This window comes from Ursus americanus, chromosome X (genome assembly GCF_024610735.1).
Source record: "Ursus americanus isolate L20-20 chromosome X, mUrsAme1.1.p, whole genome shotgun sequence".
In the NCBI taxonomy this organism is placed as follows: domain Eukaryota; kingdom Metazoa; phylum Chordata; class Mammalia; order Carnivora; family Ursidae; genus Ursus; species Ursus americanus.
In genome coordinates this window covers 32,739,447-32,811,535 of record NC_142164.1, presented here as the reverse complement: position 1 = coordinate 32,811,535, position 72,089 = coordinate 32,739,447, and the positions used below count along the sequence as shown (strand labels likewise).

At 42.9% G+C, this 72,089-nt stretch overlaps 1 pseudogene; it reads right to left on the bottom strand.

Annotated features, from left to right (window-relative positions):
* Positions 1-41,050: 41,050 nt before the first annotated feature.
* LOC123794541 (ATP synthase peripheral stalk subunit d, mitochondrial pseudogene) lies at positions 41,051-41,563 on the bottom strand (annotated as a pseudogene).
* Positions 41,564-72,089: the final 30,526 nt, after the last annotated feature.

The following is a 72,089-nucleotide window of genomic DNA, read 5'->3' as shown; positions in this document are numbered from 1 at the left end:
CCCTTCCTTCTTCCTTAAATAAATAAATCTTAAAAGAGAGAGTATTTTGGAGCATGCAAACATGGTGGGGCAATCCAGTCTGGGTAGCTCAGGGCAGATCCAGATTCTGGATGAGGTAGGGGCTGGAAGTGAAGCACAGGTACAGAAAAGAAATTGATGAATGACAAAGTAAAATTTAGAATCAAGTCATAGACTATGACACTTAGAAGGATGGTTACAGGGGCGCCTGGGTGGCTCAGTGGTTAAGCATCTGCCTTCGGCTCAGCTCATGATCTCAGGGTCCTGGGATCGAGACCCACATCGGGCTCCCTGCTCAGTGGCGAGCCTGCTTCTCCTGCTCCCTCTGCCTGCCTCTCCTCCTGCTTGTGCTCTCTCTCTCTGTCAAATAAGTAAATGAAGTCTTTAAAAAAAAAAAAAAGACGGTTACATGTCCTTAATGCCAGTAGGATGTGGAGAGACAGAAAGGTTAAATGACTTTCCCGAGGTCGCATGCCTATTTCTTGGTTGAGCTAGCAATAAAACCAACAGAACTTTAATCTTTTTAGCACATCAACAATTAAATGCAGTTCAAGTCCTTGTTAAGCACCTACTCCGTGCTCAGCACACGCTACACGCTGTGCTACACGCTGCTGGGAGTTCAAGTTCCATTCAGGACTTTTATCGTCAAGAAGCCTTCTGTGTTCTTTTTGTAATAAGGACTTCCTCTTGTGAAGGCCAAAATACCCGAGCAATACTGCCTAATTTGTGCTGGGATATTCAAATTTAAAGACAGTAAGTGAACGTCTCTGTCTCACAGTAGATTCAAACCAATCAGGGAACCAAATATAATAAAGTCAATCTTTGCTGTGAACTTCAACATCTTTCACTCCAGATCCACGTGGTCATCAAGTCATGTAGATTCTGCCTTCATAATCTCTCCCAAGTCTGCCTCCTTACTTTGTGTTCATTCTCCCCTTGGTCCCCATTCTCATCACCTCTCATGTGGATTATGACAATAGTCTCTACATTGCTATTCCTGGACCTATATCATCTCTCATCCTCCAATCAATGCACACCTGTGATGGATTAATATTCCTAAAACATCACTTTAGGTACATACATCATAAATCTGTTCAAAAGCATTTTGTGCTCCTCACTGACCGAGACGAAAAGCCAAGTTCTTTTTTTTTTTTTTTAAGATTTTATTTATTCATTCGACAGAGAGAGAGACAGCCAGCGAGAGAGGGAACACAAGCAGGGGGAGTGGGAGAGGAAGAAGCAGGCTCCCAGCGGAGGAGCCTGATGTGGGGCTCGATCCCACAACGCTGGGATCACGCCCTGAGCCAAAGGCAGACGCTTAATGACTAAGCCACCCAGGCGCCCCAAAAAGCCAAGTTCTTATGCTGACTTCACCATCACCCCCTTTGTCCTCCTTTGTAGTCATTTGCTTACGGACATGTCTTGTTCCTGACCCTAGACTCTAAATTTGTAAGGGCAGAGACTCTAGCTTCTTGTCTTTCAATTCCTATGCCCTAGCGCTAATCAGGCCTTCAGTAAATGTTTCTTCCTGATGATGATCACTTCCTACGATATAATATCAAAATATTTTCATTTAATGTCCCATAATCAAATTTACAGAAGACATTTCTGCCTTTGCTAAAGGCTGATGTTGATAGATATTTGATTTCATCTTCTACCATTCGTTTTCAGAACATTTCATACTATGTATTATTTTACACACACACTCACATTCATGTAGAGTTAAGTCAGGCTCTGGCAGAGACTGACCTAATTCCTTCATATGTATCCCAAACACTCACACTGTTAGGATTTGACTTGCCTTCCATTGTTTAAGCTTAAATTTGTCTTATCGCTACTAAATATACAACCCATTCTGGGCAAGAATACCAGGAGGAAACAAATAACTCTCCCTTCTCTTTGTGCTTTGTGTTTGTTCTTTGTACTCGTTCCCACAGTAGGTATATTCCCCATGGATCCACGGCGAGTCAACAGGAGGTGAGCTGAAGGCAAATGATGGATTACGCTCACTCGGAGAAATTCCATACTCATTTTTAACAAGCTGGGAAACAAGATGTCATGGAGAAATCATTGACTTGGCAATCGGTGTAATGGGGTTCTAGACTTGGTTTTGCCAGGAATTAACAATATAATCTTAGAGTTGTAGGAATACTTGTTGTGAAGCTATTTCCACATCTGCCAAAAAAAGGGGTGGTGGATTTGCTTCATTCATTTTACAAATCTCTGATGTTTGCTGAATACGTGATGGGCACGGGGCAAGACACTTTCAAGGAATGGAAAGATGGACCAGACATGAGTTTCTGCCTCTGAGAAGATTATAAGTCTGGATGGCAGAAGGTTCACACTCAAAGGACTGAAATACAAGGCAGACAGTCATAAGAACCACAAAATAGGTACCAAGAAAGTATGTAATGATCTCACAGTTGCCGTCAGCTTCAACATTCTATGATGTATAATTACTTTCTCATGGAGAAAAGTCTTCTCTTCCCCAAACAGAGATATTATCCTTATTTATTAAAGTGATTTCTTCATTAGCATCACCTCCCACATCCACGAGAAAGGAAAGTCCAACTGAATGATTTTGGAGCTTAATCCCAGGGAGATGGAAAAAGGCCATTTTGTAGAAAGAGTTAATACTCTTTAACAAGTCAGCAAAAGAAAATAACAGAAACTTTTAAAATGAGTTACATTTTTTAAAGTAACTATTTTATAAACAGATGCCGAAGACAAAAAAAATCAGTCAGACATTACTGAGTCTCGGCTGTTCTTCTAGCCCTCCTCAAGCAGTTGCAGGAGTTAAAAATGAATTTCAACATCTGGTCCCTCCCCCAAACCTAGTTAGCATGTAAGTAGGTAGGTAAAGACTAAATACACGGAGGATGATTTTTTTTTAAAGATTTTATTTATTTATTCCAGAGAGAGAGAGTGAGAGAGTGCATGAGCGACTGGGAGAAGGAGCAGAGTAAGAGGGAGAAGCAGATTCCCCACTGAGTGCGGAGCTCGATGCAGGGCTGGATCCCAGGACCCTGAGATCAAGACCTGAGCCAAAACCAAGAGTCCGATGCTCAACTGACTGAGCCGCCCAGGCGTCCCCACAGAGGATGATTTTTAAACAGTTTAGTATAAGATTGCAATGATGGAGAAAGATCTGTCTTTAGAATCTGTCAGACCAGGGCACCTGGGCGGCTCAGTCAGTTAAGCATCTTCCTTTGGCTCAGGTCATGATCCCAGGGTGCTGGGAATGAGCCCCGTGTCACGTCGGGCTCCTTGCTCGGCAGGGAGCCTGCTTTTCCCTCTCCCTCTCCCTCTGCCTGCTGCTCCCCCTGCTTGTGCTCCCTCTCTTTCTGTCAAATAAATAAATAAAATGCTTTAAAAAAAAAAAAAAGAATCTGTCAGACCTAGGTTCAAAACCTTCTCTGCCACCTACTGGTTATGTGACCTTGGGCCCACTGCTTAACCTCCTTGTAACTCAGTAACTTAGTCTCCCCCATGTACAATGAGGATAGTTGTAGGACTTGTCATGCAGGTTTGTTGTGAAGATTACATGAGCAAATGCATGTTAAGTACCAAACACAGTGTCTGGCCCACAGAGAGGCTTACTGGCTATTTGTTGATTTGATAATCAAGGTCAGTCGGAATACCTGAGGAAGAGGCTTAGACCCAAGAACTCCTGGGTGGCTCAGTTGGTTAAGTGACTGCCTTTCGCTCAGGTCATGATCCTGGAGTCCCAGGATGGAGTCCCACATCGGGCTCCCTGCTCAGCGGTGAGTCTGCTTCTCCCTCTGACCCTCCCCCCTCTCATGCTCACTCTCTCTCTCTCATTCTCACTCTCAGATAAATAAATAAATAAATAAAATCTTAAAAAAAAAAGTTCAGAGTCAAGATGGGCATTTAAAGATGGCAGAAAAGAGGGAGTAGGAAAAAAGATAAATGAAATCTGGTTGCAATTTTGACCTGGAAGGACAAAAAGATCAAAAGAGAAGAATACACCCTATCTTATACACTTCTGCAATATATGTAGTGATAAACTAACGTCAGCAAATGTCAGCTAATAACTAGTGATAATTAACAATCTAGTACTGGTCTGGTTGGCACATCTCTTATCCACCTAGTCATTAAACTCTCTTGTCAGTGGATCTCCAGGTATCATCGCCCTACTAAAATTTGGTTCATGGATTATGAGAGTAAATGCCAGCACAAGTTATTCTTTGCTAAGTTTGACGCATTTTCTTTTGATCTGCTAGCAGCTCCAAAAGACTAAAGCTTTGAGAAATGTTTCCAAGTAGCATAACTCTTTACTACATTGACCTTTCTAAAATTGTCGAAACCAGACAAAATATTTGACCAGCCTTACACATTTTTTTCTTTTCACATAGGTAATATTATGCTGACTGGCAGACCAAAAATATCTTGGTGCTTTGGGATGAAATATATTGTTGGAAACAGAAGGTAAAAACCATCAAAGATAAAATTTGGAAGAAAGAGGCTTATCTACAGAATTCAGGTTCAAGGAAGAACACTGAGCACATTATCAAGAGTAAGTTGTCTTCTGAGTTTGACAGGAACTACAGACACACTATCTTCTTGGAAGTATGAGCAGATCACAGTCTCGTGGTCTTTGACACACTAGAGCTGTTGTGAAAACGTCACATCCCACTTTGATTCAGGAGAATTAATTTGGAAAAAGCCAAATTCCCTCCCATTTAACTTTCCAAATAAATCAAATTCCTTTTGTGTGTCCCCATTACTTGACTTTGAATGGAGGTAACCATACTCTTGCTACGGCCCCTTGTGAGTAGAAAAACTCAAGGCGGCACTGGCTCTAGATCAGCTTAGCCTGACCCAGGCAACCCCCCCTGGAATCCCAGTAAGACATATTTCCAGAGGTTAGAAGAAAGACGTTTTCTGAGGAATTGATGGCATTTTGGAAGAGAGGAAAAAAATTCATACAAGTATTTGCAGAGGCTGAACACTTTATTTATTTATTTTTATTTTATTATGTTAGTCACCACACAGTTATTTATTTATTTTTTAAAAGATCTTATCTCTAAGAAATCTCTACACCCAAGGTGGGGCTCGAACCCACAACCTCAAGATCAAGAGTCGCATGCTCCACAGACTGAGCCAGCCAGGTGCCCCAAGGTTGAACATTTTATTTTCTTTTTTCTTTTTTTTTTTTTAAAGATTTGATTTTATTTATTCGACAGAGATAGAGACAGCCAGCGAGAGAGGGAAACAAGCAGGGGGAGTGGGAGAGGAAGAAGCAGGCTCATAGCGGAGGAGCCTGATGTGGGGCTCGATCCCAGAATGCCGGGATCACGCCCTGAGCCGAAGGCAGACGCTTAACTGCTGTGCCACCCAGGCGCCCCGAACATTTTATTTTCTTAAAGATTTTATTCATTTATTTGAGAGAGAGAAGGACAGTGAGAGCAAGAGAGAGCAAGAGCACGGGGTGGGGGGCAAGCAGACTCCCTACTGAGCAAGGAACCCAACACGGGGCTCCATCCCAGGAATGCCGAGATCATGACCTGAGCCAAAGTCAGACACTTAACCGACTGAGCCACCCAGGCGCCCCAAGACTGAACACTTTAAAATGAAGTTTTCAGAAAGTTCATCTTTCCATAGACTGCTAATACTTGTGTGAAGTAAATGGCATCTCCCCTATTCTCCATAGCTGAAAGACTTCTATCATTTAGAGGGCTCATCCCCAGAGGGGTGCATTTATTGTTAGAAGATGAGGTGTAAGTCTTGTTATTGAAATCAATTATTATTATTATTATCTCTCAGGTTGATCAGGAGTCAGGCAGCAGTTTTAAGTGTGAGTGATGCAAGCATCCTTAAATAAACTTGAAGCCTGAGACTCAACCAGGAAGTAGGATATGTTCCTGTGGGGGACAAGCCCATTATTTCCTCCAAAAGACTTTTACAGAAATTTTAAAAATAGTCAAGTGTGTCTTGTAATAAAAATAATGGGATGTATTTTGAATAAACAGGTAATAAGACACAGGCACACAAAAGACATAATAAAGTTATAATGTCCTTCCAGTGTCTAACATTGATAGACATTTTCCACAATTATAGATTTTACAATGTTGTCTTTCCATCTGGAGATGGTTTTAACATGAAAATATGGTAAATGAAATGGATAATTCAGGTTGCGAGTCTATGAATTTTATATCCCTTTCCAACGGCATGTTGTCTCCCTCCCCAGATACCGTCTCCAAGGTTTGCCAATTACAACAGTGCGACTATTTTGAAAGAATGTTCATTTGAGTTCCCAGCAAAAATAAGTTTGAGGAGACACTGCCATTCAAAACAGTCACAAATGAACTCCATACTTCATTACCTCAACTGCAGGCACAAATAGAAAGGCAATATGGCTTTTGCATTCGAAATCTGTTTTGGACTGAAACAAACAAACAAAAAGTCACGCTCCCTGTTGGGAAAAGACGCCCGAGGAAGGGGAAAGGTAGACTGTCCCTGCTGCTAATGGGAACTCGAGCATTGCGCTGTTACTGAGAATGACACATACATTTTGTTCCCAGTGGAGCCTGTTTTAGTACCTCTGACCATTTTATGACTGTTTAGGTTTGTAGGCTGTCTAATAGCTGTGCCCATGGCAAACCACTGGAGATCAAATGTGCAGAGGAAAGAGAATGTGGTTTATTGGATGCTAAACTGAACTGAAAGCCAGCACACTTCAGTTCTATTTCTGGCCTCTCTTTGGACAAATTGTACCTTTCTTGACCTTGAGTAAGTCATTTACTATCACTACACCCCAGATGGTGCAATTAGGCCTCATTATAAGACAACTCCAATGCCACATTTTTTTCCATAGCATAATTTATAAAATAGGGAATAAATGTAACATGCATTCATTGAAGAATGGCTCATTCGAAATGCTTCAAAGCCCCACTGCCTAATGGTACCATCAACTGAGCAGAGCTGTCCCCAGGTGAGGTCTGAGGGGCAGTGATGGGGAGAAAAGGAGAAACCCAGGATGAAGATGTGCTGTTCTTCTCCCTCCTTCCCTTCCTTTCTTCTAGTTCTTCTTTCCATGGTTTTATTGGAAAAGGAATGGGAATTGCTGAATGTTGCCTGCCCTGGGGACATCCATGGTGATGACACTACTGACCAGAGTTTTGTAGGTTGAGAGGAAGGGGGATAGTCCCATCATCGGCTCCTCTGATAGTGGAATCGAACTTTCAGAACGGGAAGCCAAGATGACTGCCAGAATATCTGGGGTTTTCAAGCAACTAGGCTATAAACCAAGCTGCACTTTTGGGGCAAACTTTTTTTCAAGTCTGAGAATGTGACTTTTAAAAATGTGATGCCTGAGATATATATCTTCAGCTGGGGTAAGTAGTAGTGAAGCAGAATTTCTTTTATTTAAAGTTGTTCTACTAAAAAAAAAAAATCTAAGGATGCATTTATTTTGTATATTGAATGATCATTAGACCTGGTGATTATGATTCCTGTTCTATTTTATGGCATCAACTGTATTCAGTATAATAATAAAATAGTGAGTTTGGGAGCTTGAAAAGCAGTATTAGAACTAAGCCAAGGCAAGGAAACTGAGGCACAGAAAGTGAGTTGCCACTTAGTACATATTGAGATGAGAAATCTAATCTGAATCTTTTTATGGCAACGAATATTTCATTGCTTAGATTTGACATCATATGAATTGACAAGTTCCTAGAAGTAGTACCAATTCGAACTTTCCTTCTTTCCATAAGAGGCCCAACTACTAAATGTGAAACCAGTTGCTGAAACCATAATTGACTTTAGTTGGATGCTCCTTAGTTTTCGTTTTGGCTTTAATGTTTCCACCAGTACGGCATAAGTTATTGATTACTATGGTTGTTATGATTAGGCCCCACAGAATGAAAGAGGAGAAAAATATTGAAAGTCTAAAATGAGTTGCCCGACAAAGTCAGAGCACTTTCTACAGAAAAGTTTGAAGAGGGAAAAAAAATTACTGATTATTTACTTTCCTCCCTAAAGACAGCAGACAAAATTAATCTTTTCTTTCTTTCTTTCTTTTTTTTTTTTTTTAAGTAACTCTACACCCAATGTGGGGCTCAAACTCACAACACCAAGATCAAGTCACACGGTCCACTGACTGAACCAGCCAGGCACTCCAAAATTAACCTTTTCTAAAGTGGCACTTCCCGTAGGTAGATGAATTGCGGAAGAAAAGAAAAAAGAGTCTCCTCTCAGCACAAGCTGCTGGAAGCACCTGTGCCAGGGGGATTTCCTCACTCCCTGCCCATCCACCCAACACCTTTGTGCAGTGTGCAGCCTGCACAACCTTAAGCAGAGACCCTGGGCATTGTCCTTATTCCAAATGCTATCACTCCTGTCAGCATCTCGTTCATTAGTAATAAGTTAAAATTCAGCTGTGGACAACACACAGTCTTGCGTTTCCTTGGCTTGCCTTCAGTATTAGTAAGGACAGGAGCTCCAAGGCTCTGTAGCGTCCTAGCAGTAAGCATGGAGTTTTGATGTTAGCGAACGCATTGACTCATTCCCACCCATTTGCCCCCTGCCATACCCACCCTTTCAATCTAGCCACACCCCACTGATGCTTTAAGGCCTCCTCTTCTCTTCCAAGTCATCTTTGCTGACTCATTCCAACCCTCACTGATATTTCTTCCTGACATCAACTAAGACTCATTGCTGAGGATTTGGCATTGATTAATGTGGCGTGGGCTGGCATTCAGGAGATAACCCTGCAATGCTCAAACCACCAGGCCGCATGAAGATGACCATGGCATTCCTGCAGGAGTGGTTTCAGGGCAAGGTGCGAGTCGGTCTGCAGGCTGTCTAGCAGCTGTTGCGTGGGGTAACGTAGACTTAGAAGAAAACAAGCACCCGGCCGCCCATTGCACTCAGTACCAGCATGTGCTGCCTAGAATTCCCGCACCCCACCTGGGCTTCTGAAAACAGGGGTTCCATCCCTCCCTGCGGCAGTGGTAAATAACAATTGAAAGTATGTCTCCTAAATCATGGAGGCGGGCTTTTATATCTCCATTACCTTCAATAGGAGAAACTTCTGTAGCCTATTTAAAAACGTGAAGAAAGAGAGGCGCCTGGGTGGCTCAGTCGGTTAAGCGTTGGAATCTTGATTTTGGCTCAGGTCATTGATCTTAGGGTCATGAGATGGAGCCCCACCTCGGGCTCCACGCTCAGCATGGAGCCTGCTTAAGATTCTCTCCCCCTCTGCCCCTCCCCCAACTCTCTCTCTCTCTCTCTCTCTCTCTCTCTCTCTCTCTCAAAAAAAAAGTGAAGGAAGCTACTAAATTAACGGTCAGAGTAACAAAGAAGTTTCTTTTCATAGTGTAGCTAATCCCCTAAAACAGTTGCCACCAGATGCCCCCTTTCTAGAACTTGGTATATGTTTGAGTTAAACAGATACAAGGGTTTCAAGTCTACTTTTTCATCTTCAAAAGAGCTGAGCAGGGAGTGGAAGGAGTTAACAGTAACTGACGGGACTCCCGCTGAGAGCTTTATCAACTATGTGCGCCTGCTTACTCTTTTCTACTGGTTTGTATTGTGGCGCTAATGACTCTTACTTTTGAGGTTGCTTTGAAGTAAAGCTTGCCTTTCTATGAAATAACAAAGCAATCCAAAAAGGGGAAAGGGAGACCATTTTACTTCTCTTTCTATCCCAAAACCCATTTTGAATCTTAGCACTTCAATTGAGGAAAGGCCAAACAAGCCAAGGAAATGACAGAAGAAAAACACACTCGTAAGATCCAGTGCCTAGATAGGTGTGTGGGAGGGGAGAGGTTGGGTTGGCTCGTACCTAGCCGCATGCAACTGAATACAGACAGCACCGTAAGACAGACAGCCCCGCTGGCTCAGAGCAGCCCCTAGGCTCCTACGGAAGGGAAAGAGCCCACCTTCGTCCCTTACTCCAGTCACAGCAGAATGAGCAAACTCTAAAGGCCATAATTATTCTGGGGGCATTTCAGTGTATTCAGTGTGACGCACATATTAGAACCTAGGGTGGTCACTAATTGTTTTATAAATGTTTGTCTTGAAATCCCCAGAAAGAGTCAAAACTCATTCATTGAGAGCCAGGCCAATATCCACACCGTTTCTCTTTTCTAAAGGGCTTAACTGAGACATATAGTTTAGTGCTCCGTCAATAGATGTATGATTTAATGTAAAAACAAACCTTGGGGCTCCTGGCTGGCTCAGTCGGTAGAGATGTGACTCTTGATCTTGGGGTCATGAGTTCAAGGCCCACATTGAGTGTAGAGCTTGCTTAAAAAATAATAATAATGAAATAAATCTTTATTTTTGAAACTCAATATAACCTGGTTTTATAGACATGAGGATCGTGGTATGGCATAGTCTATTCAAAGGAGGTAGAAAAGAGTTAAGAAATGGCAAAAGAGTTTAAACCATCAAGAGTAGTTCCAGTGGATGAAAAAAGCATACCCTCAAACCGTCTAATTATAGACTGGGCTCTGTGAGTTAATGACATTTCTTTATAAGACATGTGATTTTTTTTTTTTTCTGTCTGGAAGCAACACACAGTCAGGAATTGAGGCAAACATCAATAGAACAAAAGCTGTAGCTCAGCTGTTTGGAGGAAATCAATTCAAACAACTCATAATTTGCCGGGTGACACACCATGAAACATTAAGCTAAGTGGCGGCACCTGGCTTCAGAAGCGTGATCTCTAGGACAGCTACCAATTTATTCATGCTGAAAAGGAAAGTCTCCCCCTCCCCACCCCTTTCATGTAAAGCTTATAAACCAAAATGAGAATGATATCAAAGGGCTCTAAAAAAAAAAAAAAAGCTTCCTAACAGACGGTTATCTCTTTGTCAGGTTACTTCGTCCAACTTTCTCAAACAAAGTGAACAATGAGCTTTACTAAGGAAATGCTTTGAGATCTACAAGCCGTGAGGCGAACGGACGAGGTTCAGTACGGAAGGGAGGCATGCAGGGTGGCGGAACGTCGGTATAATGGAAGGCTGGTTCGCGACCTGGAGAGGTTGTCAGTGAGGACATTTTCACTGGGACCTGGGGTCAGAGAAGAGAACCACAAGCACCTCTGTACCTTAAAAACAGCAGCCAGAGACATGGGCACTGGTTCATCATGATCAGTTACTTACTGTTTCAGAGAAACCAGTGACAGTGGAGTTCACAGAAGGGAAAAGGGAGGGAAGGCTGACCTTGGGTAAACTGAGAAAGATGGTCAATAGGAGTACAGCTCATGATGAAGCAAGGTATTAAGTGTCATGGAGAAACTTTGGGGAGTATTCACCAGGACATCATTGGCCCCAAGCACATGTTGAATGAAGACTTACAATATGGCGAGTTTGAGCTAGTTGAGATGGGGCATAGAGAAGAAATGTAGCCACTTTCCTCAAAGAATATATCATCTAATGGAGACAAGATTAATAGCGACCACTGAGTATGTACCGTGTGCATATATGTTCTCTTACAACATAATCCTCACAAACCTCCCAGTGAAGTGGGTACCGTTATTGCCTCCATTGCACAGATGAGGAGACTGAGTTCAAAGAGGTTATGCATCTCATGCAAAATCATTCACCCAGTCAGTGACAGGGCCAAGAAGTGAATCATGGTCTTACTCTAGAGTCTTTGCATTCAATCACTAGAGCAACCGTAAAGTGGGGATAACAAGGTTGTCAACCACAGAGCCGTTAGGAGAATAAATGAGTTAACACATGAAAACAACAAGGAGAGTGACTGGCACGGAGCCAATGTTCAAAAATGGTCAGCTGTCATTGTCTTTAATGTCAGCAGTGTTTCCCTACATTTTAATGCATAAACCCTGTTTTACAATATCCTTGACAGACAGTTCCCAGCTCCTGACTATCCATCTCCCCAGGGGCAGGAAGCCCAGGACTTGAGCAAGCTGCTTCATTGGGCAACAGCTTTTATTGTTTGGAGGGATTTCCCTTGATCGGCTGAAATAAACCTTCCTATCATTTTTGCCTACTGGCCCTAGTTCTGCCACTGGGAATAACACAGAATAAGCCGACACCCTCTTCCATTTGACAGGACAGATTACATATGGGAAGAGGTAGAGAATCATTTAAGATTTTTGAGCTGGAGAGAAACATAAGGAAAGGCAAGTCTAAGGAAGATGCGTCTGATGAGAATAAGCAGAGCTGCGTTGGGGAGCGGTGAGAATGGAGACGGGGGACCAGTGAGGAAGATGTGGCGGGGATCCGGATCATATGGACCAGGACAAGGGCCGGGGCAGTGAGGGTGGAGAAGCAGCACAGATAAAGGAAAAGGAAACCTTTCATGGGAAATTTGACAGGGCTTGGGCATTGGCTGGGTATGGGGTTGGGCGGATAAATAAAATCTCATTGATGATCCTAAGTTTTCCAACCTAGCTATTGAGAAGAGCCAAGCCGTTGGGGTTTTTTTTTTTTTGGTTTTGTATATTTGTTTGTTTGGGAGGTGGGATGCCTTTGGAGGGTGGAAAGATGATGGGTTTGGGTTTGAGCTGACAATTAGATAAGCCAAAGAGATATCTAGTAAGTATATCTGGGTAAGAAATACTAATTTTTTAAAAATTTTATTTATTTGAGAGAGAGAGAAAGTGAGCTGGGGAAGGGGCAGAGGAGAGGGAGAGAATCTCAAGCAGGCTCCGTGCTGAGCATGGAGCCTGACTCGGGGCCCGATCTCATTACTCTGAGATCGTGACCTGAGCTGAAACCAAGAGCTGGACACTTAACTGACTAAATCACCCAGGCACCCTGAGATACTAATTTTAAAGTCACCAGCTGGAAGGGTTAAATAGGTTAAACAAAGTGTTGATTCAGGCCTTCGGACGGTAGGGTGAAAATCTGAACGTGGTCCAGTAGGTAGGATTGGCCCCCTGTGAACACCTGAAGGATCTGACATTCTGAAGGCTCTGGCTGCCCTCCCACTCTTGGCTGTCCTTTTCTTTTCTTTTGCTGCTGTTTTTTGTTTTTTTTAAAGTAGGCTCCATGCCCAACGTGGGGCTCGAACTCACGACCCCGAAATCAAGGGTCACATGCTCTACCGACAGAGCCAGCCAGTCCTTTTCTTTTGGTGGTGCCTGCTTCCATACCACTTGGGTCTCTGATACTCTTATCTCCTTCTACTTGCTTTCCTATTAATATTGTGATGAAGGCAAAACTAATCTCAGTGGATCAAGGTGGTCATGTGGCAAGAACATAAACCAGTAGTTGAGAAACCTGGATTCTCATCTCAACTCTGCCACTCCTCCTGAAACCCAGAAGGGGCCAACGGGCCCATACAGCTCAAAAAAAAATCAACGTGTGTCCAACCTGCCTGTACTGAACATTGCCCCAGTTCCCTCGCTCAGTTCCATGAACCTGTTTCCAGATTCTCCACTCACCCTAAGGTGCCAAAGACAGTGCACAGCTTACTGCGTCTTGCTGGAAAGAAAGCAGTAGATAATATGCTTACTGGACAATCCCGAAATCATAGTCTTCGGTCTTGAAAAGCAGTCTGATACAGATGTCCAAACACATGCCTTCTAGTATAACCGCTCATTCACCCTCTCCTGAGCTCAGCCGGGTGGGTCACTGCTGGAGTTGGGAAAGGTGCCGTCAGCGAAGCGAGCAGTTGCATTGCATAGACTTCTCATAGGGAAAACCTAGAGTTATCTGCTATATCTAGTTCCTGTGCGAATATGCCGATAAGTATAAAAAGGTCTGCAGGGTTAGAGATGGATCATTTGCAGCAATGCTCTCTGGGGACCAGAAGAAGATCAGAATGAAGGGGTGAGAGTAAAGGGAGACACATTTCACGCTAGTTTGTTCAGCGTGTGAACTTTTACAATGAGAATGTATTCCTGTGTTACTTGTGTAATATACAAAGCAATCAAAATGAACTTCATTTATTTTATGTTTTTGAAAAGGTTTTATTTATTTATTTGAGAGAGAGAGAGCATGAGAGGAGAAAGGGAGAAGCAGACTCCCCGCGGAGCAGGGAGCCCAATGTGGGGCTCGATCCGAGCTGAAGGCAGATGCTTCACTGACTGAGCCACCCAGGCGCCCCATCAAAATGATCTTCATTTAAAACAAGACACTTGTTTATTAAATCTGAGAAGCTGAAAAGCTTAGAGTAGCGTTTCTGGTATCACCGTGATAAATGTCCCATCTTCGGGTGCTTGCGTTTTTTTGCCGGGTGGACAACTTCCTCCTCTCTCTTCCCGAGAAAAACCAGCCCCCCGAGGCTCATGACCACTGAGGAAACAGAATGCAGAACAGGGGTGTTTAAAAAGAAGGCAAAGAAGAAATGGGGTGTTTCACGTGGCCTCCGGAAGGATAGCTGGTGGGCTCTCGTCCCCCAAATTAGCCAAGCAGTGCGTCAGGCAGAAAACGAGAGGGGCCCCTTCACGTCCTCCTACCAATCGACAAGCAAACAAGAGAAAACGGGGCGGGCGGGCGTGCACCGCAGAGGTGGGGAGTTCTTTAGTGTGCTAGTGGCAGTGCCCTGCTTGCCTCTATCTGGCACGTTGCAGAAGAGCTGACGCGTCGATGCCTGCTAGAACATGATGTGGGAAGGAGGGTGAATGTGGGCAAGCTCGGCCAGCCACTCCGAGGGAAATGATCTCATTTCCCCTGCTGGGCAACCCCCAGTTGATGGTAAATGGAATGAGACAGGGTAGCATTTCAATTCCATCACTATGGCTTTTTTTTCTTGAAAGCCACAACTTCACAGATGATGGCTTCTATTGTCTCTGGAGCTCTTTATCATAGCTGTAGCCAGAAAAGGAGAGAGGTTCAGAACCACTGTGTTGGCCAGAATGTTGTTCTCCTGCTTCTCTTTCGGGGATATTTCCACAGTTTTTGCTTTTGTTTTGTTTTGTTTTTCCAAGTGTACAGGGGCGGCCTTTGGCACTTGTTATGGTCTTCCGTGCTGGCTGGCTGGAAGTCGTGAATATTGGAGCCTTTAATCCATAATCTCTCCCAGTGCAATTTGTCTGTGAGATTCCTTTCCTGTCCTGCCAGAGGGTAGTGGAGTTATAATTCATGGTCCTGTGATCTTCAACATGGCTTCTGGCATAGTGAGTAAGTTCTTTGTTCTTTTAGGACAGAACTGTCACTCATCACTAAACAGCCCTTCATTTTTTTCCTGAACACTGACTCATAGCATCATAGATTCTCAGGGATGGAAGGAAGCCGAGAGGTCTTCTAATCCAACCCCTTATTAGTTGACTGCAGGCAGTGCCTCGGCATGGCGAATTCCTTCATGCCCCAAATAAGTAAGAGGTAGCGAAATAAAAAGGGTGATTTGTGAGGGTCAGAGATGGAACACCTCCAGAAGGGCTCCAAAGAGATGCTTGCGAAAAGGTATGATGTAGGAAAAAGGCATATTTAATAACATCTTTGTTTCTGTGAGAATCCGGTACCAACCCAAATTGAAAACTGAGCACCTCCTAATTATATAATAATAGTGATAATGAAGAGGAGAAGGAGGAGGAGGATAATTAGAGTGATTAAAATCAGTTAAGATTTTTCTGAACACTTGCTATGCGTCTGGCACGGAGCTAACTTATTCATGTGAATTATGTAATCATTGAATCACTCCTATGGACCTGATATTATCCTCCATTTCACAGATGAGGACATCGGGGTTTTAGGAAGGTTGGAGTGGTTTACCCAAGGTCAAATACCTATCAAGTGGCAGAGCTAATACTGGAACCCCTACCATCCTCGGAAGAAGACAGCAACTACAGAAAAATAGTTATGCCCCGCATTAGTCCCCAGCTACCTGGCTACTGAGGGGATATGCTTCCTATCTTTTCCCCTAGACCCCTTGAGATCCTTCTCAGTTTATAAGCCCTCATTTGAGCTGAAGCAGAAATAGTTCTTGCTTCTATCCCTTCACACAAAGGGTGTTTTGGTTTCAGCCAAGAGCAAGGGAAAGGCTTCCCTGAGCTTTGGTTGTCCTACTAGTGCATTTAAAGCAGGTGATGGGTTTAAAGGGATAGTAATAGCCTACGGTTCTGGACAGCTGGTTTGAGAGGAATTAAAACGCTACTTTCATCCAAAGAATAAGGATCTTTCATACAAGCTCTCTGCCCAGCTAGTCAGAAACCATCAATCCATCAAAGAGAAAAGAGAGTGAAGTTTTTGTCTTAAAATATCTCAAGGATAAGTTTTTCTATTAAGCGCATCTTCCTTTGCATAATGCATTTTAAAAAACCGGGTTGCTGTGCTGTGAGCAAAAGGGGGCTAAGGATGCCACAGAAATGACCAGAATCATGGGTGACAAAGAACCCAAGGCTTTGTCCCATGTTCAGACTTTACCAAATGCTTTTCCATGCTTTACTTTGTTTGATCATCACAATAGTCCTACGAAGTAGGCGAGACATATTTTAATTTCCCATTTTGGTGAGAAAGAAAGAACAGAGTTTAAGAGGATCGAAATGGTGAAATGACAAAAAGAAGACAGAACTAGGAGCTGGGAATCTTTGTATCTTTTTCTATCCACATGGACTAGGTCTGTACTGATGGACACCATGTTTACAATTTCTTAATCATTATGAAATATCCCGAACAAGTTTATTATTCCCCTTTGGTCTTAGAGGTCTTGGTATGAACAATGTCCTTGTTCTTTGATCTTCATAGGAAATTAGTATATGTCAAAGCATGAGTATATTACGTCTGCACTGGAATTTCCTGAATCTAATATTTGAAAATCCAATATGTGGTCATCGTCTTCACTGAAGGTTAGCACAGCAGTAATTTTTAGTGAGTTTGTAAATGGGATTGCTTGTACATTTGGAAAGAAGAAGGGAAAATAACTAATTGAATATTGACTACACACTGGTTATTTTACATTCATTATCTCGTTTGATGTTCTCAATACCAAAGCAGGAAAATGACACTATTGTCCGTCTCACCTTACGTTTAAGAAATTGACTCCTAGAGATGTTAAATAACAGGATCAAGAGCCCAAAGACATCGAATGATGAAGCTAGGACACAAACTGGTAGAGTCTGACTCCAAAGTCCGGGGTTTTAACAACTGTGCACACGGCTTTCCGGAGCTGAAGCTAAATGGATACCACTAGCTCATCTAGTGTGTTTATTATCTGCCAACCAATGTGCTAATGATGCTGCTTCCCTTCTCCCTTTAATTTTTCTAAAACCTATGAAGTAGGTACTAATATTAGCTCCAAAATTAGATGAGGAAACTGAGACTAATAATGTTAAGTGATTTAAGTCACACAGCTAATAAGGGGAGGAACTGAAATGATCACTGTGCGTCTCTGACTTTCTGTGTACCGTTTACACAATACAGCCTGTGAGTATAAAAAAGGGGTAAAGAATCGCTTGAGCACTGGGTGTTATATGCAACTGATGAAGCACTAAATTCTACCCTGGAAACGAATAACACAGTATGTGTTACCTCAATTGAATTTTTTTTTAAAGATTTTATTTATTTATTGGACAGAGAGAGAGACAGCCAGCGAGAGAGGGAACACAGGCAGGGGGGGTGGGAGAGGAAGAAGCAGGCTGCCAATGGAGGAGCCCAATGCGGGGCTCGATCCCAGGACTCTGGGATCACGCCCTGGGCCGAAGGCAGACACTTAACGACTGAGCCACCCAGGCGCCCTTACCTAAATTGAATTTAAATAAAAAATTTAAAAAAAAGAATCCCTTTGCAGCAATAATTTGAGTTAGCATGTATATGCACAAAATCACATATCAGAAACTCAAGGCCCACGAGAAACATTACTCTTTTGTTCTCAAGGTTGCTGACCAGTTGTGTGTGTGTGTTGGGGGGCCGCATTTCTGATATGCTAAGAAGCCCCTAGTGAAGACAGAAGCCATTAAATAAATCAGGAAGGTTAAGAACAGGAGTGTCAACGGGGACACAGTTTATCAGTTTGTCGGCTGTGGTGATATTAGCCAGTTCATGAACTTGAGCCCTGACGTATGTAATCTCCTGCCTTGTACTTGATTCGGAAATTTTATAGATGAAAAGATTAAAATAATGATGTGATGAACTGCTGTGTAATGACACATGAGCTATGCTGTCAAAACATCCAAGAGATAAAAGTATATACAGATGGACGGGCATCAACTGGGATCCCAACTCTGCAGCTTCCTAGCTGTGTGATCCTGGTCAAGATACTTGATTCTCGGGGGCGCCCAGGTGGCTCAGTCGTTAAGCGTCTGCCTTTGGCTCAGGGCGTGATCCCAGGGTCCTAGGATCGAGCCCCACATCCAGCTCCCTGCTTGGAGGGGAGCCTGCTTCTCCCTCTCCCTCTGCCTGCTGCTCCCCCTACTTGTGCTGGCTTTCTCTCTGTCAAGTAAATAAATAAATAAAATCTTTAAAAAAAGAAAAGATACTTGATTCTCTGAGTCTTTGTCTTCAAAATGAGGCAATCAGTGGCGTCTGGCTGGCTCAGTCAGACGAGCACGGGACTCTTGATCTCAGGGTTATGAGTTTGAGCCCCACGTCGGGTGTAGAGATTACCAAAAATAAATAAAATAAGTAAACTTAAAAATAAATAGATAAGTCAAATGAGGCAATCCTACCTACCCCCACAGGGCTGTTGTGGGTCTCTACTGAGTTTTAAAACATGCAAAACACTGACTCCCGTATTTGACCCGTAGCAAGAACTCAATATTTTATCAGTGCCCTCCGCCTTTCCCTTGAGAATCATTATTTAAAAGTCATCTCCGTACAGCCAGGACTTCTTCAGATCTGAAAAATCAGCACGTTTACATGTATTTATTAGCAGTAGTAGTTTCCCATCATTTCGCCATCTCTGCTTTGTGAGGCAGCTGCAGCCTCGCCAGATCCCGTGCTTCTTCGCAGCACACGCAAAAATTGACTCACCCAAAATGGACTCATTTGTGGCTGACTTAATAAGATTTGCACAAAGTTATTGCTGCATTTTAATTTGTTTATTCTTTTTTTTTCTTTCTTTTCATCCTGCTTGGCAGAACTGCCCAAACAGCACTTAGACGACCAGAAATGCATGGGAAAGTAAGGTCTCCAAGCAGACACTCAGAATTGCTTGGCAGACTTTGCAACAACTGGCAAACGAACCTTCACACACTCTGATAATACTGCCGAGTTAAAGAAGCAACTGTATGGGCCTCCATGCAGCTGTCTAGTTTGCTAATGCCTGTTCCTAAAATAAAAATTAAAAAAAAAAAAGAACCACACACATACTAATTGTCTTTCTCCTTCCAACAATCCAACTACTTAGCCCTTCTTCTGGAAGCCCATTTTCGTAAACACTGTGTTGACCAAGAAGTGTCTGGAGATGGGAGGATGGAGAAAGCTTGTATTGTTTATTGAATATCAGAGGACGTTTCCTTCAAGCGACCTCAGGCATGTGTGACTGCTATCATAAGAGCCACATTTTAAAGGGATGAAGTCATCGCAACCGCTGCCTTAGAAGAGTGTGCTGGTGCCAAAGACTATCCTCAACAGCATTTCCAGATTTGCTTTTTTAAAAATCCAGAGATTTTTTTTTTTAAACACATAAATCAAGAGTGAACACGGCAAAGGTTCAGTAGTTCACTTCCATGCATTGCTACCCTTCATCTTGGAACTCAATTTCTTAGCCAGGTCGCCTTTTGGGGCTAAAAGAAGGGAAAACAGAGATGGGGGGAGAAGAGACAGACTGGGCCAAGAATCCAATAGTGGGACAAGCTGCACAAAGGTATAATAATCAGTAATCCTAAACAAGAGAAAGCAGAGGAGAAGGAAAGTGACTTAAAATCAGGAAAAGTGGAGGGGAAGAAAAGTTACTTAAAAGTGGTATACAGCACAAAAAAAAATTATAATTTCCATTTTATTGATGAATGCCCTGTAGTCTCGAATCAGAATTCTATCAAGTCAAACAAAGAGCCACAGCTAATTCCCTGGGAGCCTCCAATTTCAACTTGTATTGGTTTTAACAATAAAAAAAATTTTTGTGCAAATTTGGAAAGCGGCACAGACACAAAGGAAAGCATGTAAAGGCCTCTCCTGGTCGAGGGTGGCAGCCCTGCAGAAAGGGGAAATGAAAATCTTTTCATGCAAATGCCTTTCCCTCCGGATTCTATTAATCCTGACCTTTTATGTTTTGTAATGCATCAAATGTAGATTAAGTAAAAATCAAGTCACCAGGCTTTGGGTTTTAGAGAAAGGAAAGGGCAGTCAGGAATACTTGTTATTAGCAAGAATTGTTCAGGTGAATATGGTGCTTGGTAATTGTTCAGCCAAGTGGGCATAACCTTTCTCTCCTACCACGAGGCTGGGTGCACACTTTGTTCTCTTGGGACAAAGAATCTCTACATACTAAATTAAAGAGAGGTATTTACCTCGGACTTTAGTGGGAGGCTGACCAATAGAGCTCCGGCCCTTTCTGGAAATATGAGCAATTCCCAGCGTGGAAGGCACATAATCGCACTCACAGGCATCACCGCCCTCTCGCACTCCTTTTTTCTCCAAACCTAAGGGACCGGCCACACACCATCTCCCTTAATAGCCCCCTGTTGGACACTCTGGCATTTCAGGTTTATCCTGGCAAAGCCCGTATTTAATATTCTAGATGAAACATCAGATGAAGTCATTATATATATATATATATAGTCACTATATAGTCTATATATATAGTCACTATATAGTCTATATATATATAGTCACTATATAGTCTATATATATATAGTCACTATATAGTCTATATATATATAGTCACTATATAGTCTCTCTATATATATAGTCACTATATAGTGTCTATATATATATATATATATATATATATAGTTCAGCCAGTCAGCTATTGGCCTGAACCACGTATGCCCTCCCATCCCACAAGGGCTCATCCTTTTGATGATAGGCAACATTGTCACAAGGAAAAGTTTAATTGGCAAAGTCAAAGTTCTTCCTTCTTTTCAGAAAAAAAAATCTATTATGTCAAGTTAGGTTGGATTCCATGCAGTATCTGTGCCTTAGCTATAATTTAGCCAAATCATTTTAGTGATCATTCATGGAAATAGATCATTCCAAGTCCTGTTAGGCATTTAGAGGTGAATTGAAAATACTTCTTTCTCAATCGGTTTTGCCTCTATTTCTTTCGATTCTCTCTATCTCCCATACACGTATACCTGAGAAAGAGATTGGGAAAATCAGAAAGAAAAGAAAACTAGATGGTAGGAGAGGCTGAAGGTGGCCACTGGGAGTTCCCCTGCGTCGTACGGCGCATTAAGGACGCCTCGCTGGCTGCAGCTACGATAGATTTTCCCCGGATGCCGATCTTCCTAGTGTCGGCGTTTCCCCCAAATGAAGAGTGAGAGCTGGGATCGACCCGAACAACGCACAACGCTGGAGAATGCATAATGCTCAGTAGAGTTCAAAGCTGTTTCCAGGGGTGAAAGGTTGGAAAAGCACATCCACACGGTTTAGGGGAAAACAGAATACAGTAATATCCCGCTTACCCATTCATCTAGTCTACAGCCGTGTACAGAAAGGCCCGTGATTTCTCTCGGGACCAAAAAGTGTGTTACCTTAAGCCCCCCACGGCCAGATGAGGCTGCAGAAAGTAAAAAGCAGATAGGAAGGGGTGCAGCCAGGCACGAAAGTGGATGTTGATGGAAGAAAAGTGCAAACGCCAGGGTCCAAGCTTAGCGCACGCCACTTCCCTATGGAGTGGAGTGATGGCTGCTTAGTTCTCAAGGGCCCCAGGGCGGGACCATGTAATGCAGACGTGACCATTACCTTGAGGATGCTGCTTGTGTCCGCTCAGGTATCATTCTCGCTCCAGGGGAGTTAGCATCCTGCCATTGTGTGTGTGGGGGGGCATTGGCTCCAAGTTTCAAGGGAGCATCTGAATGAAAATATTTTCCCTTCACTAAGGCCCGTGTTTGCTTTCAGGCTGTTTTCCATGGCCGTCTGGCCCCTCAGAAACAGGTTAGGTCCCTTCTTACATGTTCTCGCCACACCCTGAAGTTTGATCCAAATTGTCATTAAGTATGCGGGCCATCATTTCATTAACCTACGGGTTCCTTCCTTCGCCACATAGTCATTGCTCCTCTGCTGTGAGCCAGGCACCGTGCTGGGCATGGGGGGACTGCAGGGGGCTGAACGCACCTGCGCCTTGCCCTCAGGAAGCATCGAAGGAGACTGGCTAATGGCCCATTTCATCACTTAGGTGCATCGACTTCATGACATTTACTTCATGACGTTAGGCACATTCACTTCTCCTTTATGAGACTATAAACCCAACGAGGAAGGAGACTTTCTTGTCTTGCTCAGTCTTAGAGTGTAGGCAGTGAGAAGCTGTTTAGAAAGCTTTCGCTTCAGTTCAAAAGCATCTCTTGGGCTTTTGAGGTAGGCAAGGAGGCTGCCTGTTCCCGTCAGTTCTCAGAAGGTAACACACCAGGCTCCCCTCTGGCCAAGGGAGTCAGCTTCCCGAGCTCTAGAGGTTCAGTGCGTCAGGGCCTTGAATTAAGTGAGATCAGTGAGAGTTCTGACAAGGGACTGTGCTTGGAATTTGGAATTTACTGGCCCCTGACTTGGCTGCACTGCTACATGGTCAAGAACGACCCAGGGGCCCAGGGGATTTAACAGAAATAGTTTTGCAGTATTTCAGGGCCTCGGGAAAGAAGGACGATGGCCTCCACAGCTACACATGAAGAATTCAAAAAGAATAAGTGTGGGTTTCCAAGAAAAGAAAAGGAAGTTTGTATAAATCCCTGGGCATGTTGAGGCTTGGATTCTGAGGTTCACCAGGAATGGCTTTCTTTTCTCAGCAATTCATTCATTATCTCCCAGGGTCAAGTGGGGGACAGTTGGCTGCCTGGCATCACCCGTCATGAATGTGACACAATTATTACTGTCATTTTTGATCACCTGAAACCAATCTCTGGTTTCAATTGCAGGTAAGCTTAAATTTGTCACACGAGTATTACCGGCTGTGCCAGAATTCAGTAGAAAGTTCTAGGACCATGAACTGTCCATTTACATCCTGGGCAGAGGTAGTTCTCAGGCTATAGATGGTATTCTTTTTAGAATTCAAGAATAGTTTATTTTTTAATGTTTCTACAGAAGATCTGGAAATATATTTAAAAATGTGAGAAAGAAAACAAAAGGCCTACCTCCCAGAGATAATCACTATTTTTTTTTGTAGAGAGGGAGAGAGAGAGAATGAGAGAGGGAGAGAAGGAGAGCTGGGGAAGGGAGGGGCAGAGGGAGAGAGAGACTCTTAAGCAGGTCCCACGCCCAGCATGGAGCCCGAGGCAGGGCTTGATCTCACGACCCTGAGATCATGACCACCTGAGCTGAAATCAAGACTCAGACGCTTAACCCACTGAGCCACCCGGGCGCCCCAACTATGAACATCTCAGTACAGATCCTTCCATTTTTCTTATGGAGAGAGTGCATAGGGCAGCAGGGTCAGTGCACTGTCAAAACCAAGGTGCAAGTAACTTTCCTCTTGCCAAGGCTCTCATAAACAGTTTCTATAGTTTCCCTGACTTAACATCACTTTGGACCCCTGAGAAAGACTTCAAATGAAAGAGCTGAGCTGGAGAGATCAGTCTGGGAGTCGTCAGCCCAAAATGGTAGCAGAGGCATTGGAAGCAATACTACGTGCCATTTATCCACAGCTTACAGTGTGTCAGGTGCTGTGCTGAAATAACATTATATACGGTCTCTCTAATCCTCAAAAACACCTTCCGCATCTGTATCATCTCCATTTGCGAATGAGGAAACTGAAATTCAGTGAAAAAAATAGGTGATGTGTTAGCCCTCTAATGCCACCAGTAAAAATCCCCATGCGCTTAGTGGTCGAAAACATCACATGTGTATTGGCTCACAGTTCTGTAGGTTGGAAGTCTGGGCACAGCATGGCTCACCTGGTTCTCTGCCCAAGAGTCTACAGGGCTGAAATCAAGGAGTTGGCTGGGCTGCATTCCTTTCTGGAGGCCATGGGTAGGAATCTGCTTCCAAGCTCATTAACGATGTTGGCAGAATTCCATTCCTTCCAATCGTAGGACTGAGGTCCATTTTCTTTGCTGGCTGTCAGCAGAGGGCTGTTCTCAATTTCTAGACGCTGCCCTTTCTCCATCTTCAAAGGCAGCAATGGTGGGTAGGGACTTTCTCACATTTCAGATCTCTCTGACCTCCCCTCTGCCTCCTCTTCTCTGCTTTTTTCTTCCCTTCAACCACTCAATGGAGGTAGGATCAACATATAAAAGGAGGCAGATATCGAATGTACACAACTTGATGAGTGTGAGGGTAAGTACACACCCGTGAAACCATCACCATCAAGGCTGTAAACACACCCATCACCTCCCAAAGTTTCCTCCAGATCTCCCTATTATGAGGTCTGCTGATTAGCAAATTTAGTTACAGCTGAAAAGTCTCTACACAGCTGGACCAAGACTAGCATTGGGTTAAATAACGACGGGATGGGAATCTTGGGGAAGCGGCTTTAGAATTTTGCCAACCATTGGTGATTTTTGCCAAGGTCACATAACTAATTAAGCGGTAGACCTGGGATTAGAATGTAGGTTTTCTGTATCAAAAAGAGTTTGCTTTGTGTAAGTCCTAATTCTTTTTTCAAAATTAATTGATAAAAAGGAAGCTGGATGACATTTTGAGAAAGACTATATAAAGAGACGACGGCCAGGGCCAAGATGTTGGGAGCACCTGGCAGAAGACCTCGGAAAGTAAGTTCAAAAATACTTATTTTACTCAGCTACAGCTCGCATCTTGGAGCCATTCCCTTAGGCAATCACCCTTAAGTGTTTTGTTAAAACCAGGATAGTTTCTGGAATCAAAAAAAGCCGAGCTCATAGAAACAGAGAGTAGAATGGTGGTTACGAGGGGCTGAGGGACGGGGGAAATGGGGAACTGTTGGTCAAAGGATACAAACTTAGAAGATGAGTAAGTTCTGGGAATCCAATGTACAGCCCGGTGATTATAGTTAGTAATACTAAAAGTTGCTAAGAGGGTCGATATTAAATATTCTCACCACAAAAAAGAAATGGTAATTACGTGACGTGGTGGAGGTGTTAGCTAACGTCATGGCAATTATTTTGCGGTATATAAGGATATCAAATCCACACGCTGTGTACCTTAAGCTTATGCAGTGTAATATGTCAATAAACCTGCGGGGGGGAAAGAAAAAAATCTGACTACTCTTGGGTATTTACACTTCCCAGTAAAATTTAGAGTCTGTTTACCAGTTAAAAAAAAAAGCCAGATAGGGGCGCCTGGGTGGCACAGCGGTTGGGCGCCTGCCTTCGGCTCAGGGCGTGATCCCAGCGTTCTGGGATCGAGCCCCACATCAGGCTCCTCCACTATGAGCCTGCTTCTTCCTCTCCCACTCCCCCTGCTTGTATTCCCTCTCTCGCTGGCTATCTCTGTTAAATAAATAAATAAAATCTTTAAAAAAAAAAAAAGCCAGATAGTTTTATTTATTATTTATTTTTTTAAAGGATTTTATTTGTCGGAGGGCGTGCGCATGTGCACAAGCAGGGGGCGGGGCAGAGGGCACGGGAGAAGCAGACTCCCCGCTGAGCAAGGAACCCAACCCCCTCGGGTTCCCGGGACCCTGAGACCATGATCTGAGCTGAAGGTAGATGCTTAATGGACTGAGCCACCCAGGCGCCCCCCAAAACCAGGATAGTTTTAAATCATAATGTTGGGCATGTCATCAGCATGAACACTAGCCTTAAAAAGAAAATTATTCTAAATGATCTGTACATGCTTACAGCTCCAGTCAGGCACGTTCCTGTCCTTGCAGTCTCCCAAGCAAGAGCCAATGATTCCGTCAGCAGCCGGCAGAGCAAGGTGTCACTGCCGCATCTCCTTGCCTGCTCCGGTGGCAAGGGACCCTCTCTGCCTCCATCTGGCTTTGGGGCAAAGCTTGTCACGTTTGATCAGATTAAGATTTCATCAAGTGCCTAAGTATGTCTGGGAAATGCTTTGGGTTAGCCTCTTGACCTCTGGTTTGGGATATATTGGAATCCGCAAATGGCTGAGCCAAGGGCAAGGTGGTCACAAGCAAATACCACAGGAAAAAAATGTCAAGAACTGGAAGGTGGAAAATTAGTACAGGCTCAGAGAAATTGGACAATTTTTTCTCTTTTTCTCAAAAAAAGATCAATGAAAACTCCTCTAATCAATTCGGTCCCTTCCTTTGCCTCCTCTATCCCACCACCTTCCCTAACCCCCACCTTGCCCCACCCCCACATTCACATGTACGCGTATACAGACACTCATGCACACATGTGCACAAAAGAATGCAGGAATAGGCTTCATGAGTTCAGAATTTAAAGGTTGTTGAAGACCCTTTTAGAGATCCTGAGACAAACCCTAAGAGCAGTCTGATAGACAATGGGATCTTGACCAGTCCCTGTCATCCGGTAGAAATAACTGAGCTCCACGGGTGTCTGTTTTTAAAGTCAAAGACTGTGCATGCTCTTAACCTTGCGGAGTGCAATATCACCATTTACTCAGACCTATAAATCCTTTATTTCCCTAAGAAATTCCATCAGTTAAAAAGCCAAATACTTGGCCCTTATTAGACCCAGACCTTCATCTATATTTTCAAGGACCTGTCTGCACTTTCGGGTTTAGTTCGCTAAGACCTGGTCTGTCTTCAAATGGGAATGAACAGGATATAAATATAGGAAACAGTTCATTTATTCATTTTCTGCCTCTGTTCAGAGGGTAGATGGGGATAGCTACGTAGCATAATTTTTTAAAAGATTTTATTTATTTATTTGAGAGAGAGAGCACAAGTGGGGTTAGGGGCAGAGGGAGAAGCAGACTCCCTGCTGAGCAGGGAGCCCCATGTGGTACTCCATCACAGGACCCTAAGATTATGACCTGAGCTGAAGGCAGATGCTTAACCAACTTAGCCACCCAGGCGCCCCTACACAGCACAATTTTTTAAAGCTAATGATTCTCTGAGGCAAGTGAATCAGAATTATGGCTCCCTTCCTTATGTCCAGGGAACTCGTAGTACAAGACAACCCAGCTAGTGTTTATTGGGTGCCTCATAGTGTCTCAAAAGGAGACGCTCAATTATCATTTGAATCAACCTGCTATTAGCTAATTTTATCAGTTAAGAAGACAGATGATAAGAAAATGTCTTCATCAGGATGCCTGGGTGGCTCAGTTAGTTAAGCATCCAACTCTTGATTTCGGCTCAGGTCATGACCCCAGGGTCATGAAATCGAGCCCCGCATCAGGCTCCATGCTGAGTGTGGAGCCTGCTTAAGAATTCCTCTCTCTCTCCCTCTTCCACCCCCCCTCCACCCCACCCCCCCTCGCCAACTCTCTTCTCTCTCCGAAAGACAGAAAGAAAGAACCTTCATCTCTCTGGCTGGTATCTGAAAGGTTTGGAAAGAATCAGGATTCATTCCTAGAAATGGATATGTGTGCTAATCAGGATTCTGGAGTGAAAAAAAAAGTTGTAGCTCAGACCAGATTAATAGGTGAAGCTTATTTGACCTCCCTTGACTATTTAGTGTTAGTCTTACGCTGTCCCCTCCCTTTAGAGCATAAGGAACAACATTAGTCCACTCCTCTCTGCCAAGTTGGATGGGTGGGGCAATAGAAATAAAAATAAACTTTGAGAATTGAAACTTGGTAGAATTGATTCATAATAGGTGACCCTGGTCTCCTGGGAAGGGGTTTTCTTAGGGAGAAGTCCTATGAATGTGTCATAGACAGAAAAGTTGTCGCTGGAATCCTGTCAGAAGGACCTGAGTCGTCTTCAAGGTCAGCGGAGGAACCAGAGTGACTAGAATGGAAGAGTGGTAAAAATTGTGATCTCTTCAACTGCCTTGGAACTTCCCTGGCATGACATGAGGTCATGATGAAAAATATAAAAGGGGAATGGGAAGAAAAAATGGAATGAACAAAGTGGGGGGAAATGGAAATTAAAATGTGGGGGGTGCGTGGCTGGCTCAGTCAGTAAAGCACGTAACTTCTCAGGGTTGTGAGTTCAAGCCCCACGCTGGGCATAAGCTTACTTTAAAAAAGAAAAAAAAAAAAGGAAATCATAGAGGAAGGGAGGGGAAAAAATAAGATGAAATCAGAGAGGGAGACAAATCAAAAGAGACTCTTAACTCTAGGAAACAAACTGAGGGTTGCTGGAGGGAAGGTGGGTGGGAGATGGGGTAACTGGGTGATGGACATTAAGGAGGGCACCTAATGTTATGAGCACTGGGTGTTATATAAGACTGATGAATCACTGACCTCTACCTCTGAAACTAACAATACACTATATGCTAATTAATTGATTTTAAATTAAAAAAAAAAACAAGGGAAGTCTGAGGAATTTTTATAGCCAAGAGGAGCCTAAAGAGACATGATAACCAAATGTAATGTGGTGTCCTGAATGGGATCCTGGAACAGATAAAGGACATTAGATAAAATGAAGGAAATCGGAACAATGTATGGACTTTAATAATAACATACCAGTATTGATTCATTAATGGTAACAAACACATGATACTAATGTGAGATATTAACAGGGGAAATTGGGGGTGGGGTATATGGGAACTCTGTACCATCTTCACAACCCTTCTATGAATTGAAAACTCTTCTAAAAAAATAAAGTTTATTGAAAAAAGAAAAAAGACAGAAATTAAAATGTGGGAAAAACTTGCCAGTTTCTGAGCAGAGTGGGCTCTGGCCCTCGCTCTGAGTTACTGAGAGGAAACAGCCCTGTAGTAGAGAAGGCTGTTCATCTAGCTACGTTTATCTGATGAAAATAAAACTATAGAACTCAAGAACAACCCCCCACCCTGTTCAAACTCTGTTCGGCAAGCAATCTTCCCGTCCATAATAGATTCTCGGAGGGACATGCCCATCCAGAAGGACAAATGTGTCTTATTCCACCAGATCCAACTGTAAATTAATGAATGACTCTCTGGCTTAGATGTCTGTCTTTTTCCAGCATAGTTAGCGTAAAGCCGTCCCCCAGGACCTGGCTACATTGGGTGCACTAAATAAACTGAGTTTCTCAATCGACAAAGCTGAAGTCTGACCTCAAACCCATGAGGAACTTGCAATCAGCCTGCCCATTAAACTTTGATATAAGTGGCATATTAAGCATTCTCATTGGTTTGGTTTGGTTTTGCTTTTAAAGATTTTATCCATTTACTTGACAGAGCGAGCGAGCATGAGCAGGGGGAGGGGCAGAGGGAGAGGGAGAAGCAGGCTCTCCGCTGAACCAGGAGCTTGATGCGGGGCTGGATCTCAGGGTCCTGGGATCATAACCTGAGCCAAAGGCAGACACTTAACTGAGCCACCCAGGCGCCCCGAGCATTCTTATTGTTATTCTGTAGCGCTTACATGGCCTCCAGGTCACACTTCTGCTGGAAATCAATATGCAAAAAACCAAGAAAGTTGTGGGGGGTGGGGTAGGGGTGGGGGGACGGGACAGAACGGGAAGGGAATTGATGTACCAGAAAGAGAAAGGGCTTTAATGTCATAAGACCTGAATGTGGACAAGATACCCATGTTCCTTCTATTTTCTCATTTGAAAATGGGGTTAGGGATGCCTGGGTGGTTCAGTTGGTTAAGCATATGCCTTCGGCTCAGATTACGATCCCAGGGTCCTGGGATTGAGTCCCACATCGGGCTCCTTGCTCAGCTGGGAGCCCGCTTCTCCCTCTGCCTGCCCCTCCCTCTCCTTGTTCTCTCTCTCTGAAAATAAATAAATAAAATCTTTAAAAAAAAAGAAAAAGAAAATGGGGTTAATAATCCTTACCTACTTCTGGAAGGTTTCTTATGAGATTAAATGAGAAAATATATAAATGGCAAATGGAGGGTGTTTCATAAGCTACAAGTTTTGTTACCGCCATCCCAGGCTGAATTTATATATACACATATATTTTTTATTTAAATTCAATTACCCAACATATAGTACATCATTAGTTTTTGATGTGGTGTTCAATGATTCCTTAGTTGCGTGTCACACCCAGTGCTCATCACCACATGTGCCCTCCTTATGACCATCGCCCAGTTACCCATCCCCTCACCCCCCTTCCACAGCCCTCAGTTTGTTTTCCAGAGTCAAGGATGGAACTGGAGGGTATTAGGCTAAGTGAAATAAGTCAGTCAGAGAAAGATAATTATCATATGGTTTCACCATATGTGGAATATAAGAAATAGTGCAGAGGATCATAGGGGAAGGGGAGGAAAATGGAAGAAATCAGAGAGGAAGACAAAACATGAGCGACTCTTGACTCTGAATTTATATTTTAAACATACCTTAGAGTTAACCCAAAGGCATTCTGGACCCCAGCCAGGAAATAAAGTGGCAAAAGAATTTGGGGGACCCAGTCCCCATTAGGATTTTTGGAAATCACATTCCAGTGGCCTCTAAAACTAGGTCTTCTAGTTGTCCACTAAACCCACTCAAGGAGGATGAAGCAATTAGGGGACTGCTGGTGGCATAGGTTTTGAGTAATTGCGTGGTTCATAGAGATATGGTACTCCCACCGAAGGGTCACAAGATACCTTCTACTTTGATCCAGGGAAAGCTTGCTGGAAGCAATGAAGATAGCAACAGCTAACGTTTGTTCAGCACTACCTTTTGTTAACGGAGTCGCAAGCACAAAGTCTTTCTAGAACTATTTTCTTATGTATTTGTTTATCTCCCTAAGAACATCCTATGGATGATGATGCTGAATTACTAACATGAACCGATTGGTCACCGTGAGCCAGGCAATAAACTAAAGTGCGTGTACGTACTTGAGCTCATTCAATTCTGCTGACCTGATCAATTCATGTGATAAACTGATGAATGAGGTACTGATATTATCCCTATTTTACAGATGGAGGCCTTGGAGCTTTAAGGTTAGGTCACTTGCCTTCGGTCACACAGCGGTAAACAGCTGAGTGTAGATTCAATCCAGGTTGGTGATTCCAGAAACCATTCTAGTCCATGCTACTACCTCCAATTTGGCTTTACTGTTTATCCCAGGCAAGCTATGTAATGTTTTGGTTTGTTTTTTTTTAAGATTTATTTATTTATTTTAGAGAGAGAGAGCTAGAGAGCTGAGGGGGAGAGGGGCAGAGGGAGGGGGGAGTGAGAGAGACTCAAGCCGACTCCCTGCTGAGCACAGAACCCGATGCAGGGCTGGATCTGAAGACCCTGAGATCATGACCTGAGCCAAAGTCAGGAGTCAGACCCTTAACTGGCTGAGCCACCCAGACGCCCCTGAGCTATTTAAAGTTAAGGTACCTCTATAAAACTGAAATAACAATTTCCACTCTCACCCATTCAGAACATTGTGAATTTGTCATTTTGACCCCGAGAATGATGAAACCTAAAATAAAGACCACTCCTTATAGTACTCCTGGAATATCTAATTTCAAAATTTCTCCTGGATTAAATAACAAATAAATAGAAAACTTTCCTGTTTTTATCCAATTCACAATAATTACTACTGATTAAAAAAATCACAAAATAAGGCTGGAAAAAAATATAACTGTAGTTGATTAAAAAGTTATTATAGAGGAAAAACTAAGAATCATATCTTTTCACTAGGAAAACTGCAAAAATTGACCTGATTTAGACTTGGTAGAAATTATCAAGGCAAAGGAAACAACATGGAAAATGTATAAAAACAGACTAAGATGGGGCGCCTGGGTAGCGCAGTCGTTAAGCGTCTGCCTTCGGCTCAGGGCGTGATCCCGGCGTTCTGGGATCGAGTCCCACATCGGGCTCCTCCGCTGGGAGCCTGCTTCTTCCTCTCCTGCTCCCCTGCTGTGTTCCCTCTTTCGCTGGCTGTCTCTCTGTCACATAAATAAATAAAATCTTTAAAAAAAAAAAAGACTAAGAAAAATGTCATTAACTGAAAACTGAATAGGGAATCTTATAAAATATAAATCTATAAAATATGACCCAGGCAAATTGGACTGTGTAGATGGTCACAAAAGTAAAACTGTGTATATATAATATAATATAATTAATATATATTACATATAAATTTATGTATATATTTATTATATATAAATACTATAATATATAAAATTATATATTATATATATAATTTCATTATAATCTTTATAAAGATTAATTGATTCTGATGAAAATAATGTAAGCAAATTAAAAGTAAAAATGGAAACATTTTGCATATTTCAACTTCAATGCATAGAAAAATTGATAAAAGTAATAGAAGGGTTTTAATGGTGTTCTCTCCAGAAAATACTTAAGTGAAGAAAATTCACTGATGTTATAATTAAGAATCATGATAGCAAAATGGTTTAAAAAGTGTGGGCTCTGAAGCCAGACTACCTGAGTTCAAATTCCAGCTCTACCACCTGTCATCTTTCGCTGGTGGCTGAACCCCTCTGTACCCTAATGACCTCATCTGTAACATGGGGATAAAAACAGTATACACCTCATTAGGCTCTTGTGAGGAGTAAATAAGAGAGTATATATAGGGGCTCCTGGGTGGCACAGTTGATTAAGCATTTGACTCTTGTTTTCGGCTCAGGTCATGATCTCAGGGTTGTGAGAACAAGTCCCGCATCAGGCTCCGCACTCAGCGTGGAGTCTGCTTGAGATTCTCTCTGCCTCTCCCTCTGTTCCTCCCTCTGCTCATGCTCTCTCTCAAATAAATAAATCCTTTAAATAAAAAAGATAGTACATATAAAGCACTTGAAGAGTGCCCAGCACATTGTAAGGACTATAGAAGCATCAGCTACATATATAAATATGTAATATTTATAATGGTTGCATAATCATTGCATGACAAGGTGCTATAGGGTCATTATGACATGCCCATAGTTGAAAGAACTCACACGTTATCAGTGATCGAAAGTCCCAGGCTTGATAAGCAAGTTGCAAGTTGCTTCAATTGCCAGAACTTAAAATTACAATGATTATAGAAAGGTAAGTTAGAAGTTTTTCGAAAGAGTTTCCTGCATTGCTTAACTGTACTATTTTGGTTTGTTTTCTGTTGTTGGAGAGGTGTGTGGATAGCGTCTGTAGATAGAAATTGGTCTTCGTAAAAACGATAATGTGATTTAGACGCATTTCTATTCAGGCTGTAGATTTGCCCTTTGATTCAAAGATGCTGTGTCCGGACGCGTTTCTACTAGGTATTTCTGTATTCTGCTCATCTTGATCCCTTTGGTAAGTGTGTGTCTCCCTCAATAATGCATCCTGGTGACTAGTTATGTAGCAATGGTTAAGGCCTGGGTGTGGGGAGGGGGAAAATCCAAGAGGAAAATGGGCCAGAGAATGTTTTCCCTTCACCACCAGTTTTTCCTAATCCCATAATGAAAATTTTCAGATTTTTCCATTTGCCCTTATCCTGGAAACTTTTTGACCCTTCACATGCCTGTCACCCTCTCCCAGGCCCTTTCCCTCTTTGCTGCCCACTTTTCAGGCTCCGTTCATTTTCCATCTCCTCCTTCCTTTCCCCATCGAGACCCTCTCTAGTCTGAATTCGCGTCCTGTTCCTGATCATGACCATGGAACTTCAGACCTCATTATTGGTATTGGTCTCTGTGTCCTATATTCTTTGAGTCCAGAGTTCTCAACCGCAGCCGCCCAGCGGAGTGACATGGGGAGCTTTAAAAATACGGACACCCCAGCAGCACCCTAGATATTCATATTAAGTTGGGATTAGATTGGGATTTTTAAAAGCTCCCCGGGAGATCTTAACGTGCAGCTAGGGTTGAGAAGCGCGATTTTTGCCTCTGGTGAAGGTGAGCTCCTTTGTAATGGAGAATGTTTTCCATTAGCAGCCCTTGAACTTGTTCAGATGCTGGTGTACCTGCAAGTTATGGTGCTCTTTGAAGACTGCTATAAAATATTGATGTATTTGATTGACTCATATAAACGAGGAACAATTTTAGGCAAAGAAACTACTGCGGTTTGGGTATAAAATATTAAAGGCACAGCCCTGAGCACATTTAACCAAAACAGGCTTTTGAACTAAACATGACTGGCTGACTCCCAGTTTCCCCCTAATATTCTTTGGCTGCTGCTTCCGTCATCTGTTGGCATTCACTAACACTCTACCAGTAACAGGTATCGAAGTATTAAACAAAAATTACGAGCCCCGAAAAAAGTGATTGAATTCCATCTTTTTTGCTTTCTTTTTCCTGCAAAGTGAAACAGGCCTACTGTTATTAGATTTTTGGCCTTGGAGTACTTCCATTCAGGTGGCAGAACACCCAACACATTAATAATTGCTGACATTTATTAAACTCTTATTACATGGCAGATGCTCTGCTTTAAATCCATTCTTTATAACTTACGTACTTTATAGATTATAAAGATATAGATTATTCTGTAAGGATAGTTTTTGTCAAAAGGGATGAAGGCTATGCGAAAAGTATTTTATTTAGAAATAACTTGTCTAAAGGAGGCCCCTTAGATCTCATTTTGAAAGCATTTTCTCTTTTATTAATAACAATGGCATGGACATGAATTTGTAAGTGGTACTAGTTATACAGGTAAGTTATTGTTTATTTACATACGATTTTTGGAGCCCTGGAAATATCTCCACACTTGGTTAGTAATCGGAGGCCTACAGATTGTAAACTAAATGTGGACCTGCAAATTTGGAGTCTGTGGTAGGCTGAATAATGGCCCCCTTGAATTATCCAGGTTCTAATCTTTGGAACCTGTGAATGTTACCTCAGAGGGCATAAGAGACTGTGCAGGTGTGATTAAATGAAGGCCCTTGAGATGGGGAGATTAATCAGGATTATCCAGGTGGGCCCTAGGTGCAATTACATGTATCCTTATAAAAGGAAGCAAAAAGATTTGACACAGAAAGAAAAGGCAGTGTGACAGGGCGCCTGGGTGGCTCAGTCAGTTAAGTGTCTGTCTTCAGCTCAGGTCATGATCCCAGGGTCCTGGGATTAAGCCCCTCGTTGCCTGTCGGGCTCCCTGCTTGGCAGGGAGTCTGCTTCTCCCTCTCCCTCTGCTTCTTCCCCTTGCTCGTTCTCTCTCTCTCTCTCTCAAATAAATGAATAAAATCTTTAAAAAAATTTAAAAAAAGAAAAAGCAGTGTGACAATCTCAGCAGAGAATGGGGGGAGGACGAGGGAGGTGGGAAGGGGTTGGGGGAGGGAGGGAGGGAGATGAAAATGCTACGCTACAGTCATTGTAGTTGAAGGAAAGGGACACAAACCAAGGAATGCAGCTCTAGAAGCTGGAAAAGGCAAGCAAATATTCTCCCCCCACCCCACCCAGAGCTTCCAGGGAACATGGCCCCACTGATGCCTTGATTTCAGCCCAGTGAAACTGATTTTGGATTTCTGGCTTCCAAAACTGTAGAAGAATAAATGTGCATTGTTTTAAGCCACCAAGTTTGTGATAATTTGTTACAGCTGCCATAGGACATTAATACAGGGTTGTTCCCCACTTAGATATCGTCAGCAAAAATGAAGGTCATGATTTTAGGTATAGGCCATTACTACACTTGTAAAAAAAAATGGAGGGACACTTCAAAACCAAGGAACTATTGACTGAACCTACGGTTTTGATTTTAAATTGATGTGGTATGCAATGGGAAACTGGGCTTATTGCTAATGTAGAAACTAATTGAACGGTCTTTGAAGAAATTTGGCTCTATTTTTGGATCGTGTCCACCCAGCCTGAGATGTGCCAAACCAACCCCATCTGTGTGGTTTACATCAGGAAGTGTACTTTTTTAACAGGATGTTTTGGGAAAAAATGACTAAAATCCTTACATGGTAGTTAAATTTCAACTTGAAGTTCTTTATAAAAAATTAGAAAGCAGTACATGAGATATGGATGACCAGTTGTATCGAATTCAACAATGAGGCCATTAGACCAAGGTGGTTCTGATACCTTTGAGGCTGACGTACGCAAAGCAGAAGTGAAGCGTGTGAATGCCTCAAGATTAAGAAATCAAAACCTAGAGACAACCAGTTACAACCAGCCACCTACGTGTCTCCAACTAAGTCAAACGCCTGAGCTACAGACAAATCATTTCCTTCTTTGCCCCCACCTTTACTCTGTGGAAGTCTTTGCCCTGGCTTCTGTCTGGGGAACACTCCAAACCACTTTCAACTTGGTGCCGCCTAATTTGAATCCATTTTTGCTTACATAAAACTTCTAAAATTCTTTTTTTTTTTTAAAGACTTTATTTGTCAGAGAAAGAGAGATTGAGAGCTAGCACAAGCAGGGGGAGTGGCAGGCAGAGGGGAGGATGCAGGCTCCTCGCTGAGGAGGGAGCCTGACATGGGACTCGATCATCATGACCTGAGCCAAAGGCAGAAGCTTGACCAACTGAGCCACCCAGGTGTCCCAAAACTCCTAAAATTCTTAATATGCCTCAGTTTATCATTGACTAGGTCTTTGCTTCTAAATGTATTTATGGATCAGATAGGCTATCGATCCCTCAGTGACTCAGAATGTTATCAGATTAACCATTGCCTGAGGAATTTGGATCTTCCCCCCCCACTAAGGACGCTATATAAACAAGCTAAAAGAGTGCACTCACATCTCAGTAACAACAGGTTGGCATGTCCCTCATATATTTGGCTTCGCTTAAATTTTCGGGAAAATAAACTCACGTTATCTAGAAGTCAACATGGATGTTGGAGGGCCATTAGTAATTAAAACAGGGGGAGTCCAAAGGAAGAAGACAAAAATAAAACATCTCTTAATGAAACAGGTGTTCTCTTGGGAAGGGTTGTGGGGGTTGGGCTGGGGAGTGAAACGATTTTTCAAAAAGCTTGGATAATTTGAAAATGACTGACCGGGGTCAGTTTAATGACCACTATAGAAGGCTAATAAAAATAAACAACTATCCCTACAAGTACTAAGCCATAAATTCTCAACCAGTGAGTCTATGTTTTGCGAACAAAGAAAAAGATATCCGTGGATTTTTGTTTGGGAAGTTTTTTTTTTTGGTTTTCTTCAACAACAATAATATGCACCCTGGAGACTAATTCTCTGCCTTTCGTTTCCTGGTCACAGATTACTTCTAAGCTTCATCTTTGTTGTAATATCCATCTTGTAGCATAGATCTCTGTCTTTTCGCCATGAATACAGATACTAGAATAAGGACATGTAGACCTTCCATGAGCAGAAAGGATGTAAAGCAATTTGCTACGTACATACCCGATGTTTCAGTCATGCCAAGCGTCTTATGCCTTTAAAAACAAATTATTTGCCCTTTTAGGTCCACAAAAACTCACTTTCGCCAAAGTGGTCTTAGAGTAGCATCGTTACTGAATTAGATACTGCTGAATTAGTAAGTTTATACTCCCCCAGAGTATTTAGTAACTCAGCACGTCAGCAATTTCTAAATTACCGCTCTTACAAACAAAGAGCGGGGTGACTGGAGGCTGCAGTCTAACAGCTCTCTAGACCCTTGCCTATTCCAGTTCATTACTGGGTGACATTTTTTATGGGGATTCTTTATATCATGTAACTTGATATAGGAATAAAAAGGTGACAGTAGCAGCAGGTAGTAGCAAGGTCTCTGGTTGTGTGACAGGAAGCTTGGGCTCTGTTTCTCTAGCGAGGACCCCTGAGCCACAGATGTAGCCTCAGAAAATCTGAATCGGTGTCGATAACCAGGAATCCTAGTCAAATAGTACCTACCAGGCCTCTTGGGAATAAAACCGAAGATGACTTTTTGGCTGACCGTAGGTTCCTGTGCCACAGACAGCAAGACCCTCAAACAGGGGAATGGGGGTATTCATTTCTCCCACCTTAGGGAATGTAGCGAGTAGTGCTAAGAATGACCCGGGAACCCCAAAGTAGAGTAGGGTTGAGGAGCCTTGTCGCAGACATTGGTTTCCATTGCAGGACTGTTTTCCAGTAAAACCCGGGTGGCTATCACTCAGACGCCCATGGAGGGGTCGGCAAGCTTTTTCTGTAAATGGCCAGATAGTAAGTGATGAGAGCTTTGGGTACCAAGAGGTCAAATTGAGGACATCATGTAGGTGTTTATATAACAAAAGAGAACAAATTTCCACACATGTAGTGTTCAATAATAGCGATTAAGGGCAGATGTTCTCATTCAGAAAAAAATCCAGTCTCGAATTTTTTGGAGCTCAAAAAAATCTCAATAAAACTTTAGCACTGCTAAGCCATCAAACTTCAGCGGCAGCCGGCAAATCAGGATATTCAGTTTTTTTTTTTTTTAAGATTTTATTTATTTGAGTGAGAGGAGAGAATGAGCCAGAGAGCACAAGCAAGGGGAGCGGCAGAGGGGAGAGGGAGAAGCAGACACCCCACTGAACAAGGAGCCCGATGCAGGGCTCGATTCCAGGACCCTAAGGATCATGACCTGAGCCGAAGGCAGCCGTTTAACCGACTGAGCCACCCAGGCGTGCCTCAGTTTCTATTCTTGGATAAAACCTCCCAGAACCGTCAGTGGCTAAGTCCAAGAGAGCGTGCTAGTGGTTCAATAACACACGATGGGCTCAATTATTTTCTGTGAAACACCTGCTGTTGAATAATACGGCGAATAACCATAGACTGTAAACAGCCTCTGTTTTCACACGTTCTGTGAAGTTGTTCGTCTAGGCCTTTTTGTGTTCCACACAGATTTTCACCATCCGTTGTAACACATCTTCGCATATTTCTACTTCAAGTTGTACTGAACGAGCGTGTTCTCAACGTTGAAAACACTCTCTCCCGTAGCTGTTCCGCACAGACCATTCATAAAGGCTAATTCTTCAGTCACTTCCAACTTAGCACTGCCTCCTCAAATAAACAACTAAGCAGCATTGATAACATCTGTCAGCTCATCCGGACCCAAGCAAAAGCGCTCACAATCATTTGCTTGTTTTTAATTGACTACTGATGTTGCTCTCACGACCCTCAACTCTTCAAACAACTGTTCTCACCAAAAGGCTAATAGCTTGAAACAAATTTATTTTCTCTGGACACATTTCTTTAACGGCCGCAATCAAACAGGGTTTAATTAACCCACCATCAGTAAATGGTTTTCTTTACTTGGCTAAGAAATGAGCCACTTGGAAACTTCCTTTGGTGACAGGCTCATTTTTATTGTTTCGTTTTGTGAAGAAATTCTGCTGTGATGAGATATTCCATTTTAAATGTTCCAATTTTTCTGACCATTCCTTTCCTGTGGGTTGGGAATATTGTGATGAGTGCTCAGTCTGGTAATGCTGACATATGTGGTATTCTTTTAACACAGATATTGTGTCAGTGCATGTTAGAGTATTTTGCTATCTGCTGTGGACTGTATCATGTTGCTCCCGAATTCATATGTTGACGCTCTAACCCCTAACGTGATCGTGTTTGGACATAGGGCTTTTAGGAGGCACTTAAGGTTAAATAAGGTCATAAAGGCGAGGTCCTAATTCTATAGGATTCTTTTTTTTTTAAAGATTTTATTTATTTATTCGACAGAGATAGAGACAACCAGCGAGAGAAGGAACACAAGCAGGGGGAGTGGGAGAGGAAGAAGCAGGCTCAGAGCAGAGGAGCCTGATGTGGGGCTCGATCCCGTAACGCTGGGATCACGCCCTGAGCCGAAGGCAGACGCCTAACCGCTGTGCCACCCAGGCGCCCCTAATTCTATAGGATTCTAAGATGGCCTTATAAGGAGAGCGAGAGCTCTCTCTCCCCCCACATGTACACACAGAGGAAAGGCCTTCTACAACTCAAGTAGAGAGCTCACACCAGAGACGGGCCCTGCCCCTACCTTGATCTTGGACTTTCCAGCCTTCAGAACTGTGAGAAATTAATTTCTGTTGTTGAAGCCGCCCGGCCTATGGTGTTTTGTTACGGCAGCTTGAGCTAATACACCGTCTAATCGGATAAGTAAGTAGTCCCCACTCTGGTGTGCCTTAAAAGTACGACAATCAAAATCCACTTTACTTATCTTGTTTTGACTACTGGGTATGCACTGGTAATTAAAGAAAGAGGTGCAGTATGGAGATACACATGACACTTTAAATGCTGTAGAGTTATAAATGTGTTGCTGCGATTTATAGCACACTAAGCAGTAGTACGAAGAGATGAGAGAACCACATTTGGTCTCTGTTGCAACTACTCAGCTCTGCAGTTACAACCCAAAAGCAACCATAGATGCTGTATAAATGAATGTATTTGGGTGTATTCTAATAAAACTTTATTTATGGGCATTGAAATTTGAATCCATATGTTTTTCACATGTCAGGAAATATTTTTCTTGTTTTTATCTTTTTCCCCACTTAAAAACATTAAAAATGTAACTAGAAGAAAACATAGGGGGAAAGCTATATGACGTTGGAGTTGACAATGATTTCTTGGCTATGACACCAAAAGCTCAGGCAACAAAGGAAAAAATGGACAAATGGGACTACATCAAACTAAAAAATTTCTGTCCATCAAAGGGCACAATCAACAGCAAAAAGGCAGCCTATGAAATGGGGGAAAACATTTCTAAATCACCATATCTGCTAAGGGGTTAACATCCGGGATAGGTAAAGAACTCTAACAACAAAACAACAGCAAAAACAACATAACCTGATTTAAAAAATGGTCAAAGCTCTTGAGCAGACATTTCTTCAAAGATGATGTACAAATGGCCAACAAGCATATAGAAAGATGCATAACATCACTAACCGTTAGATAAATGCAAATCAAAGCCACAGTGAGATGTCATCTCCTACCTCTCCGGATACTACCATAAAAGAAAAACTAGAAAATGACAAAGGTTGACAAGAATGTGGAGAAACTGGAGCCCTTGTGCACGGTTGATGAGACACTTAAATGGTACAACCACTCTGGAATACAGTACGTGGTTCCTCCAAAATTTCAAAATAGAACAACCATATGACCCAGCAATCCCTCTTTTGGATATATCCCTGAAAGAATGGAAAGCAGAGTCTTGAAGAGACAGCTGCACAGCCATGTTCGTAGCATTATTCATAATAGCCAAGCGGTGGGAACAACCTAAACATCCATGGGTGGATGAAAGGATAATTAACATGTGGTATACACCTAAAATGGAATTTTTTTTTTTTTACCGTATAATTATTTTGAGTGTCCAGCATTTATAATATGAGGACCAGTGCTTTCTCCCCAACTCAAGTTTATAAATTTTTGATTGGCTTGTGAAGCCAATAGGGATACTTCTCTTGTCTAATTTGGTTTCTGGGAAGACTTCCTTCAGGTGCTCAATGGTCGTGTGATCATAATGGAATTATGTTCTTCATCTTCTCCAGCTCTTTTTCACATTCCTCAATCCTGGCCTTTGAGAGGGACAAAAACTCAGCACAACTTTCACATTTTTTCTTCGGCATCCACCCGAACAGTATAATTTATCCTGTGGCACAGGAAACTTCAGGGCATTGAACTTCTTCTCAAAGTGCTCTACCGAGCCAGCCTTTGCCATGTTGGCCTTGTAGTAAGCCCAGTCAGTAGCAGGTGGATTCTCAGGGAGAGTAGCCAACGTGGAGGTGAGGGGTTCATTCTAGGATTTCAGGGAGCTAGCAATGGCCTTCTTGTTTTGGACCTTATGATCTCCCCAAAAGCTTCCCAGTCAATAGCTTTTAGAACAAGTTTTCACCCAGCCATCTTGAGATCTTCACTGACCCTGGCGGCCCACAGTCCCTGCTAATGGAATATAATTCAGCCTTTGAAAGGCAGGGAATCTTGTCACATGCTACAACATGGATGAACCTTGAAGACATTATGCTAATTGAAATCAGTGAGTCACAAAAAGACAGTTTATGAGTCCTTCTCTATCAGGTATGTAAAATAGTCAATTCGTACAAATAGAAAGTAGAATGGTGGTTACCAGGAGCTGAGGGAAAGGGGAAATGGAGAGTTGTTGTTTAATGGGTATGGAGTTTAGTTTTTCAAGATGAAAAAGTTCTGGAGATCGGTAGCACAACAGTGTAAATATACTTAGTACTACTGAGCCGTACACTTAAAAATGGTTAGGATGGTAAATTTTATGTCCTGTGTTTTCACCTCAAAAAAGAAAACATTTTTAGATCATGTGCCATACAAAAACAGACAGCAGGCCAGACTTGGCCCACGAGTTGTAGTTTGTCAACCCTTCCTCTTTGGCCCAGCCTCAGGAAAGTTCTCACAGGTTCCATGCCTGAGGGAGCTCTAAACTGGAAGAATCACACAGCTTTGGAGAACGTAATAGAACACCTGTAACACCAGTGGGCAAAAGACCCCTTTCTTCTTTGAAGACCTGACAGTGGATACGGCAGTGGAAAGACTAGGAGAGCTGGAATGGGAGCCATGAAGAGGAGACTGGACAGTGGTAGGAGGAGGATGCGTGAGTGGTGAGGAATCTGAGAGCCTGCTTAGGGGAAGAAGAAGGTGTGTGGACGTTGACAGTCTATTGCTCACCTTACCCCCAGGATGGTGTGGTTTACTTGAGCAAGGGTTCAGCCATTCACTCACTGTGTCAACCTAGGCAAGTCAGTGCCCCTTGCCTTCCCTTTGAAAGGGGGAGGTTGGACAACATCCCTTGCACCCCTCCCAGCCTTAAAAACCATGAGACTCTATCTGACCAAGCCAGTACGGTGCCAATGTCTTTATCCCTTCATTTCAACAGCTTTAAAGACAGGAGGCTCTCTGTGTCTCCTATGGACTTGACATTTTTTTTTGTTTACTCTAGTTAAGTAGGGCTAAAAAACTAATTACAGCCTATGGAGTCCTGACTAACTCCATTTCCACAGCTGGGCCTTCTCTTGATACCTCAAGCTCCCCTTCCCCTGGGAACCCGAGGAAATTGTGCAGACAAGGAAGGGAATTGGGAGCTGTTGTTAATGCGTCTGTCAGTCCCACAGCAGTGATCCCCCCCCCCCCCGTTAAAAATCTCTGATGTCTCTTCCAGTTCTTTAACGAGAATGGTTGGGGAATGGGTCTTGTTTATAGGAAGAATGTAAGTCTCGGTGTTCGCTTTGAAAAATTGCCCTTCTGTGTGACAGCCTTGTCAAAAACAATGAGAGCCACGTTGCTTTAGCTTTTTAAAGACTTCCTCTCCTCCCTCCTCTGTGGCTGAGCAGGGAAAAGCAGGCGTTCAAAGGGAGTCACAGAGCTTCCTCCTGCCAGTTGTTCACCAGGCACTGTGTTCCGGAAAGGAAGAGGCTGCCTCACTCTCGGCCTCTAGGGCGTTCGGGGAGAGGGCCGTGGTGAGTCGGGTTAGTCCAGTAGCTGCCCCATTTGCTCTGCCGTTTGCAGCTGTCCCGTGATGTGTTTATTTGAAACTCCGGCTCAGAACTGGCTTGCCTTTGTCTCTGGCCCGAGGAAGCTCCAGTCAGAATGGAAAAGTTCAGCCACACTGTTCAAGTCCAGGGCACTGAAGTGGGAAATCACAAGCGACCGAGCGAGAGTCGAGACTGTGGGACGGGCTTAGGCTTTTCAAAGGAAATGCCTTTGCCCGTGGCGTGCTTTTGTTTACTGCTGGGGCCAGTTGTCCTATGAACCTCAGGTTTGCTCCGAAATGCTCCTGGGGTGATTTCATTGCTATGATGTTTTGTCCCAGGAAAAGGAAACTAAAAGCTCATCGGCTTGCCTTGTGCGGTCATTGCCATGTTACACTGGGGCCTTAGTAATAAAAATAAAAATCTTAACAAGTCAGGAAATGCCAAATGTTGGCAAGGATTCAGAGAAAGGGGAACCCTCTAACAGTGTTGGTGGGAATGCAAGCTGGTGCAGCCACTCTGGAAAACAGTGTGGAGGTTCTTCAAGAAGTTAAAAATAGAACTACCCTACGACCCAGCAATCGCACTACTAGCTATTTACCCAAAGAATACAAACATAGTGATTCAAAGGGGCACCTGCACCCCAATGTTTATAGCAGCAATGTCCACAATAGCCAAACTATGGACAGAGCCCAGATGTCCATCGACAGATAAATGGATAAAGAAAATGTGGTACATACACAATGGAATATTACTCGGCCATCAGAAAGAATGATATCTTGCCATTTGCAATGACGTGGATGGAACTAGACGGTATTATGCTAAGCGAAATAGGTCAGTCAGAGAAAGACAATTATATGATTTCACTCATGTGGAATCTAAGAAACAAAACAGAGGATCATAGGGGAAGGGAAGGAAAAGTAAGAGGAAATCAGAGAGGGAGACAAACCAGAAGAGACTCTTAACTCTAGAAAACAAACTGAGGGCTGCTGGAGGGGAGAGGGGGATGGGGTAACTGGGTGATGGGCATTAAGGAGGGCACGTGATGGAATGGGAACTGGGTGTTCTATGCAACTGATGAATCACTAAACTCTACCTCTGCAACTAATACTACACTATATGTTAATTAACTGAATTTAAATAAAATTAAAAAATAAATTAGGAATGATATTAACACCGCCCTGCAGACCTAAGGCGTGATTGGTTATACACTACTTGTACCTGCGCATTTCTGTTTCGCCCAACAAGCCCTGTGAGGTAGACAGAGTGAGTTTTCTCCCCACTTTACCAAGAAGGAAAATGAGTCTGAAAGAAGTTAAATAACTTGCCCAGGGTAGCGGTTCAGCCAAGACTTAAGAGATGTCGCAGAATGCGGCACTGCCCACTTTTTTTCCCAGAAAAACAGACAGGTTGCCTACCACGGGGCTTAAGGCTCAGCCTGGAGGCAAGAGCAGTCATTCAAAGCGTGAGATACTTCCGTGCTGGTTGTTAAAGTGCTGCTGCCTTGAGGCCTTCCAGGCGTTGTCCAGATGGCACCAGCACGGGGGAAGTGGCTGGGGTCGGGCTGCCCCGGTGCCAGCCAGCTCCCTCATGCAGGCTCCCACCCATATGCACCCAGGTGACCGGAGGTGGCTCACATCAGCTAGAGGGGACCCGGCACCCCCAGCAGGAGCGCTGGCTCCCTAGAGTACAAATAGGCGGTTCTCCATTGTCTGCCTGCATCCCCCCCTGCGTGTCTCCATTTAGCCCCTGATGAGAAAGTCAGCCTCTCTAATGCAGCACGCCACTTCTGAAATATTTATTTATTTATTTTTATTCGATAGCGTGCAAGCAGGGAGAGAGAGGGAGAGAAGCAGACTCTGCGCTGAGCTTAGAGTCGGACTCGATCCCAGCACCCTGAGAACAGGACCTGAGCCATAAATCAAGAGTCAGACGCTTAACAGACTGAGCCACCCAGGTGCCCCCTAAAATATTTTTGCTATCATTCAGATTTATAATCAAGATGGGCCAACAGCAAAACTTTGAAGTTGATCCCTATCACCTGTCTTTTTCCCTGCAGTGGGTGCCCTGCTCCCTGAATAGGTGTCTGGGTCCTCCTGTTTCCCCGCCCCTCCCATGCAGTCAGCTTCAATTCGCTACACTTCAGGGTCATCTGCGGGCTAGAGCTCAGGCTTTTCCTCTCTTCCTTGTATGCTACCTGCCTATCTAAGCTGTCAGAGCCTGACTTTTGAAAGTGACTGGTGAGGGTTACTTGTGATACTTAAAGACACCAGGTGTGGGAGGTGGGAGAGGAGTTATTTTTCAAGAGCTGTTTTTTCTGCCCTCAAGCCATGTCATGTAATAAACACCTACAAAACAGAGTGGTTTTTTTGATTGTTCAAGGTTTCCAATGAACACTGAAACATTTCTAAGGCCCACTTTTAATGTTTGATTACCTCCTATTATTCCACAGGAAAATAGGGAGTCATACTTCAATACAAGAAATATGTTTGGGAGGAGGGCATCCCCTCCCAAGGCATAACTTTTAAAATGGAAATAAGATGCCGTATTATGTGGTTAAGAGCACAGGCTTTCAATTTCTTTTTACAAGTGGCAAGGAAAAAAAAAAGAATTCTAGAGATGAAAAGAGACTTCAGAGACATATTAACCAAATGCTATTATATGAGCTAGACCTTGTTTGAATCATGAAACTGCTGTGGAAAAAAAAGAAAAAATTAGACAATTGGGGAAATACGAACACAGACTGGACATTTGATGAGACTAAGAAATCATTATAGGTGTTGTTACGTATTTTAAGAGAGTCTAATTCTTTTGAAGACATATATTGAAATATTTACAAATGAAAATATGAAATTCTGTGTGTGTGTGTGTGTATGTGTGTGTGTCTGTGTGTTGGATGGTGGCTGGATGGGGTATGGATGAAACAAGGTTGTCCATGAGTTGCTAATTGTTGAGGCTGGGCAATGGACACATGGGATTCATGATACCACCGTATCTACTTTTGTTTATGTCTCAACATTGCAATAATAACAAAGACTTTTTAGACGAGAGCATGAGGTTGACGTCAGACCTCCGTGAATGTGAACCTTGGCTCCACTTCCTAGCCATGTGATGTCCTTAGAGAAGTTCCCTCTCTGAGCCTAACTGTTCTCATCTGGAAAGTGACGAGAACGTGAAGATTGAATGAAATAATACATGTAAAGAATTGAGCGGGAGCCTAGCACATAGTAAGCAATCAATAAATAGTAGATCTTATTATAGCCAGTTTTTCTTTTGTCTAGTTTTCTGAACCTATAATTGCCAGTCCTAAGAGAATTTACACCCTATGAAGTTCTTGCCACTGAAGTAGAAAAATTTTGCAATACACAAGATATCTGCTGCTGTTTTCCAGATGGGGAGCGTGTCTGGGAAAGACAGGCTCTGGTAGCAACACAAATGGAAGTAATGGCAAAGAATCAGGCAATTGGTCCCAAGAAATAAGAAATAAGAATGTTTTGCATGGCAGCGCTCAGCCTTTAAAAGCTTCTCTGAGAACATACAGCACCTGATATTTCTTTTCTACCGGTTTCCGCCTCTCCCTCCCGTCCACGCTGCCCCATAGTGCACACTGACTGACTAACCAGTTCTCCTCAGGGTTGTGCAGAATACAGATGGGAGAAAGCCTCGTCGCCCCTGCAGCCCGCTAGGAGTCCATCCTGCGCACGGCCGCCATGCCTCACGTAGGACTAGAATGCTCTGTAATAGTGCATCAATTCTTCTAGCAAAAACTTACCAGATGCTTACTGTGTGTCAGGATACTGTGAGGCACTTAACATATAAGATCTCAGTATCTGGCCCAACCCCTTTTTAGACATGAGGGGACCGAGGACCTGGAGAGAGGAAGTGGCTTGCCCAGAGTTCCACAGTAGGTGACAAAGCTGTTATTCTGATCGCAGAGCTATCAGACGCAGAAACCATGTTCCCTTAATTAGCTTGACCATAGTAATCCTTTCACTCTATATGAGTGCCAACACATCAGGTCACCTACCCTAAGTACATACAACCTGTATTAAAATAAGAGTACAGAAACCATGTCCTTTACTGCTAAGTCTCTGCTGTAACTTCATACCTGTTATCCGAATGAGAAGTAGGCACAGAAGGTTCTAGGTGATATTTTTTTTTCTCTCTCCCTCTGAGCTTCATCAATATCTCAAAGATTCCTTCCCAGGATGGTTTATTTATGTTGGGGAAGCCGTAATGTGCAGAGGGAAAGGGTGCTGCATTGATTTCTGTTGGGTTTTCACGAACTTTAAAGATACACAGAACCAAAGCCTTCTTTTGCCGTCAGGTCATCCCTGCTTTCCAGGGCCACGTGGCCTACGTAGAGGAGAAAGTTGCAGAACAAAGAGGCTCTTCATGTGCAGGCTTGGTCCCGAGCCCGTGCTGCACACAAGGGTCCGGGGTAAGGGAGCAACATGGAATCCATTGAGCTCGGCTGTGAGGGAGAGGTGGGCTGCCAGACGGGCCCCTTGCCAGCTCTGAGTCATTGCAGGCTTCCCAAGCCCAGCCAATTTACCTGCTTTTCAATAAGATCTTTATTTGTCCTTCTATTCTCGTCAAAAGCTGTTGTCATTTCCTTTTCTGTCTGGAGACACTGGGAGCTGCCTCCAGGCGGTATGACCACGCCGGCCCCTTGTGCAACCCCCAACTCACCCAGATGAAACATCTCTTAGAATTCCCCTTGTTTGGCTTTTTCTTCCTTATTGGGCAGAAAGCGTCCTATTTCTCGCATTTCCAGAGCTTCGGCTATGCAAGTTCTTTATCAGGGCAGCAAGCAGCTCGGGTGTTGGAGTCAATGATGTCCTGGCAGCTCTGATGTCATCAAGTGGTTGCGTGTGGATACAGACGGATTCACAGGATCAGAACCTGGTAGGCCTGCAAAGCCACCAGAAGCTGCTGAACCGGGGGCCAGACTAGAGTGACCTCAGCTTGGCTGTGAAACTTTCATTTTGTTCATTCAATCCTTCCTTTATTCTTTTACTCCAGAGACACTTTTTCCCCCCAGAAACACTTCTTAAATGCGTCTTAGAATACCAGCGCCTTGGCCCCACCCTCAGGAAACTCTCATCTCAAGGGAGGGCATGGATGGCCAAGTCCACAGACGCTCATAACACAATGTGGCCCGTTTTGCGAAGGAAAGGCAGTGTCGGAGAGCGGTGGAGAACGTACAGTTTAAAATCAGCAGTCCTGGTTGAAACCCCAGCCTTGCCACTTATTTCTTGTGTTAAGTTACAAAATCTCCTGTGTTCCCTCTAGAGCATGAGGGTAATGGCTGGACAGGTACACAGCACCAGAACCGCACGGATGGACAGCGCTACCTCTATATCTGACTACTGGGGTTCCAGAAAGCCAGGGTGATGTGTATCTAATAAGATAGAATTGTGTCCTATGGTGAGGGCAGCTGACAAGCAGGTGGACACGTGGGGTTGCCCCTTGGGACTCGAGGAGCTAGCCATGAGGGCTCTGGTTCAGGGTTCAGATTCCTAATTCATAAAAGGACCTGGAGAACAAAGGAGACTTCGGTCCCAGAAGAAATCTATGGCTGAGTTTGTGGAGGGAGAGTGTAAAGTAGGACATGAAGACACGGACGGAGGTAAAAACAATATATGGGTATACTACCGTATACTACCTGTATTCTAGATGGTAACTAGAATATGGGGAAGACACAAAGCAGGACGGAAGCCTTGCTGAGAATACCGGGCCAGGCAGGCGCGGCAGCCATAAGAATGTGCTTCTCAGATCTCTCACTGCTGGGAGAGGGACCAACCTGCTGCTGTGCTCTGAAATCATCACTGCATTTGCATTGAGGCCACACTGCCTACGGCTGCTCCTGGGCAGGGAATGGGCACAGCAGGGATACTAGACAGGCCTGTTCTTGGGAGACACTGGGCTCCTTTGACTGTCAACTTTGTCTCAAAGACGCCATGATGGCTAAAACACTTCCCTCTGACCAACCTTCCTTCCTTCCCTTCCTTCCCTTCCTTCCCTTCCTTCCCTCCCTTTCCTTCCCTCCTTCCTTCCTTCCTTCCTTCCTTCCTTCCTTCCTTCCTTCCTTCCTTCCTTCCTTCCTTCCTTCCCCCTCTCTCCTTCACTCAAGGTCAGACCTGCTTTGCATTGCAGTACATACTGGTAGTGCTCCCAGACTCTTCCTCTGCCTTCCATTTTCTATCACGGAGGTTGCCCCTAATAAATTTCTCATGCTTATTTAAAAGATTTTATTTACTTATTTATTTAGAGAGAGAGAGAGATAGTATAAGTGAGGGGAGGGGCAGAAGGAGAGGGAGAGAATCCCAAGTAGACTCTGCCAAAATCAAGACTCAGTTGCTCAACCAACTGAGCCACCCAGGCACCCCAAATTTCTTATGCTTTTAATCCTATCTTTTTGCCTGCTTCTTGAAGCAACTGGACCAACACAGGTGTGGTTTATGGGACCTCAACTGAAAGGAGAGTTGCAGTGACAAAGATTTCATTGGACAGTTGGTCTAATGGTTTTCACATTCCATTCCATGAAAAACGTAGATTCATTGGGTAGGCCTCAGGGCCCAGGCACAGTGCTAGGCTCTAGGAAGACAGTAAGGAAAAGATGCCCTTATGAAATTTATCAGAAAAGACAGCAGAAATTCCATAAGTAATCAGGAAAACATTTTTGTTGCTTTTTAAAAAATAAATCCAGTGATACAGCCCAAACCCGTTACCATAGCCTACAGGCTTTCATGATCTGCCTCCTACCTATCTCTCCATCCTCCTTTCTCACTGTGTCCATATTGTACTCTGCACCAGCTAGCATGAAATGATTGCATTTCCCAGAACTCTCCATCTTCTTCTTACCTCTAGGCTTTTGCCCAAGATAGCCCTCACCCACCAGCCTTAGACCACATCCATCCACCAAGCCCAGTACAGCCTTCCCTGAGCAACTGAAGGTGCTCCTCCTCTGTGCTCCCATAGCGCCCTGCGCCCTTGTCATTGATTTCATTCCAAGCGAGTAAGTGGAAAACAACAGATGCCAGGCACAAGAAATGTGTGTTCCTTCTTTCCAAATCAGTTGGCTCATATTTAAGAAATGGTATCTCCACTCTTTATGCTCTAGCCACGCTTGACTTCTTGTTTTGTTGCCAAGACTGCTAATTGCCTCCCCACTATCTGTTCTTCCCCGCCTCTTCATTGTAATAATGAACCCGGCTAAAAATATCTCTGCTTCCTAGTCTCTTGCAAACAGAGGTGGACAGTGAGATACAAGCAAAAGTCTTGGGGAGGGGCTTCTAGGAAGCCCTCTTTGCTTTTGACCCTCCCTTCCACCCACTGCCTGGTATTTGAATGTGATGCTTAAAGTTCCAGCAGACATCCTAGGAACATGAGGGAAAAGTCAAGAGAATTACAAACAGCCCTGACATTCTTGAGCTGCTAAACCAACACCGGCAACCGCCTACCTTTGGACGTCTCATTACATGAGACAAATAAACCGTCATGTGTTTCAGCCACTGTGATCAAAATTTTTTTTTAACTCACAGATTATTGTAATTCTGAACCAACCCACCTCGACAGGTTCTGTTCTCTTCTCCCTCGCTGTACTCATACCTGGAATGTCTCCCTTCCTACCATCCTTTCCCCTCAATCTCTGCCTACCAAATCTTTTTTTTTTTTTAAGATTTATTTATTTGAGAGAGAGAGAGAGGGAGAGAGAACATGAACAAGGTGAGGGGTAGAGGGAGAAGCAGACTCCCTGCCAAGCAGGGAGCCCGACGCGGGACTCGATCCCAGGACCCCGGGATCATGACCTGAGCTGAAGGTAGATGCTTAACCAACTGAGGCGCCCCTCTACCTACCAAATCTTTCCCATCAGTGAAGACTCAGTTCAAACAACAGCCACTTTATAGGACTTTATTTTATCCCCTCCCAATCTAGATGTGCTATTTCCCACTTTTTGACTCATTCCTATAGTACTTTATCTGGACATATGGACTTCTTTTGTGAAATGAATATATATATATTCATATATATATATGAATGAATAATATATATATTCACATTCATATATATATAAAATTCTGTCTGATAAGTATTAATGAGCTTATTTGTATTGTATATTTCTTTGTATTTTCTGCAACAAATAACAGAGACACATGGTAGACATTTAGTAAATCCTTGCTGAGTTAAATATAAACTTGCAATAAAAGCATAACTTCTCAGGGCGCCTGGGTGCCTCAGGCAGTTAAGCATCTGCCTTCTGCTCAGGTCATGATCCCAGGGTCCTGGGATGGAGCCCTGCATCGGGCTCTCCACTCAGCAGCAAGTCGGCTTCTCCCCCTCTCTCTCCCTCTGCGATCAGTCTTGCTCTTTCTCTCAAATAAATAAATAAAATCTTAAAAAAAAGAAAATATAACTTCTCTGGGGAGCCTGGGTGGCTCAGTCAGTTAAGAATCTGACTCTTGATTTCGGCTCAGGTCATGACTTCAGGGTCGTGAGATGGAGCCCCGTGTCAGACTCTGCGCTCAGCATGGAGTCTTCTTGGGATTCTCTCTGCCCCTCCACCTGCTTGCATGTTCTCTATCTCCCTAAATAAATAAATCTTAAAAAAAAAGACTTCTCTTTAAATGCACACATTTAACCATTGACTACAGTATTTTTGGGGAAGCAACTACATAGATAAAGTATGCCTTCAAATGATATAGTCTTTCATTGATTGGGAAAATGGAATTATTCACATGACAATGGAGGATATGCTTCTGTTTAATTTTATAGAGAACATTCTTTCATTTCAACTCTTATTTATTGACTCTCTCCATTATAAAGCCACAGTGAGTGACGGTTTGAGTGGGGAATATCAGGATCAGAGCTGAAATCTGGAGATTATAAAAAGCCTAGGTGAATGTGGTGAGACCCCCAACTGAGATGGGGGCAGGGAGAATAGAAAGGAGAAACAAGCCTGTACTCTTTGACCTAACCTCTGAGGTACGGAAAGGTTATCTGAAGGTCTGCCTATTCATGCTCATACCTGATATTAGAATGTTCTTGAATATCACATGCCACAAAATGATGTAGATAAATAGGAAGAAAGAGCTGACCATATGTGTTTAAGGGGATATTTTGATGAAAGATAAATATTTATTCCAAATTCTTAAGAAGTGACCCTGAGATAAACAGCTGAGGAGGGCTCGTCAGAAAGATCATCATCACACAAAAGAAACCTCCTTCCCTCTGTTGCTCATGTTTATTACAGCCTCGGTCACATTGGATTGTAACCTTGTATTTACATTTCTTCCCTAATTTTAAGTCCAAGGGTTATGCATTATACATCTCCGTGTCTACTTCGCACTGTTGTCCGACGTACAGCAGACAACTCAGTAAGTGATTACTGATTGTCACCTTACTCCACGTGTCTGCAACATTTAGCATTATTGACCACGGGCTTCTTGAAACATATTCCCTCTTTGCTTTCCTGACACTGGATTCTTTGTTCTTCTTTCTCCTCCCTAATAAGTCATTTTCAGTTGTCTTGGCTGATTCCTCTTCCTTCCAATAGCCCTTTGAGTTCTTCAGGACACTGAGATTTTTTTCCCCTCTCGTTTCATTTTTATTAAATCTCAAAAAGTTATTACCATATCATGTCTTTGAATAGATCATTCCTTTAACATTCTTTCTACACTTGCCTTCTTAAACTTAATGAAGATGTATTTCAGATATTTTGCCATCTTAACCTCTCTCAGGCTTTTTTTTTTCATACCTTTGTCTCCTCTTGCTTTCGACTACGTAGTATCATCTGACTTGTTTTTCAAACCACAGATTCTCTTTGGCTCTGTTTAATCCATCAAGGGAGGTTCTATTTTCAACTTAAATTATCATATTTTTTATTTCTCAGAGTTCTCTTTAGTTCATTTTTTTCAAACCTGTTACTTAATTTTCATCATTGTTTTCTTTTTTTACAGTTTTAATTCCAGTTAGTTAACATATAGCATCCTATTAATTTCAGGTGTCAACAATGCTGTACGTCACCCGGTGCTCATCACGACAAGTGCACTCTTAACTCCCCATCACCTATTTCCCCCTCCCTCACCCCCCTCCCCTCTGGTGACCATCAGTTTGTGCTCTCTAGTTGAGCCTGTTTCTTGATTTCTCTCTCTCTCTTTTTCCCCTTTGCTCGTTTGTTTTGTTTCTTAAATTCCACATGAGTGAAATCATATGGTATTTGTCTTTCTCTGACTGACTTGTTTGCTTGGCATTATACTCTAATTGTATCGATGTCCTTGCAAATGCAAGATTTCATTCCTTTTTATGGCTGAATAGTATTCTATTGTATATATATATGCCACCTCTTCTTTATCCATTCATCAGTTTCATGAATTGATGCACACTTGGGCTGCTTCCATATCTTGGCTATTGAAAATAATGCTGCTATAAACGTAGGGGTACATGTATTCCTTTGAATTAGTGTTCTTGTATTCTTTGGGTAAATACCTAATAGTGCAATTGCTGAATCATAGGGTAGTTCTATTTTTAACTTCTTGAGGAATCTCCATACTGTTTTCCAGAGTAGCTGTACCAGTTTGCATTCCCACCAACAGGGCACAAGGCTCCCCCTCTCTACACATCCTTGCCAACACCTGTTGTTTCTTGTGTTGCTGATCTGGGCCATTCTGACTGGTGTGAGGTCATATCTCATTGTAGTACTGATTTGCATTTCCCTGATCATGAGTGATGGTGAGCATCTCTCCATGTGTCTGTTGGCCATCTCTATGTCTCCTTTGGAGAAATGTCTGTTCAGGTCTTATGCCCATTTTTAAAAAAAATGATTTGTTTATTTAAGAGAGAGAGGGAGAGCGTGAGTGTGGGGAGGGGCCGAGGGAGAGAAGCAGACTCTCCACTGAGCACAGAGCCTGACACGGGGCTCAATCCCAAGACCCTGAGACCAGGACCTGAGCCAAAATCAAGAGTCAGACACTCAACTGACTGAGCCATCCAGGCACCCCATGCCCATTTTTTAATTGGATCATTCATGTTGTGGGTGTCAAGTTTTTAAGTTCTTTATGTATTTTAGGTACTAACCCTTTATCAGATATGTCATATGAAAATATCTTTTTCTAGTCTGTAGGTTGCCTTTTAGTTTTGTTGATTGCTTCCTTTGCTGTGTAGAAGCTTTTTATTTTGATGGAGTCCCAATAGTCCATTTTTGCTTTTCTTTCCCTTGCCTCAGGAGACATATCTAGAAAAAAGTTGCTATGGCCAATGTCAAAGAAGTTAGTTACTGCCTGTGTTCTCTTCTAGGATTTTTGTGGTTTTGGGTCTCACATTTAGGTCTCTAATCCATTATTTTGAATTTCTTTTTGTGTATGGTGAAAGAAAGTGGCCCAATTTCTTTCTTTTGCATGTTGCTGTCCAGTTTTCCCAACTCTGTCATTTGTTGAAGAAACTGTCTTTTTCCCATTGGATATTCTTTCCTGCTTTGTCAAAGATTAATTGACCATATACTTGTGGATTCATTTCTGGGCTTTCTCCTCTGTTCTGTTGATCTACGTGTCTATTTTTGTGCCAGTACCATACTGTTTTGATCACTATAGCTTTGTAATATAATTGAAGTCCAGAATTGTGATGCCTCCAGCTTTGCTTTTCTTTTTCAAGATTGCTTTGACTATTCGGGGTCTTTTGTGGTTCACATACAAATTTTTGAATTGTTTCTTCTATATCTGTGAAAAATACTGTTGGTATTTTGATAAGGATTGCATTAAATGTGTAGATTGCTTTGGGTAGTATAGACATTTACACAATATCTGTTCTTCCAATCCATGAGCATGAAATGTGTTTCCATTTCTTTGTGTCATCTTCAGTTTCTTTCATCAGTGTTTTATAGTTTTCAGAGTACAGGTCTTTCACCTCCTTGGTTGGGTTTTATTCCTAGGCATCTTACTGTTTTTGGTGTAATTGTAAATGGAATTGTTTTCTTAATTTCACTTTCTGTTGCTTCATTATTGATTGGTATATAGAAATGCTATAGATTTCTGTATGTTGAGTTTGTATTCTGTGACTTCAGCAAATTTTTTTTTTATCAGTTCTAGCAGTTTCTTGGTGGAGTCTTCAGGGTTTTCTATATAGAGTCATCATGTCAATAGTGCAAGGTTTACTTCTTCCTTGTTGATTTGGATGCCTTTTCTTTCTTTTCATTGTCTGATTGCTGAGAGTAGGACTTCCAGTACTATGTTAAATAACAGTGGTGAGAATGGACATCCCTGTCTTGTTCTTGACGTTGGGGGGAAAGCTCTCAGTTTTTCCCCATTGAGGATGATGTGAGCTGTGGGCTTTTCATAGATGGCTTTTGTTATGTTGAGGTATGTTCCCTCTAACCCTACTTTATTGAGGGTGTTTATCATGAATGGATGTTGTACTTTCTCAAACGTTTTTTTTCTGAGTCTTGTAGTTTATTTCTTAATCATTTAAAAATTCTTTTATTTAGCATATCAAATGCTCTTATTTTATATTCAATATCTGGTCATTTTTATATCTGCCATCTTGGCAAGTCTGTTTCTGCAGACTCCTACTCATAATGGCTTGCTTCTTTGTAGGTTTAATGATTTTTTTTCATTGTGAGCTCATGCTCTTTGGAATTTTATCTGTGGGAATTCTTTGAGGCCATGTTAAAACTCCTCCAGAGAAAATTTTCATTTACTACTGCAATGTGCCCAGAGGCATTATCAACCAAGGACCACTGTAAACTAATGTTTCTGTTTGGTGGTTTTGAAGACACAGACATAGTATTCTGCTCCCAAAAATGCTTGAGTGTGAGCATGTGGTTAAGAATTCTCAGAGGAAAGAACTTTTCTTCAAACCCCATGCCTCTATCCCTAGGTTGTTAAGTATCTTTATGTAGAGAGGGGGCATTTTCTAGGCCACTCGCTGAAGATTTTAGCTTTATGGCAGGGTCTCCAGTCAGCCCAACTACCTTGCTTGGGTCCCACACTTTATCCCCTGCCCCTGGTCCTACCACACGGTCATTTAATACCAACTGTGGCCACCAGGGGTAAGCAGCCTTGGCCCAAGACAAATTCTAGCTTGATTACTTCTAGAAAATCAGGCCCTGTTGTTGTCTCTGTTTCCTTTGCTTAACTTTAGCTCAGCTTCACTTTAAAAACAATACAGAGGGGCGCCTGGGTGGCTCAGTGGGTTAAGTGTCTGCCCTCAGCTCAGGTCATGATCCTGGGGTCCTGGGATCGAGTCCCGTGTTGGGCTCCCTGCTCAGCAGGGAGTCTGCTTCTCCCTCTCCCTTGCCCCTGCTTGTGTTCTCACTCGCTCCCTATCTCTCTCTCAAATGAATACATTTTTTAAAAATCTTAAATAAACAAATAAATAAAAACAACACAGAACATATATTTTTAAAGATTTTATTTAGTTATTTGAGAGAGAGAGAGGGCTTGAGCTGGGGAGCAGGAGAGGGAGAAGGAGACTCCCTGCTGAGCGGGAGCCCAACATGGGGCTTGATCCCAGGACCCTGGGATCACCAGCTGAGCTGAAGGCAGATGCTTCACCCACTGAGCCACCCAGGCGCCCCAACACGGAACATATTTTATCCAGACTCTTCAGCACTCTTTTCCCCCACATTGTGCTGGCCATGTCGGGGGCTGGTCTAAGCAGGCATTCCTTATTGGGAGAGTATTCTCCATACACTCATCCTATTGCCAGAAACAGAAATCGTTTTCATATTTAACAATATCCCCCTGAGTAGTCTCACTTCTGTTGAGACTATATCCTCTCCCAGGGTGACTCTTACATCTACCTTCTTGCCTTTTCCCTGAGCCTCAGGTGTGACTAAAACTGCCTGCTGTGGGGCCTCCTACGAATCACCTAATTCGTGGTCACCTCCCGCCTCCAAACTTACTCTGCTCTTCGTCTCCTGTCTTAGGGGCACAACAAACTGCTGAGTCAATCAGCCTAGAGATGTTGGCATCCCCTCCACATCGTCCTTTTCACTCACGGTCAGTTACCAGCTGCCCCGATTACCAGCTGTTTCAGGTTAACTGCCTCTACCCCATTGCCCATGAAAACACCCTGGTTCAGGCTCCCACCCAGCCCATGCCTACACAATATCTCTAGTCACTCAACGGGTCTTTGGCCTCTAATCCATTTGATGCCCCTTCCATGATTGAAGGTGCCACCGACACTCTCTTTCCGAGCCACAGATCTGATCATCTCACTTGTCTGTGCCAAAACCATTATTGACTTCAGAAAGAATAAAATCCTGACTTCTTGACTTTGTGTTCAAGCTACATGACAACGGGATGCCAATCTTTTTTTTTTTTTTTCAAGATTTATTTTATTTAGAGAGAGGGGAAGAGGGGCAGAAGGAGAAGGAGAGAGAGAGAATCTCAAGCAGACTCCCTGCTGAGCACAGAGCCCCACATGGGGCTCGATCTCATGACCCTGAGATCACGACCTGAGCTGAAATCAAGAGTAGGACACGTAAATGACTGAGCCACCCAGGCGCCCTGGGGTGCCAATCTTTATAGCCTTTTAACTGTGACCCTCTATTCTGTGATCCATGTAATACTCCCGTTAGATGGTACTTGTCATTCTGTGACTTAACTCCTTTACCTGAAATACTCTTTCCCTCACTTCCACCTACCCAAATCCTACTTTTCACTTAAGTTCAGCGGAAATTAATTGCTCCTGACTCTGTAGTCGCATAGCAGCTTGCTTAATCTTTTGTGGCTCTTCCCATATCGTGCCATTTATGAGAGGTCATTGTGCGTGTTTCTTCCCCTAACCAGACACTAAGTCTTCGAAGGCACTAGAGCAGAGTGGCTTTGGACTCAAACAGACCAGGCTCAAACCTTGAGCCCATCACTAGCTGTGTGACTTTGGGCTTAACTCTCTGAGTCTCAACCCACCTATAAAAAAAAGTATAGTAGTTTTGTAACATATAAAGTTATCTAATCCACGTAAAGCCATTAGCACAGTGCCTGGTACAAAGTAACTATCGAATAAATATTAGCTCTTATTATTGACGGCGGAAGCTACCGCCTGTTCGTCTTTGTATCTCTCCAACATTTCCTGTAGCATCTCCCCCTCCCCCTCCCCCCTTCCTGTTCCAGGGCTTAGCCCGGTGCATTGCACAGACTAAATATCCAGTAAATTCTTCTTGAGTGAATGCTGCAAACATCACACAGTTTTTATAGAAATCATTTCATTCAGTCTGGGCAGAAACAGTTGACGTTTGTATGAGACACCAACAGACGAATGCTTATGGGCTGTCCCAGCAAGATAGATCAATGGAACATCCTGTCTGAACACCAAAGAGCGGCCCCTTTCAGTATTGTGTGAACAAGCCGGCTTTGCTAGGAACGGTGAAAGAGAAAGAGGAGGCTTCATATCCTAGGGAAGTGTTTGAAACTTAATGAGAAGTGTGGGCTGAGAAAATGACCCCGTTCTTTGAAAAGCAAATGCAGCCTAGGCCATGTGTGAGAGACAGAGGCCAGAGATTTGCACACTCTTTTTCCTGGCCTGTGGTGAATTTGGAATCAAACCCACTCAGCATTTTACTCTCTATAGACACAGCACATTTTTTCTCTAAATCCTCACTCTCAGCATGCTTCCTGACCAACATTCCTGATAAAACCAATGAAACCAAATGGGGCTAGATACGAAGTTGGTCTGCTCCCTCTTTCTTGTTCCAGCACCAAAACCATTTGTGCAATGACTTGCCATTCCTTACAACTGCCGATATTCCAAAAGGATCAGTATTCACTCGGACTCCGTATTTTTTTCTTCTGTTCTATTTCAAAGATGAATGCGCCATATTTTATGACATTACCTGTTGTAATATTATCAGGAAGATTCCTGTTAGGGTGAAACATTTTAAAATCCAACTTTTGTTATTTAACTCTTTCTGAGTTATGTCTTGCCCAGCAGCAAATCCATCAAAATGCCTAACTGACGCTGTATTTGTTTCCAATTTTATTTGTCTTCTAAATTTGAGAAAGATTTAGGCTTTTGCTGCTTTAAGCTAACTATTTTAGGAATGTGGAGCTTTATCATTCAGAGATGATAAAAGCGGAATTTTTCTTTAATAGCCCAGAAAACTCCACGGTATTCCTGAGATCTGATTATTGCCCCTCGGGTAAAGAGGTATGGAACAGCTGAATGACATCATACATTTAAGGTGACCCACTCCCCCCGCACACGCACATGCAATTCAACAAAAAGAATTTGTTCTTGAAACCAAAGGTTATACGTGGCTGCCTGACTGATCTTTACTTGTACATGTAACCCTTCATTCCTAACCTGACTCTTCCATTGGAAAAGTCAATGGCCCAGGATACAGTGAATATTATTCAGTTTCATCCCCTAAATAGTTTTGCTTTCATGGTATCTGCCCCCCTTTCTCCCTAAGACCCATCTTGCTCTCAGCTAGCTGTCAAGTCATCACTGGCAAGGTCTTGGCTGATAAGGTTTAAATGGGGGGGGTGTCCAACAGTTTTGTGCATGTGTGTGTGTAAGTGTGTGTGTGAGAGAGTGAGAGACAGAAAAAGACAGAGGGAAAGGGGAAGGGGAAGGAGAGACAGGGGAAGGGAAGTGAGAACCTAGAAAGTGGAAAATAGTGGGGCTTGGCTGGGGCAAGCAACCATTTTAGAAATCTGGAAAATGAGGCTAGGATATTGTTTTCTGGCTAGGAATTTCTAGCGTAAGATATTAACTTCTTTTGGTTAATAAGAGCTTTTTTAATATGAACCAGTTTTCAATACTTGAAGGAATGTGTTTCTCACGGCAGGATTTCGGGCACCTTGACAACCGTTTGGGGAAGGTAGTCTGGGGACGGCTTTATCAGGCAGAGTGACCATCCCAGTGCTGTCATCGGCAACGTGCTACACAGAACCCCCAGCTCCAGTCACTCCTTAGACCTTATTGAATCGGAGAGGCAGAGAGTGGGAAACTGTCTTGTGATATCTTACGATCCACACAAGTCACTCTGAGCTCAGTTTGTTTCTAAGGTTGAATTTTTGGGAGCTGTGTCCGTTTTTACTGTAGTACCCACGTGCTCTAACGTTACCGAAGAGGTGGGATGTGAGGTGAATACAAACCTAGTTCTATACTCTCAAAGAGGCCACCAGGGAATAATTGGCCATACAATTCCTCTGGAAAAGCAGCTGGATCTTTTAGATTACGTTTGTGGCCTGACCTCGTATCCAAGTCTCACCTGTTAATCATGACTGCGACCTAAATACGGCAGATACACACATAAGGGGAGGTGAGCCTTTCCAAACAGCTGAGTTAGGGCCTCCTGAGGACAGAAAATCCTTCTAAAACTTAATAGTTACTGTTTTCTGCTCCTGCCTACTTCTACTACTATATCTCCAGGGGAAGATAGTTGATCTTCAATAGTCCCATTTGAGGGGCGCCTGGGTGGCTCAGTCAGTTAAGCAGCTGCCTTAGGGTCAGCTCAGGTCATGATCCCAGGCTCCTGAGATCGAGCCCGGCATCGGGCTCCCTGTTCAGCGAGGAGTCTGCTTCTCCCTCTCCCTCTCCCTCTGCCCCTCCCCTCTGCTTGTGCGCTCTCGCTCTCTCTCATAAATAAATAAAATCCTTCAAAAAATAGTACCATTTTGGATAATGTAACATTTGATGGGGAGGGAGGTAGCAGAGACCTTAGGATCCTTCAGTCATACAACATAAGCAGCTAACAACTCCGTCTCCTCACAAGCCACGTGCCCAGTGCAGGAAAAGGAAGCTTCATGCTACCCCAGCGATGTCACCCTGCCTGTATATCGGGACGGTCGGAGGTACTTTAAAAGCACTGCTGCCTGAGTCCTACCCCCAAGAGATTCTAATTTAATTGGTCTTGTGTGCAGCCTGGGCAGCTGGATTTTTTTGAAGTCCTCCTTCCCAAGTGATTTTATATGCAGCTAGAATCGACAACTACTGTCTTATAGTGTGAAGTCCTTTGCTTGCTGACAAATGGCATCCTATGAGGGATCCCACCCAGCAACCTATCAATGTGATATCAGGGTTCGATGGCATTTTCCTCTTTCGAAAATCAGCTTTGCAAAAAAATAGATGAGGGCCAAAAATGCTGATCAATATTCATCGAGCTGAATTCTGATACCAAACATTCTTCTGATTCAACCTCAACAAATACCAGTATAGTTTTGTTCTCTAGCGTTAGTTATTAATCTCTGCATATATCTAGGGCGACCAATATTGCTGTTGCCTGGGACTAAAGGGGTCCAGGGAGTGGGATTTCAGTTTTAAATCCATGCAGCTCTGGAAAACTTTGGATGAGCAGGTCACCTGAGATACATAGGAGAAGAAGGTTTGAACCAGAGAATTATTTGCACTCGTACCCTGAGGAAAACAAATTGGGAGAATGTTCAACATGGAGGCCAGGCTTTTTGCAAAAATCGACCTCTTTCTAGGGAGAATCGAAGTTATTCTGCTTTATTCCGGTGGTATAGTCGTCCAAAGGAGTTCACTGTTACCATTGTAACAAAAGTAGCAAAAACTCAGAAGTCACACACACACACACACACACACACACACACACACACACACACACACAGCTTCAAGCAGACTCCCTGCTGAGCGCAGAGCCCAAGGCGAGCCAGGGCTCAATCCCAGGACCCTGAGATCATGACCTGAGCCAAAACCAAGAGCTGGTCGCTTAACAGTCTGGCGCCCCAGATTTAATCTTTTAGACTATGTGAACCAGTCTTATTCTGCTTAGAGGAATATCGGAAAATATTACTTTTCTGCCTCATATCTTATGCACCTTCTAGTCCTGCGAATCTAAGATGTTTTAGATTTACTGATGTGTGTTAGGCAACCACTTAAACATCCACAAACATCCACAAATACTACTTCAAAGTAGGTAACTTGTAAGTGAATATTTGTCAGGAATGGTGAAATTTGCAACGTTAAGGCATTTAAGGCACAACCTTTCCTTGCATCTAATTTACGCTCTGTCTCCTGACGCGCATGCTCTGCAGAAACCTCAACTCCTACTTCACTAATAAGTCTTGGGCCTCCGTGTGAGCTTCCTCTGCTACCAACAGCCCATCTCCTTTCTCTACACTCAATCTCCTATCATTCTTGCTCTTATTAAAGCAAGAAGAGTCTCCTCGGTGAGTCTTCAGTCCTCTGCTACCCTGTTTCTGGAAAGACCTTGCTGTAGCATTTATGCCTTGCTTAGCCACGTCTGCACTCTATTCCTCTCCATTGGCTTTTTCCCCTCTATCACCAAGGGAGATAGGCCTCCTCCTTTAGAAAAGCCCTTTGCTGCTGACTTCTGAATTTGCTGCCTTATTTCTTTGCTGAGCCACACACACACTTCCTTCTCAGGTTTTTCGTTGACTCCTCTTTGTTTGCCCAGCTCTTAAATATTTGTATCGCTCGGTGTTCAGTTTGTATCGCTCAGTGCCCAGACATCTCATCTTCTTACTCAACACCAACTTACTCTACCCTCACCCAGGGATATCTCGTTTTCTCTCAAAGATTCAATTACCTACTACTTGCTGTTGTCCCCCAGATCTGACTCTGAATTAAATCTCTCTCCTGAACTTGAGATAGGGTTAGCCAACTGCTTACCATATACCAGCACTAGGATGGCCAGTGGGTACCTTCAGATCAACGTGTTCAAAGCTGAACTCATCATATTTTATTCTCCAAACTACTCCTCATCCAGTGGCTCCTGTATTAGCATCCACTCTGTTGCCCAAACCAAAAATATTGGCATCATTCTCGGTTCTTCTCTCTCCCCAAATCTCCCACCCCAATGTGTCACACTCCTCTCCATTTCTACTAAAAACCATCATCTCTCCCCTAAACTGCTATAATAGCCTCATCATTGGTCAACCTGACCTTGATTTTGCCCCAGTGGGCATGCAGTCAGAGGGATCTTTCTGAAGCAAAATCGATGATATCATTCTCCTGCTTCAGCCCTTCTGCAGCTTCCTAATACCAGTCTGGATTAAATTCAAAGTCTTTGACATGGCTCTGTAACATTCCTCATCAGCTGGCCCCTGCTGACCTCTTCAACAATCTCTCTACCAAATCATTTGCTTAGACCACTATTTCTTTCAGTTGTTTGAGTGGTCATACTTCCTTTTCTCTCTGGATCACCACATGGGGTCTTTCCTGCTTAGGTCGCCCCTTGCTTCTCATTTAGCTAATTCCAACTCATCCCCTAGGTCCTGGTTTAAACATGACTTCTTCCAAAAAGCCTTCCAGATCCTTCCAGTCTGGGATAGGTGGCCTTCCTTATGTGCTACATTAGTACCCTACATCTCCCCATGTTGAACTTAACAGATTGTCTTGTCTTTCTTCTAGACCGTATTCTCCACAAGGGTGTTTTTAGGCCTCTGATTCTAAGTACAGAGGAGATATGCAAGAAGTATTTGTGAGATGGCATTGAATTCAGTGTCACCAAGGATCCTTACCAAATGCCAAGATTTTATGTTCATTTTTAATCTTTCTGATTACTCAAATTATTTGATCCTTCCCTGTGTTCTTCAAATTATTCTGTTTTCAGAGACAGCATTTTGTGTAAATTCCCTTTCTACATTTTTAAACGATTTTTTATTTATTTCTTAGAGAAAGAGAGAGAGAAACAGAGCAAGCACAAATGGGGGAAGGGCAGAGGCAGAGGGAGAAGCAGACTCCCCACTGAGCAGGGAGCCGATGCAGGACTCGATCCCAGGTCCCTGCTATCATGACCTGAGCCGAAGGCAGTCACCCAACCGACTGAACCACTCAGGCATCCCCCCCCCTTTCTACATTTTTGACAATTTCTAGTCCTTCTTGTTTGCTGACCCCTCTCCTGTCCCTTAACTTTGGACTTTTGCCCAAGACTCTATTCTTCACACTTCTACCTATCTTTTCCACATTCATTGTCTGGAAAATAAAAGACATTTAAAAAATATTTGTTTCCTTCCTTCCCTCGTTCTTCAGAAACTCATTTAATCTCATGGCTTCAAATATCTCCTAGATCCATGTTTTAGTCGGAGTTAGCACTGGCCACCTGACACGTTAAATGAACTGTAAATAAACACCGTCGCACCCAACCACCCCAACTCGGTTAATTCCTACCATATTAATTTCTGTGTTTGCCGGTTGAAACTGGGAGTCTCCTAATCACTGGGCCTCTATACATCAGGCATCTCTAGCTCCCTCATCTACTTTACGGCACGTATGCAATTCGTCTCTTTACCCTTAGATTGCTGTAATAGACATCTTCCTGGTTGACCTTCCCGACCTCAATGTCACCCACTTTCAGATCTGTTCTGCATACTGCTGCCAGGCTCATTACTCAGACACACTCCTTTCGTGGCCTGGGGCTTTTCATCGGGTAGATTCAATAAATATGAGAAGGCCAATTCACTCCCCCTTGAGAACGTACAGTGACTACAAATCATCTCCTAAGTCCAAATTCCTCTTTCTGACTTTTTTCCTTCCCTCTGGGCCTCACCAACTTTTTCAGCTTTCGCCCAACTCTGTACTGTTCTTCTATGCATCCTACTTGCGAAGTTTCTCGCCTTTCCTCAATGAACACATCCTGCTTCATTCCGTTGTACTTGTTGGTTCCCCTACAGGCGGACCGAACACACCAAACACACTCTCCTGCCAGTGCTAGAAGCCTGGTATTTTTAACACTGAATGAAAAAGTCACTTTTTCTCTTACCATGATGGACTTAATGCTTATCCTGTGCCCCCCTTGGTTCCTCGTTTGTACTTCATACATTCATGACTTTCTTCCCAGTATCAGTAATATGCCTGCTTGCACTTTAAACTCCATGAGATCGGGGACTCTTGTTCATCCTTACAACCCCCGAAAGCATCCTAGCCGGTGCCTCGAGTGCACAGAGGACACACTTGTTAATTATTCTTTGAATGGGATCGGCCACACCTGCAAGTTCCTTACACACCCTCTTCCCTAGCTCCCCACTCTTGGTTTTGACTTCTTTAATAGTCAGGCAGCTCTCTTTGAGTAAAATCCCAGCTGGGCACACCCGGCTCTGGTGAGACTCTCCCAGTTTCGGCAGGAGCAGCTTCTGGATGTCTGCCTGATTTCCAAGGCTCATCATAATCCTGCTGTCTGATCTATAGAGCCTTGCTTCTTATTTGTTTCTGAGAATGTGTCCTCCATCCCACTTTATGTTAAATCTTTCAGCTCAGTCGTTGTTCACACTGTTGCTCATTCCAGAAAGACTCTTCCTTTATTCTGATCAAATCCTCCCCGAACCTCAGACCCAGCTTAAATCTTACTTTATCCACAATGTCATCTTTAACTGTTTGAGCCCACGTTTACCTCTCCCATGTCTGAATTCCTTTGGCAGAGATAATATAATATATTATGGTATTCTCAAACTCTGTGATGCATGTGTCTTGCTATTTTCAGCAAGAGTATTGGCTCTCCTGGACAAGGATCATATCTTAATCTTCTTCGGTAGTAGTGCTGCTGATTATTAAATTGATAAGTCAACAGAGCTATTTTCATCCTTATTACTAATTTCTTCTAAGTTGAAAAAAAACTTAGACCCCCATAGCCTACTTTTGCCAACAGAAGAACCATAGAACCAGGTTTGTGAGAAGGCCTAAAGATTAGTCATTATTACTCAAAGTAATGGATTTTTTTTAAAGATTTTATTTATTTATTTGAGAGAGAGAGAGACAACAAGCAGGGGTAGGGGCAGAGAGGGAGGGAGAAGCAGGGAGTCTGACGTGGGACTCAATCCCAGGACCCTGGAGTCATGACCTGAGTGGAAAGCAGACACTTAACCGACTGAGCCACCCAGGTGCCCAAAGCGATAGATTTTTAAAAATCGATTTTTTTGGACAACTAAATCAGAGTTTGTTCATAGTCTAGCTGTCTGTCTTGTGAGAGGTTAAGGCAGCTGGGAAAAGAGTGAATTATAAATGGTTGATTTTGGGGGCACCAGGGTGGCTCAGTCAGTTAAGCGTCTGCCTTCAGCTCAGGTCATGATCCCAGGATCCTGGGATCGAGTTCTGAATTGGGCTCTCTGCTCAGCGGGGAGTCTGCTTCTCCTTCTCCCTCTGCCCCTTCCCCCTGCTCCTGCCCCCCCCCAGATAAATAAATAAATCTTTTAAAAAATGGTCCATTTTTTTGGCTACTAGACAAACATGGTTGAACAAGGCCCCAATACATTAAACTCATTATCATTTTTTTAATTATAAGAGAGATAACAAAACCTAAGTTCCTGATGATTAGACTATTGTAGGCTTAAACTCTAGGCCGAAACTCTACATGGATGATATTGGGACTTCCACCATAGATTTAGCCCATTCATGCATTTAAGAGGCTGTTTAGGGGCGCCTGGGTGGCACAGCGGTTAAGCGTCTGCCTTTGGCTCAGGGCGTGATCCCGGCGATCTGGGTTCGAGCCCCACATCAGGCTCCTCCGCTATGAGCCTGCTTCTTCCTCTCCCGCTCCCCCTGCTTGTGTTCCCTCTCTCGCTGGCTGTCTCTATCTCTGTTAAATAAATAAATAAAATCTTTAAAAAAAAAAAAAAAGAGGCTGTTTAAAAGGCCTGACCTACTAGGCCGGCTTTGAGCCAGAGAAGTGTGCGTTAGCTCCACGTATAACACGAGGAAGGGTGGAGTGAAAGGCACAGTGTACCTTTGGCTATCTGTGAGTTGCACTCTGTACTTTCATGATGGGCTGGGGCGGGGGGCGGGGTGAATAACAGTGTTTCTCCCCTTCTTTCTGCATTTTTAGGTTCATTTCTTATTCTAACGATTCCGTTTCCTTTTAGACATTTTGATATTTTTCTTTCTTTCTTTCTTTCTTTCTTTCTTTCTTTCTTTCTTTCTTTCTTTTTTTTAAAGATTTTATTTATTCATTCGACAGAGAGACAGCCAGCGAGAGAGGGAAAACAAGCAGGGGGAGCGGGAGAGGAAGAAGCAGGCTCCCAGCGTAGGAGCCCGACGTGGGGCTCGACGTGGGGCTCGACGTGGGGCTCAACGTGGGGCTCGACGTGGGGCTCGATCCTGGAACACCAGGATCACGCCCTGAGCCAAAGGCAGACGCTTAACGACTAAGCCACCCAGGCGCCCCAGGCATTTTGATATTTTTCTACCACAATGAACGGGTTAGGTTAACGGCATCTGAATTTTCCTCCTCTTGCTTTAAAAGTATTATAACTATGCTATTGACCATGTCAGAAGGCAGCTGAGATCAGACACTTTCTGGAGGTCTGGTTTGCTTCTTCCAGTCACTCAGTTTTATATTTTTTCTATTAATAAGGATAAAAAGTTGCATTCTTTCTTTGGTCTCTGTTTGGTCTCTTCCAGCTGCCACAGAATGTGAACTATTCTATCATCACAGTTCCCCTAGAGCCTTTAACCCTTACCAGTCACTGGCCACTGTTCTGATAGGTCACTCCAGTCATCATTTTGTATGGACCGCCAATGGCTACCTACAAAAAGAATTCAATTAGAAATAGTCCCTCAATTTAATAAAGCTTTCTAGTTTTTTTTAAAGCACTTAGCAACCATGTCCATGCAGAAACATGAATATGAATGTTCATAGCAGCATGATGCATAATAGTCAAGAAATGGAAACAACCCAAGTGTCCATCGACTGATGAATGGACAAACAAAATGTGAGAGAGCCACACAACGCAACATTACTTAGCACTGAAAAGAGTGAAGTACTGATAGAAGTTACTAGATAGATGAACCTTGAAAACACTAAGTGAAAGAAGCCTGACAGAACACATTATTATTATTATTATTATTATTATTATTATTATTATTATTATTTATTCTGGGTGAATAAAAAGTGATACTAATAGGTATGGGTATTCTTCTGTGGTGATGAAGATACTCAAATTAGATTGTGATAATGGTTGCAGAACTCTGTGAATATACTAAGAAACTTGGACTTGTACATTTTAAATGGGTGAATTTGAATGGTATGTGAATTATATCTCAATCTAAGAAAAACTTAGAAACCCAATTTCAAATACCAGTTTAGCATGAGAATCTCCAGAGGTAGAGAATCTGAAATCTACATTATCTTTTCTTTTCTTTTCTTTCTTTCTTTCTTTCTTTCTTTCTTTCTTTCTTTCTTTCTTTTTCTTTTCCTTTGAGAGGGAGAGAGAGGAGGAGGTAGGGCAGAGGGAGAGGGAGAGAGAATCTTAAGCAGGCTCTACCCCCAGCATGGAGCCCAACACAGGGCTCGATCTCAAGACTCTGAGATCAGGTCCTGAGACAAAACCAAGAATCGGACGCTTAACTAACTGAGCCACCCAGGCGCCCCTGACCTCTACATTATGATTATTATGTACAAGGAAAGTTCGAAGATCACTAAATTAGAAGATGCAAACCTTCACTGTCTTCAAAAGCTACAGTGGCAGGTGTCTCCACTCGGGGAAAAGTTAGAGCCACTCTCAAGTAAATAATACCTTCTTTGTGTTTTCTGTTGTTATTGCCATAGTTTGAGTATATCTACATTTTGGTGGATCTTTCTTCACGTATTTACTTTCAATTTTCAGATCGTTTCTTTTATTCCTGTGAAAGAAATGGTGAAAACACAGAAACCACCAACACTCTGTTCCCCTACTAAAGTCAGACAGCTGTTATCGCTTTCACTTCTGAAGGCATTAGTAGAAAAATAATTCAAGTTTTTCTTCCTTCCGCAGTTAAGGAGAGAAAACCAAGATTCACATTGGACAGCAAGTTAGAGCTCAGTGAAGTTAGAACTTAGGAGTCTCTGTCTCGAGTGGCTTTTGCTCAGCTGTCATCAAGGTTTTTTTAAAATTGTACATCTATCTGTGGTATTGATTTCTTGAAAGATATGTTATGATAACCGTATACTACAGTCTAGCTCTATAAAGAAAAGTCTCTTCTTCCTACACCATTTTAGAAATTGAAGTTCTCCCTCCTAGTATGCCTATTCGAAAAATGAATTCTGTATAATATTCGAAGCAACGGATCAACAAATACTATTGGAATGTAAGGGCTGGATGAACCCTCTGAATATCATTATGGAAAAATCCTTTTCCTGTCAGCAATTCCAACTGATCTTGGTGATCTTATTATCAGAAGTAACTCAACAAACTGGATTGACATTTGATGGGTGACTGACAATGCACTACTTTTAATGATCAGACAGAACCGGCTTAGGGAAGTGAAATGCAGAGTAAATATAGCATGAGTCTACAAATTCTATGTAGGTTTCACATTGATGGAGTTCCTGTGCCATTAACTATGTAATAATTCATGTGGTAAAAATGTTAGGCCACTTCTTGATCATAATTGTTTTTCAAATAGAAAATGATATCCGCAGAGCATAGTTTAGGAAGTTTTAGTCATATATGAGAAAACCATTTCTTATTTCCTGAAAATCTAAACATATGAAATTTAAATGAACACAGGACAGGGTTTAATGACATATGATTACTTGAAATCTGATTTTCACGTGTGAATGATTAGCAGTTAATGTTCATATAGTCAATAAAATTCAATACACATTCATTGATCTCCTATTAGATGAATAAGAGATGGTCCTTGACCTTGAGGATTTCAGCAGAAGAAGTAGCCAGTCTTACTGATTCATAAATTATATCTACAATAATAGACTATGATTCTAGGTACTGAAAGAAAAATTTCTGGGAATGAAATATTTGGCTAGGTATTTGAACTTGGCAAAAGCTAAGAATCTTCCCTTTCATAAAAGTCACAATGATATATAGGCCATGATAATAGCATGAAATTCCAAATGCTAGGCAGTAAATAATGTTGGTTTTTGGATAAACTATTTCTTATAATTTTAAGAGTTGGACATACAGATCACATATGTCCTGTCACTTTGAGAGAGTTCTGCACATTCCCTGCACTTTCATGAGTTTCGATTTATAATCTTTGCACTTTGTTATTACAGTGCTTGACATTTAATTTCTAAAGCCTGAAAAACGAAAAAAATAAGAACACCAGCAAATGTTAAAAGTCCTCAATAATGTTTAGATTTCAATAATTTGAGAAATATCTGCTAAAAAAAAAAAAGGATTGGTTGGGAGATGTTTTTATAGCCTTGAGTCTATTTTTCTTCTATTGGAAATAACTTGGGTCTACAAGATCATGTTGCTCTTTGCTTTGTGAACGGACATTTGGATATCGCAGATAGTACTGACTACCTTGCCAGTAAGTCTAGCAGACTGAAGACTGAAGCTTCTCTCACTAGTACTCCCTTCTTCCCTTCCTGTATCACAGAATTTTCTAGGTCTTGATATTGGATTTATAATTATTCTCATGTACGTTGCAGAAACAGTCCACTAGAAGCTTTTTTTTAGCTCTCCATTGCTGGTAATAGAGGAGGAAATTACAAGTAAGTTTTCCTGAATATGCTCGGAAGCCCAATTTCAGAAACGTATCATGAAACCAGGCAGGCTCCGAGCTGGGGAAAACATACATTTGAGAGTACCACAACTGCAGTTGGAAATTGGTCTTAATTAAGGTGACTGATGGAAATAATTTCCTTTTTAACAAAAACTGCATGGAAAGAAAAAGTTAATTTAGGAAAATACGTCACATGACAACATTTGTCAGTTTGAAGCATAAGGTAATCCTTACAGTATAAATCCAGTTTCCTCCAAAATATTTCAGAATAAAGACAACCTGACTATTTTTTGAAAACCAAAATTTTATTTCCAGCTCCTCTTCTACTTTTCAAAAGGTAGACCATTGTAAAGAGTATTTTTGGGTTCACAGCAAAATGGAACAGAAAGTAGAGACAGTTCCCATATACCCCCCGCCCACGTGCACACATGGCCTCCCCCACTACCAACAACCTGCACCATTTGTTATCGTTGATGAACCTCACAGACCCGTCTTTATCACCCAAAGTCCGTAGTTTACATTAAAATCCATGGTTAAGGGCGCCTGGACGGCTCAATCGAAGCGGAAGGCTCTTGATTTCAACTCAGGTCATGATCTCAGGGTCATGAGATCGAGCCCTGCGTGGGGCTCTGTGCTCAGTAGAGAGCCTGCTTGAGGATTCTCTCTCTACTTCTCCCCCTGCCCCTCCCCCTCTTTGCATGTGTGCTCTTTCTCTCTCTCTCTCAATAATAAATAAATCTTCAAAAAAAAGATTCACTGTTGATATTGCATATTCTATGGGCTATTTGACACAGAGAGAGAGAGATAGCCATTGAGAGAAGGAGCACAAGCAGGGAGAGTGGGAGAGGAAGAAGCAGGCTCCCAGTGGAACAGGGAGCCTGATGTGGGGCTCGATCCCAGGACCCTGGGATCAGGCCCTGAGCCAAAGGCAGACGCTTAACAACTGAGCCACCCAGGCGCCCCTGTCCTTATCCACTTTTAAAAAGCCAAATTGTTCCATATCTCTTATCTGCCTAATCTGGGGTTTCTCAACCTTGGACTCAACATTTTGGACCAGATAATTCTTTTTTTAAGGGGCTATCTTGCACATTGCAGGATGTTTAGTGGCATTTCTGTGGCATCTATTGGGTAGAGGCCACTCTCTGTTGTGACAGCCCCAAAATGTCCCCAGACATTGCCAAATGCCCACTGGGAACGGGTAGCAAAACCATCCCCTGCTAAGAGCCACTGACCTAATCTAAGGCATCGTCCACTTTCAAGACAATGACTGTATTATTCTCTTACAACTGTACGGTTAGTCATTAAATGCCAGTCAACAAATATTTATTCTGCCTACTATGTGCTTGGCCATAGCCAAGAGTCATCAAAATTTTTAATGTTTTGGAAGTGTTAGGGCAGAGGACGAGCGGTTACAATAAATGTAAGCAATGCATAGCTACGCATGGTAGCTGTATTGAACCTTGAGGCATGATAATCAAATCAGTTCAGCCATCTTCAGAATCTTCTGACCACTTACAGCCCCACGGACCCAGAGGCAAAATGCATTGCTAGATCTTTAAGATTGCTTAACTGACTGGACCTGCTCTGCTGTGGT